This window comes from Dryobates pubescens, chromosome 23, assembly GCF_014839835.1.
Source record: "Dryobates pubescens isolate bDryPub1 chromosome 23, bDryPub1.pri, whole genome shotgun sequence".
NCBI lineage: Eukaryota > Metazoa > Chordata > Aves > Piciformes > Picidae > Dryobates > Dryobates pubescens.
The window spans coordinates 522,721-589,266 of NC_071634.1; the positions used below are offsets into that span (position 1 = coordinate 522,721).

The 66,546-nt window shown below is 52.4% G+C and overlaps 1 protein-coding gene across 4 annotated transcripts; it reads right to left on the minus strand.

Moving 5' to 3' along the window:
* Window positions 1-23,347: 23,347 nt before the first annotated feature.
* ST3GAL5 (ST3 beta-galactoside alpha-2,3-sialyltransferase 5) lies at window positions 23,348-43,884 on the minus strand. 4 transcript variants are annotated; one of them, XM_054172159.1, is made up of 7 exons: window positions 43,798-43,884; window positions 37,514-37,625; window positions 34,633-34,747; window positions 32,465-32,808; window positions 30,177-30,363; window positions 24,934-25,092; window positions 23,348-23,776 (listed from the first exon to the last, which is right to left on the minus strand). In XM_054172159.1, the coding sequence occupies exons 1-7, from the start codon at window positions 43,832-43,834 to the stop codon at window positions 23,513-23,515; spliced, it is 1,218 nt and encodes a 405-aa protein (XP_054028134.1). In that variant the 5' UTR covers window positions 43,835-43,884; the 3' UTR covers window positions 23,348-23,512. The 4 variants fall into 4 exon arrangements, with proteins under 4 accessions (XP_054028134.1, XP_054028135.1, XP_009903929.2 ...); XM_054172160.1 differs by lacking the exon at window positions 43,798-43,884 and adding an exon at window positions 37,756-37,773; XM_009905627.2 differs by lacking the exon at window positions 43,798-43,884 and having other exon boundaries at window positions 37,504-37,622.
* Between the last annotated feature and the right edge of the window lie 22,662 nt (window positions 43,885-66,546).

Below are 66,546 nucleotides of genomic sequence, written 5' to 3' on the forward strand. Positions count from 1 at the left end.
TTTAAGAAGGACATTGAGAGACTTGAGCATGTCCAGAGAAGGGCAACGAGGCTGGGGAGGGGCCTTGAGCACAGCCCTGTGAGGAGAGGCTGAGGGAGCTGGGGTTGCTTAACCTGGAGAAGAGGAGGCTCAGGGGTGACCTCATTGCTCTCTCCAACTCCCTGAAGGGAGGCTGTAGCCAGGTGGGGGTTGGGCTCTTCTCCCAGGCACCCAGCACCAGAACAAGAGGACACAGTCTCAAGCTGTGCCAGGGGAGGTTTAGACTCAAGGTGAGGAGAAAGTTCTTCACAGAGAGAGTTGTTAGGCATTGGAATGCGCTGCCCAGGGAGGTGGTGGAGTCACCGTCCCTGGAGGTGTTCAAGAGGGGATTGGACATGGCACTTGGTGCCATAGCCTAGTAGTCACGAGGTCTGTGGTGACAGGTTGGACTTGATGATCTCTGAGGTCTTTTTCAACCTTGGTGATTCTATGATTCTATGTTCTGGTTCCTGCTGAGCAGTGCTCACATACAGACAAGGCCTCCTCACACCACCCCACCAGTGAGGAGGCTGGGGGTGCACAAGAAGCGGGGAGGGGACTCAGCTGGGACAGCTGATCACAGCTGACAAAAGGGATGTCCCATGCTGTCATGCTCGGCAGATACAGCTGGGGAAAGAAGGATGCTTGTAGTGATTTCTCTTCTCAAGTAAACATTATGGTAACAGAGTCCTACTCACCCAGAGATGGCTGAGCATCTGACTACAATGGGAAGTGGTGAAGGAGTTCCTTGTTTTGCTTTGCTTGCGCCTGTGGCTTTTGCTTCCCCTATCAAACTGTCCTTACCTCAGCTCACTGTTACTCCTCCAGTTCTCTCCCCTGTCCCACCATAGAGGAGTGAGTGAGTTGCTGTATAGGGCTAAGCTGCTGCCTGGGGCTGAACCATCACACTGGTGTAAAATCAACATTAGCTTGCCTTGAACCACAGTAAAACCTAACAGAAAGAGTGCAGCTAGCAAGGGCATGGAAGTGCTTGCCAACAACTCTGTGTATGCATGGCAGCACTGGCACCACCACAAAGGCACAGAGACGGTGCGGGTGCACTTCGGACACATCTCACTAAGAGGTGCCAGAGAAGGTCAAGATAAGCATGAGGGGCTTCCAAAACACAGAGCACCCCCTCAGCAGACAAGGAGGATGGGTGGCAAGACACAGGAAACAAAGTAAGTGGAATCAGGAGCAAAGAAACACATCACCACCACCACCCCCTTCCCCTTCTGGGGATGGGGCAGTAGCATAAAAACACCAAGCAGGAGCAAGGGAACATGGAGAAAAAAGAAAACAAGAAGTCTGGTTCTGATTTGCTCCCTTCAGTCTGGTCACCTTGGCATGGGTGGCCAAGAGCCACCCCAAGCCTGTGCTCAGGGACTGCCAGTGCCCAAGCCCTGTGCCTGCAGCCAGGCTGGCACAGTGGGTCTGACCCACAGCAAGGGGCCAGCTGGCATCTCAGCAGCTTTGCTCTGCAGATCAGAACTGGTGGGCTCATCTTCTCCCATCACAGCCAGCTCTCATTCTGCCACAGAGGGATGGAGGGGATGGATTGACTCACAAACAACACAGGGCTCTGCTGGAGAAGGACCACTAAGCCTGTGGTCCTTCCCACCATGCCTGCTTCTTTGGGTACCAAACAGCCCTACCCCACTGTGCCAGGGGCAAAGCAATCATCCCAGGATTGCTGGGAGCTGCACACTCATCCATTGCCTGTACTATCTGCAGACTCTTTCTGTCCCTTTTGGTGGTTTTATTTGTACCATTGACTGTGAGGAACACAGACACAAGGCACTAAAATTGCATGGTGGGCATCAGAGGTAGCTGTCACCTACCTTGAGGGGTAGGGAACCATGATCCCTGCACAGATGCCTTATTCTGCTCCTTCTTCGAGAGAGGTTTCAACCTCACACACCCTGAGGGGAGACCTCCTTGCTCTCTACAGCTCCCTGAAGGGAAGCTGGAGTGAGGAGGGGGCAGCCTCTGCTCCTTGGTGGCAAGGGACAGGAGCAGAGGCAATGGTTCCAAGCTGCCCCAGGGGAGGCTCAGGCTGGAGCTCAGGAACTCTTTCTGCCCTGGAAGGGTTCTCAGAGCTTGGCAGAGGCTGCCCAGGGCAGTGCTGCAGTGCCCATCCCTGGGGGTGTTCCAGCAGCTGTGGAGCTGGTGCTTAGGGCCATGGTTTGGTGCTGAGCCTGCAGTGCTGGGGGGAGGCTTGGACAGGATGAGCTTGGAGGTCTCTTCTAACCAGATGTTTCCTGTGACTCTTCTTGTCCTGTAAGAGGTTAGGAAAACTAGAAGATACCTCACATAATGCCAGCATCCAGCCTGTGCTGGCTTCTCCTGGGACAAGCACAACATTTGTCAGGAGCTTGCCTGCAATCCTGCAGCTACTCTGCACACACTGCAAATGGTCAGCAAAGGAAACAGGGACTAGATCCATGCTTTCTCCAGCATACAGCCATGGGATGGTGCAAGAAGCCATCAAGCAAGGTATTTGGGAATCTCACACACAAAGGTTTCTTCCTATGCTCTGAGCACTAGAGAACAGCTGAGGCCTGAAAGAACTGCTCAGACATACTCCAAAACTTGTTAGCACAATCCCATGTGGCCAGTTTGGCTCGGTAGACGGTCAGAACCGCTCCTTCGGGACAGCACCGCTCGCTTTGTGAGTTTCTGCTCGGCTTTTTGCCTTGCTTTCGGGGTTTAGCGGGTCGGGAGGACTCGGGGGCAGGGATTGAGGCGGGCTCGTGCTCTCGCGAGCGCGCACGGGAGCGAGTGCCTGACATCAGCCGCGGGAGATTTAAATCCCGGGCGGGCTGTGCGCGCGGCGCCAGTTTGGCTCGGTAGCCTTTCGGCTGCACTCATACGCTGCACCATGGTCATTACTCGGACCAAGGGTAGAAAAACAGCATCTACCCAGACAGAGTTGTTTCTCCAGCATGCTGGAGTCCAGGCTGCCAGCTGCAGAGAGTGCTTCAGCCTGGCACTTGGAATAGAGGGAGAGGGAGAGGGAGAGGACACCTGTGTCAGGTGTGAACAGGTGAACTTTCTCCTCAGCCTGGTGGCTGAGCTGAAGGCTGAAGTGGCCAAGCTGAAGGAGGAGGTGTCTAGGCTAAGGTCAATAAGGGAAAGCGAAAGGTAGTTAGACTTGTGGGAGAAGGCTCTGCAGATCTCCCCTGCTGAGGGACGGGCCCCTGAAAACGGAGAGGGATGGACACAAGTCCCTGCCAAGGGTGGCAAGAGAAATCCACCCTGGCCCTCTCCTCCTCCTCTGCTGCCATTGCATAATAAGTATGAGGCCCTGCAGGCTGAGGGCGGTGGGGATGAGAGGGCTGAGGAGCAGCCATCCAGAGGGGAGACCAAGGCCAAGCGGTTCCCACCAGCTGTAATGACCAGCTCCGGGGAGCAGCCTAAGGCCAAGCCTAAGGCCAAGCAGCCACTACCAGCTATAACGACCAGCTCCACAAAGAAAAGGAGAAGGGTTATAGTTGTTGGGGACTCTCTCCTGGGGGGTACTGAGGGACCCATATGTCGTCCCGACCCATCCCACAGGGTGGTCTGCTCTCTACCTGGGGCGCAGGTAAGGGACATTGCAAGGGGAATCCCCAAGCTCATCAGTCCCTCTGACTATTACCCTCTGCTGGTAATACAGGCTGGGAGTGATGAGATCGACAGGAAGGGCACCAGGGCAATTAAGAAGGAGTTCAGGGCCCTTGGACAATTGATTGATGGGGCAGGCGCACAAGTGGTGTTCTGCTCAGTTCCCTCAGTGGCAGGGGAGGACACTGAGAGGAACAGAACCCACACCATCAACAAGTGGCTCAGGGAATGGTGCCAGCGGAGGAACTTTGGTTTCTTTGATCATGGGACAACTTTTACTGCACCCGACCTGCTGGGTCCTGATGGGGTGCAGTTATCTAGAAGGGGCAAGAGAGTCCTAGCACTAGAGTTGGCAGGGCTCATTAGGAGGGCTTTAAACTAGGTCTGAAGGGGGTGGGTGAAGACATCGGTCCCTCTGCAGAGGTAAGAGTAGGGCACAAGGTAGGGTCAATTGAGAGGTCAGGAGCCCAGCTGCAGTACATGTACACCAATGCACGCAGCCTAGGCAATAAGCAAGATGAGCTGGAGGTCCTAATCCACCAGGGCAACTATGATATAGTTGCCATCTCAGAAACATGGTGGGACAACAGGCACGATTGGAGTGCTACACTGGGGGGCTACAGGCTCTTTAGGAGGGATAGGCGAGGGAGGAGAGGAGGAGGGGTGGCTTTGTATATTAGGGAGACACTTTCTGCCTCAGAACTTGAGGTGGAAGATGAGGGAATTGAGAGCCTGTGGGTTAAAATCAGAGGGCAGCCCAACAAATCTGACATCCTGGTTGGAGTCTGTTATAGACCACCCAACCAGGATGAGGAGGCTGATGAATTATTCTACAAACAACTGGAGGCTGTTTCAAGATCATCAGATCTTGTCCTCGTGGGGGACTTCAACCTGCCGGATATCTGCTGGGAACTTAATTCAGCAGAGAGAAGGCAGTCCAGAAGATTCCTGGAGCGGATAGAGGATTGCTTCCTAACGCAGCTGTTAAGTGAGCCTACCAGGGGACAGGCTCTGCTTGACTTGCTGCTCTCCAATAGGGAAGGGCTGGTGGGGGATGTGATCGTGGGAGGCTGCCTAGGGTGCAGTGACCACGAGATAGTGAAGTCTTCAATATGCAGGGAGATAGGGAGGAGCACCAACAGAACCTTCACCTTGGACTGCAGGAGGGTGAACTTCAGCCTCTTTAAGAAACTTATTTGTAAAGTTCCCTGGGTAGCAACCCTCATGAACCGAGGGGTCCAGGAGGGTTGGAGCTGCTTCAAACAGGAGCTCTTGAAGGCACAGGAACTGGCGGTCCCCATGTGCCGAAAGATGAGCCGGCGGGGAAGGCTCTGGGCCTGGATGGACAAGCAGCTCCTGGAGGATTTAAGGGAAAAAAAGAGGCTGTATCACCTTTGGAAGGAGGGGAAGGCTTCTCGAGGTATGTTTAAGGAAGTGGTTAGATTATGTAGGAATAAAATTAGAGAGGCAAAGGCCCAGCTGGAACTGAAACTGGCCACCTCTGTGAAAGATAATAAAAAGCAATTTTACAAATATATCAACGCTAAAAAGAAGGGCAAGAAGAACCTGCACTCCTTACTGGAGCTGGAGGGGAACATGGTGACCAAAGATGAGGAAAAGGCTGAGGTCCTGAACGCCTTCTTTGCCTCGATGTTTAACAGCAAGGTAGGAGTCCAGGATGAGTGGCCTCCTGAGCTGGGTAATAGGGTCGGGGAGCAGTGTAATGCCCCAGAAATCCATGAGGAATTAGTCCGGGACCTGCTGAGCCACTTGGACACTCACAAGTCCATGGGACCAGATGGGATCCATCCTAGGGTGCTGAGAGAGCTGGCAGATGAGCTGGCCAAGCCGCTCTCCATCATTTTCCTCCAGTCCTGGCTCACTGGAGAGGTCCCAGATGACTGAAACTGGCCAATGTGGTCCCCATCCACAAGAAGGGACGGATGGAGGAACCTGGAAACTACAGACCAGTCAGCCTGACCTCAGTGCCAGGGAAAGTGATGGAACAGATTATCCTGGCGGCAATAACTGCGCACCTGAAGGATGGCCAAGGGCTCAGGTCCAGCCAGCATGGATTTAGGAAGGGCAGGTCCTGCCTCTCCAACCTGATCTCCTTCTATGATCAGGTGACCCATCTGGTGGATGTGGAGCAGGCTGTGGATGTAGTCTATCTGGACTTCAGCAAGGCCTTTGACACCGTCCCCCACAGTAAACTGCTGGCTAAGCTGTCAGCTCGTGGTTTGGACCACAACACTCTGTGCTGGGTTAGGAACTGGCTGGAGGGCCGAGCCCAGAGAGTGGTGGTGAATGGTGCCACAGCCAGCTGGCAGCCAGGCACCAGTGGCATCCCCCAGGGATCAGTGCTGGGCCCCATCCTCTTTAACATCTTCATTGATGATCTGGATGAGGGGGTTGAGTCAGTCATCAGCAAGTTTGCAGCTGACACCAAGCTGGGGGCAGATGTTGGTCAGTTAGAGGGTAGAAAGGCTCTGCAGAGGGACCTCGACCGACTGGGCAGATGGGCAGAGTCCAATGGGATGGCATTTAATAAGTCCAAGTGCCAGGTGCTGCACTTTGGCCACAGCAACCCCATGCAGAGCTACAGGCTGGGGTCAGAGTGGCTGGAGAGCTGCCAAACAGAGAGGGACCTGGGGGTGCTGATTGACACCCGCCTAAACATGAGCCAGCAGTGTGCCCAGGTGGCCAAGAGGGCCAATGGCATCCTGGCCTGTATTAGGAATAGTGTGGCCAGCAGGAGCAGGGAGGTCATTGTGCCCCTGTACTCTGCATTGGTTAGGCCACACCTTGAGTACTGTGTACAGTTCTGGGCCCCTCAGTTTAGGAAGGACATCGAGACACTTGAACGTGCCCAGAGAAGGACAACAAGGCTGGTGAGAGGCCTTGAGCACAGCCCTGTGAGGAGAGGCTGAGGGAGCTGGGATTGTTTAGCCTGGAGAAGAGAAGGATCAGAGGTGACCTCATTGCCCTCTACAACTACCTGAAAGGTGGTTGTAGACAGGAGGGGGTTGGTCTCTTCTCCCAGGCAACCAGCACCAGAACAAGGGGACACAGTCTCAAGCTGTGCCAGGGGAGGTTTAGACTCGAGGTGAGGAAAAAGTTCTTCACTGAGCGAGTCGTTCGTCATTGGGATGTGCTGCCCAGGGAGGTGGTGGAGTCCCCATCCCTGGAGGTGTTCAAGGGGAGATTGGACGTGGCACTTGGTGCCATGGTCTAGTTGTGAGGTCTGTTGGAACAGGTTGGACTTGATGATCCTTGGGGTCTCTTCCAACCTTAGTTACTGTGATACTGTGATGTGGATCTGGACTGGTGTGAACCCACAATCCCCTCCTCTGGAATTGTTCTGGGTGGATTCAGCAATACTCTGCAGTAACATATTCCAGAAAGTGATTGCACTTTCCATGAGAAAATTGTGTTCAGATGCCCTTTGAATGAGGTGTGTGACAGAAAAAAATGCAGACAAGCACATAAAGCAGTGGGAGATCCTTGCTGTGGAGAGTGCTGCAATTAGCTCATCTCAGAAGGGAAATCCTTGAAGCTGAGGCCAGGTCCTCAGCCTGGATTTTTCCTGAGCTTTTCTAACCACAGAGCCTAGGAAGCACAGTAATTGATAAAGAAGTGAAACCCACCGCTTTTAAGCTCCTTATCCCTCCATTTCACCTGGAAGGAGGCTATCTCAGCACTGAGCTCCAGGATCTGAATGCCACAGAGCTGGGCAGTGATCAGTGGAAAGTCTGAGGGTGTGACATGCACAGGGAAATCTGGCATCAGCAGAGCAGCAAATGAGACAGAGAAATAGGTTTGCCCTCTCTGTGGGAGGAAAGCACAAGGGTTATCCCAGCAGCTTTTATAGATTAGTGCTGCAGCCAAACCTGGAATCTGCTGGCAGCTTTGGAGGACTTTGATGAGATTCCCCCCAAAATGTGCACTGAAGGAGCTTGTTCCATACACTCCACTTGTCCCTCTTGATTTATATCCCTCAGTCTCTGAAAGAAAAACAGAGCCAGCAGCATGAGGTACTTCCAGCAGAGTGGGACTGTCAGCCAGACTGCCTTTGTGAAAGGACTGTGAAGGAGCAGCAGCACAGCAAGCAGCAAGAGCACAAGAGAGAGCATCTGATCATAGAATGGCTCAGGTTGGAAGGGACCTCAGAGATCATCTACTCCAGCCCCGCTGCCATGGGCAGGGACACCTCTCAACTAGACTTGGTTGCTGAAGGCACATGGCCTTAAACACCCCCAGGGAGGGTGCATGGTTCAACATTCCCATGTGTGAATTGTTACCACAAAGATGAACACTGGGAAGCTGTGATAATTTCACCAGCTCAGGAAGTTCTTGGGCTTGGAGGTTTATTTTTGTACAAAAACTTGTGGTACGTGGATGCTGTTGACAAAATAATGCAACTCGCTTCAACCTGCTGTGGAGCAAGTGCAGCACACAAGACAGCAGAAGGTGAGTCTGGTCCTTCCATTCCCCAGCCTAGTGATGAGGCTACATTTGTGTTTCCTGACCCTAACACGATTCCTTGCCAGCTGCTAGCAAGGAAAACTTCAAACCCATCAGATCCTTCTGCTGAGGATGTAGCTCCTGCCTGCAAAGACTTCTGTTGTGATTTCAAGCATCATCTTCCCAAGGAAGAGACAGAGCTGACTGGCCAAAACTAGGTGGGAGATGACCTTCCCCACCCAGGCACAGATTTTTCCATGGTACATGAACTTGTAACACCTTTATCAACCTGTGAAGCCTGCTGGCTGTGAGCCTCTCAGGGCACCAGCAGGCAGGGGTCACACTGGGGGATCTTTGTGTCTTCAGTAAGCCTAAAGAAGAAAAAGGAAAAAGTGTTTGACACACCAGGGATTTGTTCAAGAACAAAGGTTAAGAGAGGATGCAGGCCACAGCACGGGCAAGGCCTGAATGGCAGCCAGTCCCATCTTAGTGCCTCAGGGCAGCCTGCCAGAAGGCACAGGAGCACACAGAAAGCTGCTCTCATGTAGAAATGGACATCCAAGCTGAAGAGTTCAGAGAGCAAATTGGACCTGCTAATAGACTGCAGAATCATAAAATCTTTGGGGTTGGAAGAGACCTTTAAGATTATCCAATCTAACTGCACTCCAACCCAGAACTGCCATGTCACCGCTACACCACATCCCTCATCATCACATGTACCACTCCAGGGATGGGGACTCCACCACTGCCCTGGACAGTCTGTTCCAGGGCTTGACAAACCTTTTGGGGAAGAAATTCTTCCTTGTGTTCAACCTAAATCTTCCCTGGTGCAACTCGAGGCAATTTCCTCTCTTATCACTTGTTCCTAGGGAGCAGAGCCCAACTCCCACCTGGCTCCAACCTCCCTTCAGGGAGCTGCAGAGAGCAATGAGGTCTCCCCTCAGCCTCTTCTTCTCCACACTAAACCACCCCAGCTCCCTCAGCTGCTCCTCACCAGCCCTGTTCTCCAGACCCTTCATCAGCTTTGTTGCCCTTCTCTGGACCTGTTCCAGCCTCTCAATGTCCTTCGTGTAGTGAGGGGCCCAGAACTGATCCCAGTGTTCAAGCAGAGACAGATAATCACTTCCCTGGTTCTGCAGGAACCACTTTTGCTGATCCAAACCAGGATTCTGTTCACCTTCTCCACCAGTTTAAAACTTGGTGCTCTCCAAAGGCAGCTGGAGGTATTCCATGGTTCTCCTACAGGAACCCACTGTCAGACTGGCAGATCTTTCTGGAGTGACATCTATATGGGTACTGGTACAGGGACCTCGGCACCCAGCTGACTCCTTGGTTCTGTACAAGGAAACACCTGCATGTCCTGTCTGTCCCCAGGGTGCTGGTGACATGAGGGCTGACAGCAGTCTGGGTCACACCATGGGCTTGCAGCTGCAGCTGTTGTTAGCAGAGGTAACCAGGTGGTGGTGGACAGCATCTCACACCTCCTGTGATATTCCTTTTCCTTCCCTTCAAGCAGCCCTTCAATGAGATGATGAATTGAGCATCATTCAGTTCTTGTTCAACAGCTGCTGCAGATGGGAAGCCGGAGCCAGAACAAAACCACTCCAGGTGCATTTACTTAGTGCTTTGGAGCACTCTTCCTAACACCACCGGTTAAGCAGGAATATGTTTTTGGCTGACATTTTTTATGGCAGCTTTGCACTGGGAAACATCTCTGTCAGATGCACAGAATGTGTCTGATTTGGAGCTCTGGAGGTTGATGCTTGCCAGCTGCTGGGCTGAATCATCAGGATCTCTTCACAGGTACATGCAGGAGCCATTGTACTACCAGGTGTGATCATTTTATGGCAGCTCTGTCGTTTGTGGACTGCAGAGAGAAATGACAGCAAAGGCCTGACCTGTGAAGGTCTCTGTGGAAGAATGTCTGGCCCATATGTGATCAGGAATTAGCTTGGGGTTGACGAGGGTGAGACCTCCAAGCAATGTCAGTAGGAGCAAGGGCCCAAAAGATGTCATTAACTACCACAACCCACGGCAGCCGTCACCAGCAGCAAGCAAGTGAACCCAGTCAGGGAGGAGACTTAACAGCCACATGTGTGGGATCAGGGGCAGGCTGCAGCCCCTCAGAAGTCACAGCAGGCTGAGGAGACTCACCGAGGACAAGTGGGCAAGCCAGGAACAGACAGGGTGGGGCTACATTTGCAGGGTCCTGAGCCGAGAGCAGGAGCAGTGCAGCCTCTCTGGAGCCAGGAACTGGGCTGCGGGTCAGAGATAAGCAGAACCTGGGGGAAAAAAAGCCTGAGATCCCAGGCCTGTGTGTCAACCAGTTGTTTTAATACTCCTTCTCTCTTCACTGATACAGTGATCAAAAATCTTGGAGGAGAGAAAAAGCAGAGCTCTTTCAAACACAAGGAAGGATTCTGCAGGGCATGGGATGTGGCAGAAGTGGCTGCAGTCAGTAGTGATGGGTGAGCTCACACTGCTCTTCCCAGCAGTTCTGAACCTGCACAGAACCCACCCCCAGCATTGCTTGGGCAGCCACACATGCAGTGGTGTCTGTGCTGCATGCAGACCCAAACAGATATTCTCTGTGCCACCCCATCTGCAGGGCAGGTTTCACACAGGAGCTCTTACAGCTGCCACCAGTGCTGCAGGTGTGCAGAGCAGCTGAAGCAAAATGCCAGCTAAAGGGGCAGTGAGCCACGGACCAAACCCTCCCTGCACAGACTGCAGGATGGCTTGGCAGGGAAGTGTTCTACTGGGCCCACTGCAAGCCTCAGCTCCAGCGGGCTTCTCCAGGGTTCTCACAGGAGGGAGAGAAACTAAACAGAGGGTCATAGAGTCAGCTTCCTGCAGCTTTGGAGCCTCTCCTTCATTTCTGCACAATGTAGAAGTTCTTTTGTCCCAAGATCTCCTCTCCTAAGCTACCATTCCCAGTCACCACTCAAGAAGAGAGGTAAGTTCAAGCCCCTAAAGACACATCTCCAACTAAATAACAACCTCTGCAAGCTGATAAAGTGCTTTTTCCAGGAGTGTAAATTTTAAATCACGCCAAGAGATGCTTTCATTTTGGCTATGACTGCCTTCTGAATTAAGGACTTGCAGTTCCCCCCCCCTCTGTCCCCACAATCAACTGTCTGTTCACAGTTTTATGGTTGACTTTGCTTTCTCACATGTCCTGTAAGGGGAGCTAAAAATGCTTCAGGAGGAAGGGTGAGTAACCACAAGGCCAGCATCAGTGTCTAATATCATTCAGCAAGCCAAAAGGGCAGAAAGAGGGAGGGTGGAAAGAACACTCCCTTCCTCCCTCTGGGGCAGCTAAATACATCTCCTGCCCACAGAGGGATCAGCTGCAGCTGGAACAGTCCTGCCTGGAGCTCATCCAACAGAGTTTTCAAACTTTCCAGTGCTGGAAGGCCTCCCATCACAATCCATGCCAATTCTTCCCCAATCCTATGTTAGAAAAAGTCCTGCTGAGCCTTACTCCCCCCACCCCCAGGATGCTCTTTGTGCCCCTTAGATTTTGTCCTCTTCCCAAGACAGTGCAGAGGGAAGAAAGGAATCACTCTGTCATAGACCCTGTGCATTGTCATCTCCAGACTAGCTGGTCTCTGTTTGCTTATGCATCCTGGCTAGCCATGTGTTTGGAGCCTCAGGTTTGGGTTGGAAAGGCTGAGGAAGGGTCTGGAGCACCTGGGCTACTAGAAGGGGCTGAGAGAGCTGGGTGTGTTCAGGCTGGAGAAGAGGAAGCTGAGGGAGACCTCCTTGCTCTCTACAGCTCCCTGCAGGGAGGTTGGAGTGAGGAGGGTGCAGCCTCTGCTCCTTGGTGGCAAGGCACAGGAGCAGAGGCAGTGGTTCCAAGCTGCCCCAGGGGAGGCTCAGGCTGGAGCTCAGGAAATCTTTCTGCCCTGGAAGGGTTCTCAGAGCTTGGCAGAGGCTGCCCAGGGCAGTGCTGCAGTGCCCATCCCTGGGGGTGTTCCAGCAGCTGTGGAGCTGGTGCTTAGGGCCATGGTTTGGTGCTGAGCCTGCAGTGCTGGGGGGAGGCTTGGCCTGGGTGAGCTTGGAGGTCTCTGCCAACTGGACGTGCTCTGTGGTTCTGTGACCTTTAAACATCATCTAATCTAATCCCCCTGCAGCCAGCAGGGACATCTGCAACTGGAGCACGGTGCTCTGAGCCCATATCCAACATGGCCTAGAACCCTTACAGGAATGAGGCATCTACCACCTCTCTGGGCCCGTGTCTCACCACCCTCATTGTAAAACATTTCTTCCTTACATCTAGTCTACATCAGTCCCCATTTAGTTTAAGCCATCACCCCTTGTCCTGTTACAACAAGCCCTGACAATAAGTCTGTCCCCATCTTATAAACCCCTTTAAGTACTGGAATGCCACTATAAGGTCTCCTCTGAGCTTTCTTCAGGGTGAACAGCCCCAGCTCTCTCAGCCTGTCTTCATAGGGCAGGTCCTCCTCTGGACCTGCTCCAATGGGCCCTGTCCTTCTTGTGCTTGTAAGATCTCAAGTGAGCAGAGGGGCAGAATCCCCTCCCTCACCCTACAGCCCATGCTGCTGGGATCAGCCCCAGGACACAGCTTGTGGGCTCTGAGCACATGGTGCCAGCTCATGGCCAGCTGGAAAAGCCAGATCCATAGAATCACAGAGTGGGTTTGGTTGGAAAAGACCTCTAAGATCAAGGAGTTCAACCAGTGAGCTAAGGCCACAATGGCCACATGGGTCCACATGTTCCATTCCCTGACCACTCTCACAGGAAAGAAATTTTTCCTAATTCTAACCTAAATCTCCTCTGGCACAATTTGAAGCTATTTCCTCTTGCCCTGTCAGGTGATACATCCACCTGTACTCTCAAGTCCTCCTCTGCAGGTTCTGTTCTTCAATCTCATTATCCCCCAGCCTGGATTGATATCAAGGATTGCCCCAGCCCAGGTGCAGGACTTGGCCTTGTCGAACCTCATGAGGTTCACATGGTGTCCTGGGTTAAAGGAGCAAGACAGACTCTCTAACTCTTCTCAAAGTGGTTAGAAAAAAGCTCCACACGTGGACTGACAGAAATACAGAATATTATGGGAAGTCTAAATGGAAGTGCAATGGTACAGTGCAAAACAGAAAAATACAGAAAAGCCATAGTCTAAGCTTAACACAGAAACCCCAGCCTCCACCAGCCAGACCAAACTCCTAGGCATAAATGCCCCCACATAACCTTCCTGCTACTGCCCCCACCCCAGACCCAAAATGATGCAGCTTAAAGTTGTCTTTGCCTAGGCTGCTAGCAGGCCTTGAGGCCCAAAAAAACTCCTCCCCACTGAGGCAGGAGGTAAGAGCCACATTGGGAGGAAAGCAGAGAGAGGAGAAGGGGAGGCACAGCATGTGCTGTTCCCTTATCAAGGCTGGATGCAGGCATTCTGGGAATGAAATAACATCATTTCCTGTGTCCACCCACTGGGCTGGAGCCCCAGACCTCCTGGAGGTCTTCTCTATGGTTTCTTAAAGATACTCTGTCTCAAATGCATGACACATGTGCCCAGCCCTCCAGCTTGGCCAGGTGCCTCTGGATGGCACCCATCCTGTCACTCTGGCCTGTCAGCTGTATCACTTAGTTTGGAGTCATCTGCTGAGAGTGTTGCCCTTGTTGCCCTCCAGGTCTCTCTGTCGGCACAGAGGATGGAACCACTCTGGATGAGCCTCCATGCACCAGTCCAGCTCAAAGTCACAGCACTACACCTGTGGAGACCTACCATGTTTATACCAACTCAGGTGTTCTACCACACTGTGAAGTCAGCTCCTGAGAGACTTGGTCCAAAGCCTGTTGAAGTCAATGAGTCTCTGCATGTTAATGAGCTTTGGGACAACTCCACAGCAGAGAAATAAGAAATACTATTGCTTGCAGGTCTTCTCTTGAACAGCACTCACACTGAGTACCCAATGCAAGAGATGCATCCATGTCAGATCAAGACTGACTCAGCACTACAGGCTCATGGGCTCGGTCCTGATCTCATCCCATTTGCCTACAGCATCAGTAATCTGCTAAAACCATCTCACACAGAGATGCATCAGCACCAAGATAAGCTGCACCAGTAGCCAGCATCGGATGAACTCTAGCTCATTAATTACAAGCTCTAGAGTCAGGAAAAACTCGAGCATGATTCCTGGTGTCCTGGGTTAAAGCCAGGGCTGCAGAGGATTTTACATGCATCAGCACTGCCCTGGCCATTATGGCTGCCCAGACTTTCCCATGCAGATAAATCTCAGATTGTCTCAAATCCAGCAGATTCTGGCCACCTGCAAGCTTCTAGGAATCATGAGCAGCAATCTGTGTGCTCATGGAGGCAGGAGGAGGAGACATCAATAATCCAGCATCCAGAGGTGTGAATGTGCATCATAAAACATCTGTCTGTGTGCTTTCTTCCACTTTCTCATGCTGGAAGGGGGCAGAATACAGAAGAAATGGCCTCAGATTATACCAAACCCCAACACTCTATGAATCCTAGAAGGACATCTTCTGAGCAGCCCATGGTTCTGCATCCACCTGTAGCCAGGGCTTCAAGCCAGCAGTCAAAGGGTTAAGATAATTTCTACAGGGCTCATGGGTGCAATCACCAAGCCAAGAGGTGTTATAGTATAGATGTTTTATTCTTCTCATGTACTGCTTCCATTTGTTGTTATATAGATGTTCAAATCACCTTGAGCAAAGCTTCCAGGACAAGATGCAAGCAGGCAAAGATGTTTATCACGTTCTACAGCAGAGTCCATCAGAAGGCACAGGTGTCACACCTTCACTGGTTATTTCTGCTGGCATGCCTGTAATTAAGGCATACAATGGGTCAAAATAACAAAACAATATTTTAACACATCCATCCAACCAAATTCTGCCCAGTTTCTCTCCTTCAGTTACAAGGTGTTTACATTCCTCTCAGAGTCAAAGACAAAGCATAGCTTCCTCTAATTCGAGCACAGGCAAACCTTCCCTGGAGCCTTCCAAAGCCACCCGAAAACAATCCTTCTCCCACAAAGAGGCACTTGTGCTGTGCACAAAGAAGAGCTCATTCCTGGGCCCACAGAAGGGGAAGAGCCCCATGCTGGGCTGCACCTGGGGCATCTGCCACCCAGAAAGGCCCAGCAAGGTGGCAAGGAGCTGCTCTGTGACTCTGAGCCTCAGGCCACAGCTCCACCAGAAGAAAGAGCTTACAGGGGGAAGCAACCAGTACCAGGTGATCAAGACTATGAGGTGGTTCTTCAGAAGCCCCACAAAGCAGGCTCAGGGCAGGAGGTGGCAGAGGTCTCAGTTATCTCCAAAATACTCCATTGACTCCCAGAGATTGGGGGTGCTGGTAAAGGTGCTGGTACTTTGGGGGCTGTTCTAAAGAGGCCTGACGATTTTCTGCCTTGGCAGCCAAGCTCCATGCTTCTGCCTTCACCAGCCCCAAACACAAAGCAAATTTTTCCTTCTGTGCTGCTGGTGCATGGAGCAGCAGTGTCACAAGTGAGCAGTGAAGTTCTCTATCCATGCAACCTGCAAACACACTCCAGCCTGCCCCTTGCAGGCCCTGGACTGGGTGGAGGACGCTTGTCTGGGCTGAGAGTGTGGGATAAATTCCCTTTGCCCAAATGTTCTGAAACACTAGAGCAGGAGAGCAGGAAGGAGATGAAGAACACAAACATCCTAAGTGACTAATGGCCTCTCCACCCATTTTCCATGCAACTACCAGAGGAAGGTAAAGGGACAATCCTAAAAAGCTCTGTGCAGGGTGTGAAGACTCAGTCCTTTTTCTCCAGGTGCAGGCAGCTGATCCAGGACTGGTGATTTATCCTAGGGACCCCAGTCCCACCAGCATGACAGGTGAGTGTGGTGCTCTGCTCAGAGGACACACACTTGTGACTGTGAGAACAGAGGGGGAACAAGGGGGCACAGAGTGAGAACACAGTGAGTAGAATGGAGACATCAGCTGTCCTCCCTCCAGCACACGTAGCATGACCCTCCTCTTCAGATAGCTTGGCCGCAGCTGTACCCTTGGTCCACACCTCAGTTGCTCCCAGAACATGCTGCACACCAACAGCCACCACCCCCAGAATGATTTCTGTAGAGAAAGGAGCTCATCACTGGATGAGTGACTGAACATCGCAGCAAACCCACTCCACAGCAGGGAGAAAGCCCCCTGATCTCATCCCTTGGTTGGCACTTTACACCTCTCCTTATCTAATTGCTCTACAACCCAAACTTGTGCTTCTGGCTCTTCTTTAGATGGCCCATTTTAGGCTGGTTTGTCCCAGATGGGAGATACAGGTACAGAATCAGACATCCAGATCCTTTAGCAGCTCTCAGATACCCATACCTTGGTCCAGCTGTCACACCAGCAATAGAGACTTTGAGGCAAGGGGATTAAGAAATGTTATTAGACACTGGCTTTTCTACATTGACACCTACATGGATGGAAGACAATGAATTTACAGACCAAGAGAACATTACCTGATTAAAAGTCACTTAGCTCCAGGCCTGAGCTGACATTTGCCACCTCGGGTGACATTCAGTATTCAGTAATATTCAGTATTCCTAAGGTTGGAAGAGACCTCAAAGATCATCGAGTCCAACCTGTCACCACAGACCTCATGACTAGAGTAGGGAGGACACTAGTGCCCACTGCAGGCTTGAACTCATGACCTTCCCCATTAAAGGTCTTATGTGCTACCAACTGAGCCACACCAGGGGGTTTCTGCTCAGTCACGGGATAAAAGCCACTTGTGTCTTGGGCAAGAAAAAACTTCATTCCCATGCCTTTCACTGCAGGTTTGCCTTCCAGCACCCAGCCCGCAGCGGTTAGGAATCCTTCCTGCTGGGATCCTTGGGAACAGCGCATCGCAGCCACAGGCAGAGCCGCGCAGTCCGGCTGCGCCGCTGGCCGCACATCGCTAGGTGGCGCTGCGCGCACGCTGCCGGCCCCGGGCCTGCCGGCGGGAGACTGCCGAGGCTGAGCTGCAGGAGAGCCCCGAGCTGCAGGAGAGCCCCGAGCTGCAGGAGAGCCCCGAGCTGCAGGAGAGCCCCGAGCTGCAGGAGAGCCCCGAGCTGCAGGAGAGCCCCGAGCTGCAGGAGAGCCCCGAGCTGCAGGAGAGCCCCGAGCTGCGTTTCTTGACCGCAGGGAACCTTGTCAAAGGAAGGATCCTTGTAGCCTCCCCTGCACTCTCTCCTGCAGGTCTCCGTCTCTCTTGAACTGGAGAGCCCCAAGCTGGACACAGCATTGCAGCTGTAGTCTCAGCAGGGCAGAGCAGAGGGGCAGCAGAACCTCCCCAGCTGCCCTTGTCCTTATTGATCTGCCCAGCCCTGCAGCCTGTCCAGATCCCTGGATAGCAGCACAACCCTCTGGTGTGACAAACACCCCTCCCCGTTTGGTATCATCAGCAAACCTGCTGAGCCTCCACTCTGCCCCCTCCTCTAGGTCATTAAGATACTGAACAAAACTGGACCCAGCACTGATCCCTGTGGAGCACCACTAGCTACAGGCCTCCAACTAGACTCTGTGCCACTGATCACAGCCCTCTGAACTCTATTGTTGAGCCAGAGCTACAAACTGACATTTGTCCATCCCCTTCTGAGCAGCAGCCAGAGCCAGGAAGGAGCTGGCATGAATTGCTGGCTGGTAACAGAGGGACAGCCACTTGGGAGGAAAAGCAGGCTCAGAGGGGTCACAAAACTGCCCCAAAGCCACATCCTGATCTTTTCCTGCAGGTACAACAGTGCAAAGCCCTGAGAAATCACATCAGTGCTCTGCATGAGCATCTGCTCTCCCCAGCAGAAAGGAGCTGGCCAAGGATGTTTGCTGAGCTAGTTCATGGTCATCTCTGCTACAGAAGGGATACTGTGAAGCACGGCAGGCACAGGCACACACAGCTGCAAAGTGTCAGGCCTGGCTGCTGCTGGCCTGATGCAAAGGCATTGCTAAGGCTGCCCTTGGACATCCAAATGAGAACCATGAGGATTCCTGCATTCTCTAGCCCACTAGCAGGGCCCTGCTTTCATTCTTTTCCAGGTCTGCTTTCCTCATACCCCCTTCCCCCTATATCCCTTATTTCCTTAAGTCCTTCTCTCAGGTTTCATAGAATCAACAAGGTTGGAAAAGACCTCAAAGATCATCAAGTCCAACCTGTCACCCAAGACCTCCTGACAACTAAACCATGGCTCCAAGTGCCACATCCAATCCCCTCTTGAACACCTCCAGGGACGGCGACTCCACCACAGTTTCCCTGCCCCACAGTAAATGCCTTTCTATCCCTTGGGCACAAACCACTGCCACCAGAGGTCAGCTGCAAGAAGTGGCCAGAGACCTGCTGCAGACCAGCACAGCACACCAGAGTACATGAGGTAGCTGAGAAAGCTCCTCACACCTTCCCCACCCTTGCCTCAGGTGGTGGCTGAAATAGCTCAAACTTCTGCAAAACGTGCCATGGGGTTTGGGTTGTTGTGGTTATTTTGGTTGGTTGGGTTGGGTTTTTTAAGCTGAGATATAGAAACAGGCTGAAGAAAGGAAATTTGCAAGGAACCTTGTTCCTACTTCCAGACTTTGGGTCTAGCACACTCCTCATCCAGTGTGTCTACAGCAGGAAGCAGACCAAGTCCTTTGGTCTGTTTCATGGCTTTTAAGCCAACATTTTTGTCTTCCATGTGTCATTAATTCACCAAAGACCCTGAGGTAAGTCTCAGATCAAAGCTGATTCTGCCACCTCTGTTTTGCCACCATGCAGAGATGCTTAGCAGGTGCGTGGGGGAACTGCTTGAGAGAGTCCATCCCTGAGCCACCAAGCTGCTGCAGGCAGAAAAGGACAGGCTGAGGGAGCTGGGGCTCAGAGCTTGGAGCAGAGGGCTACCCTCATTGCTGGGGATAAAGATGTGCAGGGCTGGAGCCAGGCTCTGCTCAGGGATGGCCAAGGACAGCACAAGGGGCACTGGGGGCAAGCTGGAGCAGAGGAGGTGCCAGGGGAACAGGAGGGGAACTTTGTCCCTGAGCCTCCTCTTCTCCAGGCTAAGACACAGACTCCTCACAAAGAAACAAAAAGTGGCTTTTTCCTACTTTAAAAGGTAACTCAAGTTTGAAATCCATATTTTCATGCAAGGGGAAGAAAGGGCAGAACCTCAAACTGCAAGATTTTGGGCCAATGGGCACTGCTCATAAACATGACATTCAACCCAGTGATAGGATGAGAGGTAATGGATGTGAACACAATCACAGCAAATTCCATCTTAATAGAAGATCAACTTTGTCCCTGTGAGGCTGCTGGAGCCTGGAGCAGGCTGCCAGAGAGGCTGTGGAGTCTCCTGCTCTGGAGCCTTTCCAGCCCCCCCTGGATGTGTTCTGTGTGCCCTGCTCTGGCAGGGGGTTGGGCTGGGTGAGCTCTGGAGGTCCCTTCCAGGCCCTCACGTTCTGCAATTCCTCTCAGGGTTGCCGTACACAATAAAGACCCAAACTGGGGCCCAAAACGACCTTGAGCTGCAGAATAATTATTTTAGCTATAGCAGGAAAGCAAAGACTGCTGAGCAGAAAGCTTGCAATGCTTAGCACTGCACTACCTGCTTGCCTTTCTGGTTTTGTCAGGAAGATGGGGGAGGGGGAGAGCTGCTTTGTGCACCTTGCCCATTGTGTTCTTAGTGGTTCTTGGCAGCCCTTCCAAGGAGCAGCTCCAGGACCTGAGGGCTGCTGAAGCATCCATGCAAACTGTGAGTGCCTCCTTCCAAAGGCCAGGGCTCCTTGCTGCCCACATGGAGGGAGTTGAAGTGGCTGCCCTGAACAAAGCAGCTTTGTTTCCCCCAAAGGCAGAAGTGGGAGCTTGGAAACAAGTTGGTTTTGGCCTGCTCACAGGAGAGGCAGGCTGCAAAAATGAATGACCAGGCAGCTGAGGCCAAAGGGAGGTAAGCTCGAGGGCAAAATCTCAGCCTCCAAGCATGAGCAGCTGTAATTGCAGTTCAGGGGCTGGGAAATGCAAGTGTTAACAGGTATCAGCCACAGACCACACAGAGCCATGCACAGGTGCTTGGGCAAGAAGAAAAGGGTCAGTCAGCTGGAACAGCCAAGTAGCCAGAGAGATTAAGAAACTCTGGGCCCTGCCTCTCCCCTGCCCTGCCTGAACACCCACTTGTGGTAATTCCTGGCCTTGCCTATCCCTGTGAGCACAGCTGATTCAGTGCCTGCCACCTACCTTGACCATCAGAGCAGCTACTGATGGTGTCACCACCTTGCAACAGTCACAAGTGATAAAGCTCCAAGTGCAGCTTGTGAGGAGCACACAGCTGGGCTCCACCAAACAATTTCTTGTGGTGCTGCAGGGCAGACAGCTTGCTCTGATCTTCTTAAAGAGCCTTGCACACAGCTGTGATCAGCTTCATATGGACAGGAGCAAGGACTAAAAGGGGAGCTTGAACAGAAGGATTCTCTCAGCAGTGTACAGGTCACTCACCAGGCAGACAGACCAACCCAGAGCTCTGAGCCCCTACAGCTCCTTCCTAGGACCAGTGTCAGAGTCACAAAATGCTAGGGGTTAGAAAGGACCTCCAGGGACCGACTCCAGCCCTGCTGCAATGCAGAACCACCTAGGGCAGGTCATAGAGGAATGCATCCAGATGGGCTTGGAATCTCTCCAGAGAAGGAGACCACAACCTCTCTGGGCAGCCTGCTCCAGGACTTTAGCATCCTCACAGCTCTCCATTGGGACTCTAAACAGTAGTTCCCTGTCCCTCTTGAACTGGGGAGCCCAGAACTGGACACAATGCTCCAGATGTGGTCTTACTAGGGCTGAGCAGAGGGGAATGAGAACCTCCCTGGGCCTGCAGTAAGAGGTCAGTTTTAAGCCTCAACTTGATAGGGTGTTGGGCCACCTCATTTCAACTCCACTACCACCCAGACAGGTTGGCCTAGATGATCCTTTGGGTCCCTTCCACCCTGGCATTCTGTGACTGTGTGCTCACCTCATGACATACAGCCCTTTTGGCTGGGGACACACTGAAATGCAGGCTCAGCACTCAGGTTTCTGATCCACACCACTGATGGGTACATGGGAGGCTGCTTAAGCTCCTCAAAACAGGCCTGCTTCAGGGAAAACACAGAAAATAGCCAGAGGCTGAGAACACAGAAGCCTGCTTGCAGCAAGAAAAGCACCTCTGGTGTGCCTCTCAAAGGCAGTGAGACATACAGGAAGGTGTCCTCATGCACAAAATAAGGGGTCACCTACCTTCCAACACCTCTTGAGACAAGGGGCAAGGCAGATGCTGAACTGCTGGAATACACTGTGGTGACCTGGACATATCTGCAGTTGTCTACAAACCTAAAAAGTCCTGGAGCTTTGGGAACTCTCAGGTCAGAGCTGTGCTGCTGCAGGAAGGTAAACGTGTCCAGAGTTAGATGGCTGCAGAACAAACTGTCTGCATCCCACAGCTCTCTTGAACTCTCACCGGCAGCTCCCTGTCCGTCCCTCTTGAGCTGCTGGCAGCTCCCCGTCCGTCCCTCTTGAGCTGGGGAGCCCAGAACTGGACACAGTACTTCAGATGTGGTCTCACCGTGGCTGAGCAGAGGGGAAGAACCACCTTCCTGGGCCTGCTGGCCACACTCTTCTTAATGCACCCAAGTGTATTGGCCTTCTCAGCCCCCAGGGCACATTGCCTTTGCCCTTACCTACAGCAAGGCAGAAGCACAGAACAGAGGCTGCAGCCTGCTGCTGCTGAAGGACACACAGCCTTGAGTTTGAGGCCACTGCTATAACCCAGCCTGAAACGTTCCCATCCACATCAACTTCTATACACCATGGTCAGTGATGAGGCACATCCTCAGGACTTGCAATTCAACCAATCCCACACAGAAGCCTTATAAAAGGAGGCAAGCAGAGACAGCATCAGTAGAAAGTGGTTCCATCAGTTTATTGCTTTTTGCAGCCTGCACTTGGCTGCCACTTCAGGGTCAGCTGAGTCTCTGCAGGCACTTCCAGTGAGCACACTACCAGAGGACAGCCTTTTGTCACTGGCCAGAGAAGTGGTGAGAAAATCTAATGCCACACCAGCTGGAGAGTGGGACAGCAGATGCCACATCTCCAAACAGCTCTTGGCATTTACATTAATCAGATTGTTTTAAATCACTGAATGAAGCAGACTGGGGAGGGAGGGACTGCTCTGAACCACGTCTGGTGTGTCTTCAGGATATCCTCTCGGCAGACCTCCTGAAGTCTTCCAACACATCACCAAGACCCAGTGAAATGAAAGGCTTTTGCTTCCAGTTTGAACACCAGGAGGAAATAATTAGCACATCTTCTGCTGCACAGCCCAGTCCCTGTGCAATCCACTGATTTCCAGTCACAAAACCAGAGAGAAGCAGCTCTGTCTCAGCGTGCTGCTTGCAGCATTTCTCTGCCTTGCTACTACCTTCTCAAAAGGATTTTCTTAACATGCACACTCACCCTGGCTGGAAAGTTGAGCCAGGAAAGCCAACAACCCTGCTTCTCCCTCCAGTTACAGAGACAGCACTGGAGCTCATCTGGGTTACCACCACTGTAAGCTATTACAGTTACAATATCTGTAATTAACTATTGGAGGATCATGATGTAACCCATGGGCAATTTCACCTGGTCACAGAGTCTGTTATTGCTAAGTGGAAGACTCAGCCCAGCCAGCATTTGACAGAAAGGGCAATTCTCAAGTCCCTCCAGGAAAGCAGACAGGGCAGGCCTTGTACTGGAGCCACCTCTTGGGCTCTGCTGCCAGTCAGCTGGTGAGAGACATTTAGCTGGGTCTTAAAAAGGTAGAAATGACAAATGATTTGGTTCAGGTGAAAGCTAAATCCTCTCAGTGTGCCCTCAGGATAAAGCAGGATTCTAACCCAATGCTTTAGTTGCTCGACAATCAGTCACAAAGGACTCGCCCTTCAGGTGCTGCCCCAACACTTGATTTGCCTTCCCCTCCACTCCCACATTCCTCCTCCTCCACCCACACAATATTCCTACAACCCCAAAAGAATATAAATATCTGAGGGGGGAAACGGTGCTCAGGTTGCAAGGAAGACTTGATCAGCCTCCACCTTTGTTCTCCTGGCATGCCTGGAGAGGAGTGTCACAGCCAGAACTGGCTCAGCAGAGCCACAGCGCAGGGAACCCCTCCTGTGTGCTGCTGGACCAGTCGGGCTAGAGCTGCGTGCCACGTGCGGCTGCGAACAGAACTGCTGCTGCTATCCACTGCCCACAGCCAGCCACGAAAAGGTGCAAAGTACAACCTGACAGCAAAACCAGTTTACAAGTCCAGCAAATGGAACTTGACGTGAAGAAAAGGTGAGACAGATTCCAGGTCCATTTCACAAAGGCCTTGAAGAACTGCTGAAGAGTGCAGAGGTTGTTCCAGCAGGGCCTCTGGAGACTGACCCAGCCCAAGCCCTGGCACACACCCACGGCTAGCTGGCAGCGCTGCAGAACTCGCAGTGTATGCCACCCGTCAGGTCCCTGACAACCCTCTCCTGGACGAGCCTCTGCAGCAGCTTGGTCTCTCTGGTCACGTTGTGCATGGTCTGTCCCTTCATGGCATCCATGCAGAGGCTGTCATAGTAGTGCAGGGGTGTGCTGGGCTGGTCCAGGGCATAGCCAAACCCTGCCAAGCTCACTTCATCACACAGGCGCGTGGCCAGGACAACAGCCGTGACGCCGATCGTAGGCACGTTCTGGAGAGGGGGAGAAGGAAGCAGCTGAGCTCAAGCATCCTCTTTGGACAGCTTTTAGAAAAGCTTTACAAAGTTTAATGGTTTTGCCTCTTCTCACTCAAAACTGCAATCAATTAAAACTAAAACCAGCTGCAACTAAAGCTTATTAAATGAGCAAGAAAAAGGCAAAGTTTCAGAGCCAAGCGCTAACACAACCTGAGTGTTCGCCTTCAACGAGGCTTCTGGCTGGCAGCACCACCTTTTGTTCTGCCTGCCTGCGCTGCCCTCTTAGCATGGAATCAATCTACAAGTGAACCACCACTCCAAGCACTCCAACAGCCCAACTTGACCCTTGTTGATGTGTACACTGATCTTGAGCAACAGGCTCTCCAGCAGTGCCCTTCAGAATGAGCCTTTCCACTCAGCCTGCGGAGAAGGCAGCTCTGCTGTGCTACAGCTAAAAGACAGAGAGCTTGACAGGTGACATCATGTAAATACATGTGAGGAGATCCTGGCACCAGCTACACAGTGAGGTCACCACTGGATGTCAAAGCTTGAGGATGAAGACTGCTCAGTACTTTTTGCCATTCAGGAGGGCTCTGGTGACATCCAGTTTCTCCAAACAACAATTCAGATAATGCAGTGTGACTCCAGCAGCAAACCATCACTCCCTACTGCAGCAAAGCACACAGGGAGCACACATCCACCAGCTGAGCACATGGTGACCCAGCAGCTGGAAGGGTGCTCTGCACTGGCCTGCTCTCCATGCTCTCTGCTTTCCCTGCAGCTGAAGACTGCCTACAGCTGACTGCCGGTTTGGCTTAGTGGGGCTGCACTTCACACACTTGAACACCAAATGTGTATTTTCATGGCAGCCACAGGGATGTGTGAGTGTTCTGGAATGAGTTTGAGTCTCACTGCACATGGGTGCTGTGTGAAATGGGCTGTTTCATGTCAGCATGCACAAGCACCATACCTCTGAACACAGCTGAAAAGCTGAGTCACCCTGCTGTGACTCTGCAAGTCTCTGGAGAGCACAGCGCTGCCCTATTACCTGAGACCACTCTGAAGCTGCACAGAGAAACCTCCCAACTCAAGGGAAAAACCCCAAACTTTCCCCAGTGTCTTGTTTTGCTCAGCATTCCATAGTCATCTCCTCCTAAAAGGAGACTTCTTACCTTATCCCACCCCCAGAGCTTTGGCTGAGGCTCAGGGAACTGCAGAATGTCCAAAGCTGTCTCTCTGACGACGAGCGGGTTCAGGAGCCGGAACCGCGGCGCGGCCAAGGGGATCCGGCCGGCAACCTCCTTCCAGAAGAAGACTCGCACCCACAGAGGCTGGGGGGGAGAACAGGGAGCTCAGAGAGGGAACTCTGAAACAGAACTTACAGAATCCATCCTGTAAAGCTGAGGTGGTTCAGGAAAACAGAGCTGCTCCAAGCCCCTGATCATTTTCACGGCCTCCTCTGGACCCTCTCCGTCAGGTCCAGGTGCTCCCTGCACTAAGGAATCACAAACAGATCAGCAGAGGGCAGAGCTGATTTGGACTGCATTCTGTACTCAGCCAACACATCCCCCAGCCCCTCCCCAGCACTGCCCCCACCCTGACCCCCAACCCAGTGCCTCCTCTGCCCTCCCCCGGTGCCCCACCCCAGCTCTCCTCTAGCAACCCCACCCCCCCCAGCCCCCTCCCCTCCTTTGCCCCTCCACCCCCACCCCGTGCCTCCTTTGCCATACCTGGAGGCGGGGGGGGGGCGAAAAATGGAGCTGGGAGCAGAGGAGCCTAAGGGCTGCCCTCAGTGCTGGGATAAAGATGTGCAGGGCTGGAGCCAGGCTCTGCTCAGGGATGGCCAAGGACAGCACAAGGGGCACTGGGCACAAGCTGGAGCAGAGGAGGTGCCAGGGGAACAGGAGGGAAAACTTTGTCCCTGTGAGGCTGCTGGAGCCTGGAGCAGGCTGCCCAGAGAGGCTGTGGAGTCTCCTGCTCTGGAGCCTTCCCAGCCCCCCCTGGATGTGTTCTGTGTGCCCTGCCCTGGGTGCCCTGCTCTGGCAGGGGGTTGGACTGGGTGAGCTTTGGAGGTCCCTTCCAGCCCCTCATGTGCTGTGGCTCTGAAGCAAGCACTGGCTTTACAGCCATTTTGCAGGCCTTGAAGTCAGCAGCTGTTGTCTGACAGCAGCCACCCAGTGATCCAAGTCCCACTTCAGAAGAGGATTTCCACAAGACTCAGCAAGCTGGATGCTGATCTCATGCACTCACAGGCAGATGCATGCTAAGGGCAAACCCCACACCGGCTCCTTTTGCACTAAGCAATGATAAAACTGATACAGCTGCAGCACACCTGGAGGTTTTGAACAGCTTTAAAGTACAGCTCTACAGCAGCTTCAACTGAGCACACTTCCAGGGTGCTGCAGTCCCACCTCCGCCCGTGCTCCGGGTCTGCAGTCCCAGTGCCTGCAGAGCTGACCAGCTGACAGGTCAGTGTGGAGAGGAGAGGTCATGTTTCCAGTTCCCACAGTCACGGTGCTTGAGGGTGGAAGGGACATCTGGAGGTCAGGTGGCCCAGCCCCCTCCGCTCAAGCAGGGCTATCCAGAGCCAGCTGGCCACAGCTGTGTCCAAATGGCTCTTGAATATCTCCATGGATGGAGACTCCACAACCTCCCTGGGCAACCTGTGCCAGGGCTGTGGCACCATCACATTAAGGAAGCATTTCCTGATGTCCAGAGGCATCTTCCTGAGTTTCAGCTTATGTCCATTGCCTCTGGTCCTGTGTCTGGGCACCACTGAAGGGAGCCTGGCTCTGGCCTTTCCCCAACCCTCCCCCCTCAGCTATTCATGCACACCACTAAGCTTTCCCCTGGGCCTTGACTTCTCAAGGCTCAGGAGTCCCATTTCACTCATAGGAGAGACTGCTGCAGTCCCTTAAGCATCTTCATGGCCTTTCTGCTGTCCTGTATGCCCTTACCAAAATCAGTTCCCAAAACCAGCCCCCTGCACCAGCAGAAGCACCAGAACAAGGAAGGTGGAATGAACCCTGCAAAGCCACCAAGGGTGCTCTTGGTGTAAAGCACAGACCTGAGGCTGTGACTGCCAGAGGATGCTGCAGGTGCCAAAAAGCAATCACTTGTTTTATAGAATGGTTTGGATTGGAAGTGACCTCAAAGATCATCCAGCTCCAACCCCCCTGCCATGGGCAGGGACACCTCCCACCAGCACAGGCTGCTCAAGGCCTCACCCAGCCTGGCCCTGAACACCTCCAGGCAGGAGGCAGCCACAGCCTCCCTGGGCAGACTGTGCCAGAGTCTCCCCAGCCTCACTGCCAACAATTTAGAATACATAGAATACACAGAATAAACCAGGTTGGAAGAGACCTTCAAGATCATTGTGGCTCAGTTGGTAGCACATAAGACCTTTAATGGGGAAGGTCGTGAGTTCAAGCCTGCAGTGGGCACTAGTGTCCTCCCTACTCTAGTCATGAGGTCTGTGGTGACAGGTTGGACTCGATGATCTTTGAGGTCTCTTCCAACCTTAGTGATACTGAATACTGAATCATCACGTCCAACCCATCAACCAATCCAACACCACCCAAACAACTAACCCACGGCACCAAGCACCCCATCAAGTCTCCTCCTGAACACCTCCAGTGGTGGTGACTCCACCACCTCCCCAGGCAGCCCATTCCAATGGCCAATTGCTCTCTCTTTATACAACTTTTTCCTAACATCCAGCCTGAACCTCCCCTGGCACAGCCTGAGACTGTGTCCTCTTGTTCTGGTACTGGCTGCCTGGGAGAAGAGACCAACATCTGCCTGTCTACAACCTCCCTTCAGGTAGTTGCAGAGAGCAATAAGGTCACCCCTGAGCCTCCTCTTCTCCAGGCTAAGCAACCCCAGCTCCCTCAGCCTCTCCTCACAGGGCTGTGTTCCAAACCCCTCACCAACTTTGTTGCCCTTCTCTGGACTCGTTCCAGCAAGTCAACCTCCTTCCTAAACTGAGGGGCCCAGAACTGGACACAGTACTCGAGGTGCGGCCTAACCAGTGCAGTGTACAGGGGCAGAATGACCTCCCTGCTCCTGCTGGCCACACTGTTCCTGATGCAGGCCAGGATGCCATTGGCCCTCTTAGCTGCCTGCGCACACTGCAGGCTCATGTTCAGTCTACCATCAACCAGCACCCCCAGGTCCCTCTCTGCCTGGCTGCTCTCAGCCACTCTGACCCCAGCCTGTAGCTCTGCATGGGGTTGCTGCGGCCAATGTGCAGAACCTGGCACTTGGATGTGTTCAGTCTCCTGCCCTTGGATTCTGCCCATCTGTCCAGCCTGGCAAGGTCCCTCTGCAGAGCCTCTCTACCCTCCAGCAGATCAACTCCTGCCCCCAGCTTGGTGTCATCAGCAAATTTACTGATGATGGACTCGATGTCCTCGTCCAGATCATCAATAAAGATGTTAAAGAGCATGGGGCTCAGCACTGATCCCTGGGGCACACCACTAGTGCCTGGCTGCCAGCTGGATGTGGCACCATTCACCACCACTCTCTGGGCTCGGCCCTCCAGCCAGTTCCTAACCCATCTACACTCTCAGTCTCCCCCCAAGCTTCAATCCATTGTTCCTCATCCTGGCACTCCCAGCACTTGTCCAAAGTCCCTCCCCAGCACTCCTGGAGCCCTTCAGCTACTGGAAGCCTGCTCTGGAGCCACTCCTCACCCAGCCTGGATTTGTGCTTGGGATTGCCCTGACCCAGCTGCAGGACCTTGCCCTTGGCCTTGTTGAACCTCATGAGGTTGGCTTGGGGCTCAGCTCTGCAGCTTGTCCAGGTCCCTCTGGATAGATCCCTTTCCTCCAGCTGTCAGCCACACCACACAGCTTGGTGCCATCCACAGACTTGCTGAAGGTGCCTGACAGCTGTCACTGCCAAAAGGTGTTAAACAGCACTGGTTCCAGTACCAACCCCTGAGGGACACCACTGGTCTCCACTTGGACACTGAGCCACTGACTGCAGCCCTCTGAGTGCAGCTCTGCAGCCAGTTCATTCCATCCCCTCCGAACAGACTGAATACAGAAACCCATCCTTGGCCCAGGCATTCTGCACAGCCAAACCTTGAGACTCAAACAGCCAGTTTGGAAAGTCAGTCAGGGATCCAACTCAAGTTAGACAGCTGCAGGTCCTCAAAACAACCACCTGCTGCAGGGCAGGTCACAGCCTGCCCTTGTTTTCACCAGGGACAACACAACCAGGGAGCAGAAGTTCTTCAGTCTGCACAAATCCATGGAAAACCATACTCAGGTAATTCAAAACAAAGCAATGTCCCTGCAGACAATCTCTGGACTGAAGCAGTAGCAGGCAGCCATGGTCAGTACTAACCAGACCTCCCAAACAGCCCTAAAGCAGCAGGGACCAAACCACACCAAAGCTGGGCAGGTTTTCTTCTAACCTCTGTCCAGAACTCAGAGCACTGTTTGCAGCCTGTGGTCAGAGAAACCTAATTACTGCTCTTCAGCTTGTAGGGATGACCTGCCTGCACCCTGACAGAGCTGAACAGCACCAGCTTCAAGGGTTTGGAAAGATGCAAACCTCCTACCAGTTCCTTAGGACTTCTTTAAATGTGTAGTGAGAATTGAACAAGCTCTAAAGTCTGGAAGCACAGACAAGTAGAATAGAATACACCAGACCAGACCAGGTTGGAAGAGACCTTCAAGATCATCACATCCAACCTATCACCCAACACCACCTGATCGACTAACCCATGGCACCAAGCACCCCATCAAGTCTCCTCCTGAACACCTCCAGTGATGGTGACTCCACCACCTCCCTGGGCAGCACATTCCAGTGGGCAATCACTCTCTCTGTGTAGAACTTCCTCCTAACCTCCAGCCTAAACCTCCCCTGGCACAGCTTGAGACTGTGTCCTCTTGTTCTGGTGCTGGTTGCCTGGGAGAAGAGACCAACCCCTTCCTGGCTACAACCACCTTTCAGGTAGTTGTAGAGAGCAATGAGGTCACCCCTGAGTCTCCCCTTCTCCAGGCTCCAAGTGTGAGCCACAGCTGTGATACTTTGAGTACTGCTGACTGCAGCAGCACAGACCTGGGCTGGCAGCACGGACTGACACCCAGAAACCTCATTTCTACTTCAGGCTTTGCAGACTTGAACAAGTAACTTAAACCTGAGGTGAAATTAATCCCACTCCAGTAAACCCCTGCTATGGCATTTTGCTTGGTGAAACCACAAACATCTGTGGCACACAAAGTGCCAGGGCCAGCGTGGGGCTGCAGCATGGCTGCTGGTACCAACTGCCACTAGGAGACGGAGCCCCCAGGGTTACAGACAAGATCCTCAGGAGATGAAAGCAGGAAGGAACAGCGCAGACAGCTGCTGAAGCAGGACAGCAAGCAAACTCACAGCAACAGAGGGCTGGCTGGGTACATACCAGAGTTTCATTTTTCACCATTGCCTGCAGCCAGCTGAAGTCAGCACTCTTGAAGAGCACAGCCACGAACAAGCTGCCGGGGGGGTACTCGAGCGCCGAGCGGGGAGCTCCCTCGGGGTAGGTCAGCCGCAGGGTGGTCTTGTTACCGACGTGGGCTGCGTAGCCTTGAACCGGGGCATCGTTTAACCTGCGAGGAGCACAGGGCAGGCAGACTGCACTCGGGCCTGGAAGCAGCAGGCACCAAAGCAAAGTACTTGTGCTGAGCGCCCAGGCTCACAGCAGGGCAGAGTGCTGTCTCAGCATCTCTGTGCTCTTGCCTCACTCCCCCAGCACCCCTGCTCCTTGAGAGGAAGTCGGTTCCACTTCTGGATTAACTGACAAGTGCAAAACTGCAACTTCAAACAGCATGGCAGAGTTTCAGCATCATTGCTTTGTGCCACCTCAGAGAGGCTTGAGAGAGGAAGGGAATGCAAACCCCTGACAGCCAGGAAGCTGCTTTTTCTTGCTCTCCATAAAAACACAGACGGGCACAGTGTGCCACAGAGAGGCACCCAGATTATCCCTCCAGTATATCCTGAGGTATGGCATCCTTCCAGCTCACTCCAAATTTTAGATGCTAGGACAGCAGAGGTCCTGCAGACTTGGGTAGGCTAAGGGGGGACCTCATTGCTTTCTACAGCTCCCTGAATTGAGGTTGGAGTGAGGAGGGGGCAGCCTCTGCACCTTGGTGGCAAGGGACAGGAGCAGAGGCAATGGTTCCAAGCTGCCCCAGGGGAGGCTCAGGCTGGAGCTCAGGAGAGCTTTCTGCCCTGGAAGGGTTCTCAGAGCTTGGCAGAGGCTGCCCAGGGCAGTGCTGCAGTGCCCATCGCTGGGGCTGTTCCAGCAGCTGTGGAGCTGGTGCTTAGGGCCATGGTTTGGTGCTGAGCCTGCAGTGCCGGGGGGGAGGCTTGGGCTGGATGAACTTGGAGGTCTCTTCCAGCTGGATGTGCTCTGTGATTCTATACCAACAGAAAAGTCCTCTTCACCCTGCCAGCCCTGACTCCAGGGAACAGTTAAGGCAAATTCTCTGCCCCTCACCATGCTGGAAGGTTTACCTTTGTGCTAGAGCTACTGTCTCACTCTAGCAAGGCTTCCTTTTTTAAGGGGAACAAATTTGAGTTTACAAAAGAAATTTACATGATCCAAAATACAGAGGAGGAGAGTTCAAACAGTGATGTGCAGAAGGCAGGACTGCAGAGTATGTGTTCATTTAATTCAGCTACTCTAAACCCTGGGTGATGGCAGAAAGCACAGCCTGAGCTCGTAAAGATAAGGGAAGATAAGCACACCGCAGGCTGGCTGCTTACCCCTGAACTTTCATTGTGTTTGAAGTGGTTATAAAAACAATCATCATCTCTCACATAAGTGTCCAAACTAACCACAGGGAAGGAGGCAGAGGCAAGGCCTAAGGCCTGCCTCTGCAAGCTCCAAGAGGAGTGGATGGATCAGGCTTGGGTGTCAGGTCACTGCTGGCTCTCTCCTTTCTGACCATGGGGGATTGGATCTGTAGCCCACAAACGATGACAGCGCTTTGTCTTGTGCACAGTGAGCATTTATTTTGCTCCTAAGACTTCAAATTTAACCAAACCACAGCTGCACAAATTGCATTGGGTTGGAAGGGGATCCTCAAAGCTCATTTCATCCAAGTCCCTGCAGGCAGCAGGGACAGCTCCAGCTAGAGCAGGCTGCCCAGGGACACAGCCAGGCTGAGCTTCAATGTCTCCAGGGACAGAGCCTCAACCCCATCCCTGGGCAGCCTGTGCCAGTGTCTCCCCAGCCTCCCTGTGCAGAGCTTCCTCCTCATGTCCAACCTAACTCTGCCCTGCTCCAGGTTCAAACCACTGCCCCTGGGCCTATCCCCACAGCCCCTTCTGAGCAGTCCCTCCCCAGCCTGCCTGCAGCTGCCCTGCAGATACTGAACTGCAGCTCTGAGGTCTCCCTGGAGCCTTCTCTTCTCCAGGCTCAACTCTCCCAGCCAGTCTTTCTATGAGAGGTTCTCCAGCCTCTGATCATTCTCCTGGTCTCTGGACCCTCTCCAGCAGCTCCATGTCTCTCTTGTGCTGGAGAGCTGGACACAGCACTCCAAGTAAATGTCTCAAAAGCACTTTCAGAAAGAGTCTTTTAAGCTGCACACACATGGGAGATAGTTTCCCCTTGAAAAACAAGGTCAGCTCACTAAAGTAAAGTTGAAGTAACTGGAACTCACTAAAAAACACCAACAAACAGTTGAAGCAATGGAAGATACCAACCTGATAACAACATCAAACTGATTCAGCAGGTGACCCAGCTCTGACTGATGGAGAATTCCACCACTGCCAACAACAACACAACGCTTGCAGTGTGTGGCCTTCAGCTCTTCTGGCAAACCGTGCTCAGGTAAGAGCTCAAGGAGGTCTGTCAGTTTATCAGAGTACTTGTGAAATCCAAAGGGAGGCCCATATTTAAACAAAGCTTCATCTCTACTGAGAGCTTTCCTCACAAAGGGAGCCATGTCCATGCTGTACTTCTCTGCAAACAGCCTTCTCATCTCTCTCTTCACATGAGCAGGTCGGCACTGCTCCTGCAGCGTGGCACTGGTGAACTGCTGTGCTCTCTGCAACAGAACACAGGTGGTGGAGCTCAGGAAAGGCAGCCCCAGGAACATGCAGAGGCCTCTCAGTGCTACCCTCCAGCTGAGCACTGGCAGTTCAGCACAGATGTTTACAAGGCATTTGAAAGCTCTCACTCCAATGCAGGCACTACTCAGGCTGCAAACCTGCGATGGAATGTTCTCTCCACCCCATCTCTGCAGTCTGCAGAGTGCATCAGGCTAGTGAAAGTGGCAAGTGACAAGGAGCTGTGACAGAGCACCTGTACTGTTAGTTGCAAACATAAACTAACCCCCCCCACATGTCCCTCTACCCATCTAACCCTGCAGCAAGCAGAGCCCTGCTCCCTACTCAGATGAAAGACCAAGTCCTGCCCACAAGAGGATGTGAGCAGAGATGCATCCCCTGAGAAGAGGGATGCTTACTGATGCTGCTTACTGAGCAGCACCTCTCCCAGAGGGCTGTCAGTGCCTAAAACACAGCTTCAGAAGCAATGCAGGTGGGGGTGCTTCAGGCCTTCTTGCAAAGACTACTCCCCAAAACAAAAGCCTAGAGCTACATCCTGCAGAAAACAATCACACTGTGAGATAAAACTACTCTGATTTGTCTAACTGGAAACAAAGCCCAAACCTACTGAGGTACATTTGTGAGAGATCTGTAGTGGCAAGCTGGTGAATGGTGTAAGGAAAAGAGCAAAGGCACTGCTTTTATCAGTTCAAATAAACTCTTTTTGTGTGTTCTCTGCCCCAGCACAACTTGCTGATCTTTCCTACCCTGTAATCAAAAATCCACGAGCAAACACAGGGCCAGAGAGTCAATACTCAAATCTAGTGCTAACTTGGGTCTCTGCCTGTACTCCTCAGGAAAGGGAAGCTGTGCTGCTTTGTTTCTTTTTCATTTTAAACAAGACTGTTCCACACCACTGCCTCTGCCACCATTACAAACATCACTCAAGTCTGGCCATAAACACCACATGAGGTTCAAAAAGCCCAAGTGCCAGGTCCTGCACCTGGGTCACAACCACCCCATGCAATTGTTAGGCTTCCTAGGCTTAAGGGGTTGCTGGCTTTTGCTGTTAGGAAGCAAGAGTTTGTTACTGAGGAAAAAAATGTCAGATGAAGGGGAAAGCAAAGGACTTCAGAAGGGGAATAACATGTACTCAAGATGCACTTGCAGCAACGCTGAGACCGTCCCCAGTTCTCTGCTCTCCCTTAGCATCGAGACAACAGCCATGGGAGACCCAAGGCAAGGACTGAGAGCAAGAGCAAAGGTAAGTAGCCAAGGCAGAGACCTGCCAGCAAGAGAAGGCTTTATTGGTATCTGTTAGATGAGCTTAAAAGCCACCTGAAAAACTGCAGCTGAGGCAGCTGCTACCTCAAATAGGTGAATGAAGCAAGAGCTGCCCCTTCCTGCACATCTGCCCCCTAATTCCAAACCCATCTGAGGAACTGGCTTAGAACCTGTGGTTTAATCTGCTTGGTTTGGGGCTTTTCAGGGTTTTTAAGTTACAGTGCTTTCCAGCTGCATCACTCTCTCGATCACCAGTGACACCTGCATTGCTGCACCAGGATGCTGTCCATTCCACATGTTATCCTTAACAGTAACAGGTAGCTCACAGTGCCCCCAACGATCCACTTTCTCTATGCCCTCCTGCTGTTGCTCCACAACAACAAAAAAACAGAAGTTCCATGGCATGAAATGAAGCAAAAATACATTTGCCCTCACAGGTTAATTTCAGCATTCCAGCTCTGTGTTACAGACCCTCACAACTCTTACATTGTCAATTAATAACTTCTCTAAACCAAGTGAAAAAAGCCAAGAGTACCAACCCTTACACGCTGGAGGTCCACGTAGGGCAGCTTACTTCTGTCACATTCTTCAGGGCCAAAACGGAACTTGAGGAAGTACAGGAAGCACCCTCCCACCACAGACAGTGCAACAAGGCTGAGGACAAACAGAAGGCTTTAGGGGGGTACACAGGGGGAGGGAAATGAGCTTTTTCACCAGCAGTCCATCAGCTGTTTCTGCTACTATATTCAAACATATCTAAGATGGTTGAAGAACTTCAGGTGAATACCTGCACCGGCTTCACAGCGAGGCAGACTCCTGTTCTGTGCACTGCAAACCCTTCCCAACCCTTCAGAGCTATTTGCAGAGGGCTGCAAACAGACAAGGAAATGGGCACTCTGAGTCAAGCAGCTCTCTGCCTGCATCATAGACTAAATCCATAGTGGATCATAGAATCAACAAGGTTGGAAAAGACCTCAGAGATCATCAAGCCCAACCTATCACCCAGCACCTCCTGACGACTAAACCATGGCTCTGAGTGCCACATCCAATCCTTTTTGAGCCTCCAGGGACAGCGACTCCACCACCTCCCTGGGCAGCACATCCCAATGGCAAATTACTCTGTGAAGAACTTTCTCCTCACCTCCAGCCTAAACTTCCCCTGGCACAGCTTGAGACTGTGTCCTCCTGTTCTGGTGCTGGCTGCCTGGAAGAAGAGACAAACCCCCACCTAGCTACAACCTCCCTTCAGGTAGTTGTAGACAGCAATAAGGTCTCCCCTGAGCCTCCTCTTCTCCAGGCTAAGACACAGACTCCTCACAAAGAAACAAAAAGTGGCTTTTTCCTACTTTAAAAGGTAACTCAAGTTTGAAATCCATATTTTCATGCAAGGGGAAGAAAGGGCAGAACCTCAAACTGCAAGATTTTGGGCCAATGGGCACTGCTCATAAACATGACATTCAACCCAGTGATAGGATGAGAGGTAATGGATGTGAACACAATCACAGCAAATTCCATCTTAATAGAAGATCAACTTTGTCCCTGTGAGGCTGCTGGAGCCTGGAGCAGGCTGCCAGAGAGGCTGTGGAGTCTCCTGCTCTGGAGCCTTTCCAGCCCCCCTGGATGTGTTCTGCGTGCGCTGCTCTGGCAGGGGGTTGGGCTGGGTGAGCTCTGGAGGTCCCTTCCAAGCCCTCACGTGCTGTGGCTGTGCACTCACTGGCAGAGTTGAGATGCTCAGGTTTATACTGAAATGTCCAATTTCATTACTGACACCCCCAAAACATGCATAAGATAAAGAGAGAAAACAACCAACTGGAAACCGAGTCACACAGCCTACCTGCATACATAGAACCTGCCAGTGCTCAGCGCTCCTGGAAGCTCTGCAGATGAAGCTAAGGCAGGTTTCAAATACCTTTAAGAAAACCCTGTACCACAGGCACTGAGAGATGCAATCCTGGCATTCAGCTTGCTGCAAACAGGAAGACTGGAGAAGCACACTATTCATGGAATGGGTTGGGTTGGAAGGGACCTCAAAAATCATCCAGCTCCACCCCCGCTGCCAGGGGCAGGGACACCTCCCACCAGCACAGGCTGCTCAAGGCCTCACCCAGCCTGGCCCTGAACACCTCCAGGCAGGAGGCAGCCACAACCTCCCTGGGCAGCCTGTGCCAGAGTCTCCCCAGCCTCACTGCCAACAATTTCTTCCTCAGCTCCACTCTCAGTCTCCCCCCAAGCTTCAATCCATTGTTCCTCATCCTGGCACTCCCAGCCCTTGTCCAAAGTCCCTCCCCAGCTCTCCTGGAGCCCTTCAGGTACTGGAAGGCTGTTCTGAGGTCTCCCTGGAGCCTTCTCCAGGCTGAACAGCCCCAACTCTCCCAGCCTGGCCCCACAGGGGAGGTTCTCAGCCCCCTGATCATCTTGGTGGCCTCCTCTGGACTCTCTCCAGCAGCTCCAGGTCCTTCTTGTGCTGGGGGCCCCAGAGCTGGAGGCAGTGCTGCAGGTGGGGGCTGAGCAGAGCAGAGCAGAGGGGCAGAATCCCCTCCCTGTGCTGCTGCTCTCCCTGCTCTGGCTGCAGCTCAGCACTCAGCTGGCTCTGGGCTGCGAGGGACCAGTGCTGGCTCCTGGGGAGTTTGTCACCACCTGAAACCCCCAAGGCCTTCTCCTGCAGCCTGCTCTGGAGCCATTCCTCACCCAGCCTGCACTTGGTCTTGTCATACTTCATGATGCAGCCTGTCCAGGTCCCTCTGGATGGATCCCTTCCCCCCAGCCTCTCGGCCACACCACAGAGCAATGTTTATTGCATCTGATTGAACTGAATTCAATTTTACACTGTCAGAAGAAATAAAACTTTATCAGCTGCAACCTCTGGAATCAGCTGCCTGACAGAAGCCAGGTGATTCACAGCAGATGAATGGGGTCAGGTTTCTTCCACAAAGGATCTTCAGGCATCTCTAGGTTCCAATGAGGCTGTACCATTCAGGCGCTCAAACACCACTGGACAGAATGGTTTGGCTTTTGAGTTTTCTAAGCTTTAAGACCTAAAATTTGCTGTAGCAGGGAGGCATCACAGTAAGGAGGGATTTTGGTTTGAGCCATGGCCCTGGATATACACCAGCAAGCATTCATTCCAGTTTGACCTCTAACTGAAAACAACCTGGCAAGGTTTCGTGAGGGAGCACTCCAGAGTCTCCCTAAATACGTTAACTGTGAGGGGATATCTCCCCAGAACAGCCAGTGACCCTCACTGCCCTGTGCAAAAGCCTCAGCACCTGAGCTCCTGGAAGGGCTTTGGGTGCCCCAGGGAAGCTGTGAGCCAAGCACTCCGTTCCCCTGCTGGGGCTTTGGCTCCGGCCTGTGCCTGTGCGGCCGGGGAAGGAGCAGCTACGCCCTGCGCCGCTCCCAGGGACACTTACTTGCGAGTACCTTTTAAAAACCAGCTTGGTCTTCTCATCTTCACGTGCAGCCACCTCACACCATTGCACAGGAGGTGAAGGATCCCTTTTTAACTTCACAGAGTTGTTGTCACTCAGCATTGCTGTGAGAAAGAACAAGGAAAAGCCAAAGGTAACTCTGCTGAAGCAGGAGAGGTCCCCGGGAGCCCCAGCGGCTGCTAGCCTCATCGGCTTCCCAGATGCTGGGCTGTCCTGGCAGAAACACTGAATTACTGCTGACCTCCCCGTGACCAAGGACAGGCCTCAGATGCACGAGTCAGGACGTGTTGCCAGGTTTAGGTCTCTGCCTCCTGCGGTCACACCACTGCCTGTCAAACACCAGTGCTTGGGAAGTCCACAGTGTGCTCCAGATCCCAAAGCGTCCAAGCACCACGCAGGCTCCAAGGATGATCCCAGCTCCAGAACCTGTACTCTCAAAACTGGAGCCCACATTTCAAATCAACTCCCTGATCCCCCCGCAAGATTAAGCAAACCTGTCTCATCATCAGTCTGAAGCTACTGCTGACCTCTCCAGAAGTACCAACAGCATGGTCAGCAACTTCAAAAGCAAGCAGCAAAGCGGGCATGGAGGAAATTCTGCCTGGCACGCAGCAGGACCAGGAGGCTGCCAGCAGCTGCCCTCCAACAACGGCTGTGAGCCCAAGAGGAGAGCAGAGCCCCCTGACAGATGGGCAAGCTGCTGGTTGTTGGCTAGGGAGAGGCAGTGCTGCTGTCTGGAAGCACCCTCCAGTCTCCATCAGCATGCCTTTGGAAAGGAACACAACAGCTTCTCACAGGCTGCTGCTCACAGGGGCGAGCAAATGACAAGCACCAAGAAAAGCCTTGCCATACAAGTCTGTGCCAAGCGAAGAAACAGCTGCCCAGCACAGCAGGGCTTTAACTGCTCAGGGCTTTTCCCTGCACTCTTATCCAAGTCAATATGCACCTTCCACCAGCTGCAGTGGTGCAGTAGTGCTCACAGGAGCAAAGGCAGCAGTGCCAAGCACCTCAGAGCACGCCATTCCCACAGCATTCCTCAGTTAAAAACCAAAAGAGCAACCAAAACCCAACTCAAATTTAGAGAGAACCATGGCAGCTCAGAAACCAAGCACCAAAGGCAAGCTCTGCCTACAACCCAGACAGCCTTGCTGGCATACAAACCCCACTGCCAAGCACAGAATCACAGAAACATTCAGGTTGGAAGAGACCCTCAGGATCACCAGTTCCAACCATTAACCCTTCTCTGCAAGTTCATCTCTAAACCATATCCCCAAGCACTACATCCAAACCACCTTTAAACACATCCTGGGGTGGGGACTCCACCACCTCCCTGGGCAGCCTGTGCCAGCGCCTGACCACTCTTGCTGGGAAAACCTACTGTCCAGTCTAAACCTGCCCTGGTGCAGCTTGAGGCTGTTCCCTCTTGTTCTATCACTAATTACCTGAGAGATGAGACCAGCACCAACCTCTCCACAACCACATTTCAGGTAGCTGCAGAGAGCCATGAGGCCTCCCTTCAGACTCCTCTTTTCCACACTAACCATCCCCACCTCCTACAGTTGCTCCTCATCAGATTTACTCTCCAGGCCCTTCACAGCTTCCTTGCCTGCTCTGCCCTGGCTCCAGCACCTCCACACTACTGCACCCTTTCAGAAGGCAGCAGCAGCCCTACACTTGTTTTGAGAGTCATAAATGCTGGTGTCTCTGTTTGCCTACAGATGTCTGCTGGTGATGCTGTGTTGCTACAATCACATTCTGCACTGACATTTCCACTGCAGTGCAGTGAGTGAGGGCTCGAGGGGCTTCAATCTCTGTGTAAAGCTGCAGTGGAAGCTGACCTGTCCCTCCACAGCCTGGGGGGTTACTGCCTTTTTTCTCATTGCTATTCCTAAGTACACAAAATGTCCACACTTGAAATGTTTTAGAAGCAACGACATCTTCAGGGGGTCCTTCTGTGTGGGAATGCTAAGAACTAAAAAGCAGCCTGTGCCAAGCTGAGCATGACCCCTGCCACCCCCTGACAGACTGTGTCTGGTCATGCAGAGCACCCGGGAACCCCAGGACAAGGATATGCAGCCCCCATTGTTTGAGTCCATTTCCAGGCTTGACCTTACAGTCAAGATCAGTGTTGTTTGCTTCTGCAGTACTGATACCCAGATCAAACATAAAGGCTGAGACTGAGGAAAGCAAGGGTCCTGAGGTGTGCAGGGCTTGCTTGGGGGTTTTAACACAGACAAAACATTTAACAGCCATCAGTTGAACAGAGCCTCTTGAAAGAAGAAACTTCAGAAAGACAAATTTCTCTTCCTTAAGGTAGTCATTAAAATAACCTCAGGGATCAGGATAAAACTCTCCCAGCTCCCTCCCACATTTTCAAACCCCGTTCTAGTCTCTTCAGTTTGTAACAGTCTTCATTTGGGGAAATTTTAAGTAACAATGTATTGCCAGTTAATGTAACCTCCAATCACCAGTTCTAATATAAAGGAAAAAGATTTTAGCCACGAGCAAACACTTCTCCTTTCCACAGGCTTCAGGTCAAGGCAAACACTGCTCCTCCATCCCTGCTTGCCTCAACTGCTTTTATTTTTGCCACAGGTTACACAGAGCCTGTCCCAATTCCTCTGAGGAGGTGACAGGCAGTGCAGGAGCTTGGGGACATCTGCATAAGGGTTTCTCTCTGCAGCACCTCTGTGATTCTCACTGGGTTTCTTCTGCTCCTCTCAGGTGAAATCACCTTGCCTGGAGCCATAACTGCCAGCCAGAAGCAACAGCACCTTAGGAGCATCACTGGTTTTCTCTGTGTTCTCTTCTAACTGTTTAATGGCCATCCTCTTTTCAACATGCACCACCAATTACCATGGAATCAACTAACAGCCTTATGGAATTGTGTCTGTTTGCCCAGGCTTTTGCTTTGGGAAGGGATACACACAGCTATGCTGCAACTTGTTCTTAACCTTGAGTCATCCAGACTGAATGAAGTAAAAACCAAATCTTCCAGCTGAAATCCAGTCCAATTATCCCGGGGCGACACCATCACTTACAGCACTCACAGGAAGCAGCTGAGATGTTAATAGTGCCTTCTAAAATAACCCTACAGGCAAAGATCTCCTAGTGAGGTGCTAAATGACAATTGCACTTTCAGACAAGAATCACCTTGATTTCACCTCTGCCTTGGCTCCCTCATCTATATTCAAGCTTTCCAAGCTTTTCTAAGCTTTGCTGGGAAATCTCTTTCAAGTGGCCTGAAGTGGGGAATAGCAGAAAACCATAATGCACAAACACAGGGAACAGCAGCAGGGAGAGCTTCAGCACTTCAGAGGGCAGCTGATGCTTCCAGGCAGACAAACCACCTGAATTTTGAGTTTTTCTGAGCCACAGAAAGTCAGTGCTTGAGCCAAGCAGGAGGAAACCGCTGTTGGGAGCAGTGTGGTACTACAAACAGAAGTTTGTCTCTTGCAGAGGAAGCTTTTGAGCCCCCTTACCCTTTTTTTGGTTTTTTAAAGCAAATTCCTTTTCCCTTTCATGCTACCTGTGTAAGAAGCAGCATCCTGTCTGCTGCTGAGAAACAGAGGTGCAGCTCAGCATCTGCTGAAGCCAGCAGACACACAGCAAGCACACAGGCAGCTGCTACTCAGAAACCTCTCCGAGGCAAACCCTGCACACTCCTTCCACAGCACATGCTCCTCCCCAGCCCCACTGACCTTGTGCTGAGGGAGAACTGGTCCAAGGAAGAACCACACCAGCCAAGAGGTGGGAAGAGAGCACAGAGCATCAGCCCATCTCTGGCACAAGCGGAAAACATCTCTGAGCCCCCACAAGGAAGCCAAAACAAATTGGGGTTTTCTCCTTACACAGGATGTTTGAGGAATAAATCTTTCCTAACAGAAATGGCTGCAAAAGACTGGGCACAGCACTCATCTTCCCTGGGCCAAGGAAACATGCCAGCAATGTTACACAGCCAAGACGTTTCATATTACATCTGAATTATGCAGAACAGCACCAAACAACTGGTAATTATGGAGCAATGTTAATTGCACAGCAGCATTTTCACCACAGTACCATTTAACAGCCCAAAGACTGTGGCAAAAATCACAAGTGAGCCCGCAGAAGCAAAAAAGATGATGACAGAAGCCTCCCATGAAGCAAAGGCTTAAAGAGAAATTGCAGTCTATCAGAGAGCATGGCTGGAACCAGTTTCAGTGCTTAACTTCTGAATTCCAGACTGCAGGACCTAACAGCCTGCAAAGAGACCTGGTAGGACAGCTGAAGGAAGAACTGCTGCAGAGGATAACAGAGAGCTCAGCCTGTCTAGGTCTGCAAAACTGGTTGAGAGTTGATCCTTAGATACAGCAAACACCAACACCAAAGTGAAAAGCAAACAATTCAAAACAAAAGGACAACATCAGCACAGGAGAGGTGGTCATAAACAAATAGGGACTTGGAGCAAAAGATTCTTGAGCAGCAAAGAAATGCCCTTCCCACAGGAGTAATGGAAAACAACAACTTACACAAGGTCTAAGAAAGTCCTTTACGAGTGACCTCATGAGCGGGTTCCCTTCCATGGAGGAGACTCCTCCATGACCCAGAAGTCCCATGGCCAAGCTGCCAGCATGCAGCTGTAAAGCACTGGATGCACACACTGCAGATGCTTTAATCTCTCGAGTTCAAGCACATTTCAGAGTTTGAAAGCTGCTCCATCACCCAGCCTCAGCTGGGTCTCCTCCAGCAGTTTGCCTTTTATCAAACCTCAAGCCTTCCCAAGTTTGTCAGGCTCTCTTATCTCAGCAAAACAACCTGCCCTCCAAATAGCCTAACTCCAAGCACTCTTGGCACGTTCTGCATCTGTTACCTTAACTGATGTGTGTAAAGGAAACAGAATTAAGCCTTTTTAGTCCATTTTCCTCAGAGAAAAGACGTTTCTGCTGTTGCACTGTCATCCGGTATCCTGCCCCTAGCTGCCTGTCAATCACTTGGCCAACGGAAGCAAACCCTGCGGAAGGAAGGATGCTGCATCCCAAGAAGCTCCAGGAAAGCAAAGGCAGGGTGAGCCCTTCTCATCCGTACAGAGGAAACAGCCAATGCCCCACAGCACCTGCATGCACCTGCATGCACCAACCCTCCCGCTGCTTCTAGCCCTGCCAGGGAAATTCCCCCTTTGCTGCCTCTCGCCTGGCCAGCCGAGGACTTGAGAAGCAGCTGCAGGTTTCCGGCTGTGTGATCTAGAAGGGAGACAGTAACTCCACTGCGGTGCAACGGATGGGCTGACAGCCTGCAGGGAAACCACACCACTCCCAACTGCATCCCTGCAGTCCCATGACAAGCTGCCTTTGAAAACGTGCTTCCACTTTAGACACACGAAGAGCATTTAGCTCAACAAGTCTTCCTCAGGAAAGGAAGAACTGCGCATCTCTATTCACCCTCTTCTCAGAATGAGTCAAAATCAGCTACTTCCCGCACGAAAGCTATCTACCTCCAGTAATTTTATGAGCATTTCCCCTTCATTTCCATAACAGCACACAGCTGCAAAATAAACATCTCTCCTCCCTCAGTCTTCTATTACGATCTTATCTACTTTAAAATTTGAAGGCAGCTCACAAAAAAAAACCAAAACAAAAAAGTCTTTCCTGAGTTAGTGTTTAAAAAATAAAAAGGTTTTGTCAGCGACCACAGGAGTCATTCCTCCTTTCACATCTCCATGACTCCCGAGCAGGAAAAGCCAAAATCACCCCCAAGCAGGCTATGGCACGTCGCGGGCGAGCAGAGCCATCCCTTTGCTTCAGAGGAACCGCTCAAGGCAGTCCCTGCCGCATTCCTCATCCTCCCAGGACGGGCCCGAGGCAGCCCTTTCATCGCCCCGGAGCCCTCCCCTACACGGCATCTCCCGGGAGAGTCCCGGAGGAGCACATCCTGCACACCTCCGCCCCGCAGCGGATGGGCACCGAGGCCTCCGGACACCCACGGCCGAACGAAGGAGCCGCGGCCCCGCGGCACATCGCTCTCCCGAGGCACCGGGGCTCCGTCACTCGCCCTCTCCGACACCCCAAAACGCCGCAGCCTCCGCGGCTCCTTGGACCCTTCTCTGCAGCGACAAAGGGCCCCGGGGCGCCGCTAAGGGGAAAGCCTCCTCAGCACCGCCACGCACCCCTGCGGCGCCCCGCACCCGCAGGTCCGCGCCGCAGCCTGCCCCGCTAACCCCCCCCTTTCCCCTCCCGTCAAACGACCCCGAGCCGCAAGCTCCCGGCCGCGGGCCCCGCCGGCGCTGCGGGGGTCTCCTACCTGCTCCGGGCCGGGAGCGGGCGCCTCGCCTCCGCATCGGAGCGGGCAGAGCGGCGCGGCCCCGCCGCAGGTAACGGCTCCGGACAGCCGCGGAGGAGGGGAGGGGCGGCGGGGAGGGGGGGGAAGGGGCGAGGGGGCGGGGGTGGTGGCGGGGCACGTGGCGGGCCGCAGCCAATGGGGGCCGAGCGCGGAGCCGCACAGCGGCGGGGGGAGCGGGGCCTGCGCCGCGGGGGGGGGCTCTGCGGCGGGGGGGCTCTGCCCCGGCGCGCCGCGGGCCCTGCGGCGGTGCTTTCCCCAAGAGCGTGTTCCAGATCTTTCTGCCCTCAGGAAATCCTGGCTTTGGGGGTTTTTCCCTTTCTTCCGGCGACTGGTGGGGGGACGACACACACCTGCCCCCTCTCGGCCCGGCCGCCCCTGCAGCGCCGTCACACACCCCGCCACGGGGCAAAGCGGAGCTGGTTCTCGCATCGCAGGAGCTCGGGAGCCTCCGCAGTGCTCAGGACAGTGTCGGGGCGCTGGCGGGACTCGCTCGGCGCTGCCGCAAGCCCGTAACACATGCCCGGTTCCGAGGTGGCCCCGCGCAAAGGAGGTGGCGCAGCCTTGGTCCCCTGGCTGCGGTAGAGCCCCCAGCTGAAGCCCCACGAAGAAGGGCTGAACAGCACTGAGCGCAGCTGCAGGCCTGGGCGCTGGCTGCAGGACACTGCCGGGGGCAGGAAGCAGCCTCGACCCATACACGCACCATGTGCTGCAGAAACTTGTCGGGGTTTGGAATATCTGACTGCTTGCTGTGGTACCTGAAACCTGCCCCTTAACCTGGGTGGTTGCTGCGAAGCGTTCACAAGCTGCAGCCGTGCGCTGCACAGAGGACAGCAGCGCTGGGGCTGCGCCTGCTGCGGGGCAGGGCGCGACCCGGCTGGCTCCGCAGTGAGCTGCAGCCCCCAGCTCGGGGATGTGGCTGGGGTCCGTCTGGCTCTACTGTGCGAGAGCTGCTGCACGACGGACACGGCCCCGGGTTCCTGTCCGGTGTATGTGTTCCCTGGCTGGCAGGGCCTGGGGAACACTTGTCCAGAAGTAGAACGGTTTAGATTGTTTCAGATTTGATATCAGGTAAACGCAGACGGACTTTTTATCAAGGACTTCCTGTCAATGTGTTAGTCTTTTCCTCACGGTTCTTGCTAGACTGTGTCTTTTGCTCTCTACCACGGATGCCTCATTTCTGCTGTGTTCTGCTGGCTGTGTGGTGGTTTCATTTGTAGTCAGGGCAGATCCTTGATAATTTTTTGTACAACAGAAAATGTCAGAAACAAAAGATTTCCTTCTTCTTTTGTTCAGCCACTGGCATAACTGAGGACAGAAGGTTTATTTAGGATCAGCTCTTAATGCTGGTCATCTGTAGTTGTAAGCAACCATTCATTAGTGTGGACTTTGAGATTAAGCCAGAAGATGCAAATAAAGACCCCAACTGCACAGCCAGGCATGCACAAGGATGTCACAGGGCCTGTCACTCTGGGCTTGGCAAGCAGCCTTGAAGAAGAGCAGCTGCAGCAAAGATGCATTATATTGATTTCTGTAAAGATGTGTGGGGTGATCTCAGCAAATCAGAAATAAAACCTTAATAAATCTGAGGAGAAACTTTGGTAAGAGAAAAAATGGCATCTATGGGGGAAAAAAAAAGAAAGGGAAAGAAACAACAGAAAGCACTTTTAGCACACTTCAGCTGGAGTGAAGAAGTGCTGGAAATAGATTCAAATCCATTTTCACCTGCTAGAATTGCTGCTGAAGCTTTAGTGATGGCAGTGTTTTGATGTTTGGATGTGGGAGCAGGAGAGGTGTGGACTGTGCTACTCCCAGATGCCCCCAGCTCTTCTGCACAGGGAGCCGGCAGACTGATGTTCTAGGGCTTGGATGTATGCAGGGCTGTGTGCACAGGGCTCACACCACCAGGCAGTGCCAGAAAGGTGGATGGGCAGAGAGGCAGCAGCTCATCAAAGGTGCAAGAGTAATTCCCACGAGCTCTGAGATTTGTGCTGGCGGATGTAGCGATTCGTGGAGCTGTTTACACACAGACAGGCATGGCAGGTGGCTCTAAGTGCCCCAGGGCACGTCCTCACTGAATCGGTGGGAGTTAGGCAGCAGAACGCTTCTGAAGTTTTACAGCATCTGACCTCCATGTCTTTATTTCAGCAAGCCTGAGAACACCATCCCCTTAGCAGGCACCAGCTACCAAAATAAGATCATGGATTTGGGGCTGGCTTTAGAGTTGTGCACATCTCTTGTTTTCTAAGCTGGTTTTCATAGGACTGTGATTTTTTTAACTGTGAGTTTGTGTCCAGCAGTTTCCATAAACTTCTCTCTAGGAGAACTGGGACCCTGTGTGTCTTTCAGTTTTTCTCAGTGAATAGGAGCAAGCCACTGCTGAATCAGAGACTGAGAGATCTCAGCTCTCAGCAGAATTAGGTCCATACAAGAAAAAACTTTTCAGGATCAGTCATCAGTTTCTAGGAAACAATCTCAACCATGGACTGTGCCACTTGCCATGTCCCAGCTGTCCTGCTGGGTGGGGCAAGGGAAGTCACCCTTCAAAATGATGCTCCATGTAAGTAAATGTCTCTCTCTTATGGCCAATCTTTGTTATTATTTCTGTGGCACAGTTCTAATGGTTTTATTAAGCCTGATATGCTTTAATGTTTATTCTGATTGATGGATAAATTACAGATGCTGCTGTTCCAGAGGAGGGACACTTAGGCAGTCCCACTGTAGTCCGTACCAGAAGGAAGTTCTCAACAGAGTGCTTTTGAGTGCTTTTAGCTGTTTGTGCTAAGAGTACAGGCTGTTTTCCACAGCAGCTTTAAGAAGTGGCATTTCTCCCATGGTCATAGGTCAATTGTGTACCTGGAGCAGTGTACAGAAGGACATTAAGCATCCAGAAGTGGGACCTGCCAATTTGCATGGAGGACAAAGGCAAAACCACATTTATCATCTTCATGTCCAACCCCACTTTCCTACCAGGAAGATGAGTTCTGTTACTGGCAATGAAAGGTGCTTAGTACCAGCACACAACTCCAAATACCCTCTAGAGACAGTGAAGGCCAAAGCAATGCAGACAGGACTCCACTGTAGAAACCCTCCCAGCCCAGCCATGCTAGCAGAGGAGCAGCTCTTTGTGACTAATTGTGCAGCATGCACACAGCCCCATGCCATGAACAGTGTGGCAGACCACCACTGCCTGTCTCCTCTCAGAGTGAGACATTTTTCATCTCAGTGGGAAGAGAGCCTCAGGTTTTGAAAGGGAAGAGGGAAAGTGCCAGTCTCATTGTGTGTTACATTGCTGAGATGTAAAATGCAAAGGCAGGGCAAGGCATGCAGGTGGTGAGGGGTGCTGTACTTGAAAGAAAACTTAGAGGAGCTTCCAATTCCCTACTCTGTCTGTAAATAAGGTGGAGGCTCAGTGGGATGAAGTCCCAGAAATAAATAGGAAAAATGCAGTATCAGGACTGTGTCAGCAGACTGGCTAACAGGGCAGGGAGATCAGAGTCTGCAGGGCAGGAAACATGATCAAAAGTGACTTCAACAACACAAATGTGTGTTGGGTAAATCACAGAGTCACAGAACACGTCCAGCTGGAAGAGACCTCCAAGCTCATCCAGGCCAAGCCTCCCCCCAGCACTGCAGGCTCAGCACCAAACCATGGCCCTAAGCACCAGCTCCACAGCTGCTGGAACACCCCCAGGGATGGGCACTGCAGCACTGCCCTGGGCAGTCTCTGCCAAGCTCTGAGAACCCTTCCAGGGCAGAAAGATTTCCTGAGCTCCAGCCTGAGCCTCCCCTGGGGCAGCCTGGAACCACTGCCTCAGCTCCTGTCCCTTGCCACCAAGGAGCAGAGGCTGCCCCGTCCTCACTCCAACCTCGCTGGAAGGAGCTGTAGAGAGCAAGGAGGTCTCCCTCAGCTTCCTCTTCTCCAGCCTGAACACCCCTTAGCAGGGCCTCCAGCCCCTCAATGTCCTTCCTGCAGGGAGGGCCCAGAGCTGAACACAGCACTCCAGCTGTGGCTTCCCCACTGCTGAGCACAGGGGGATGGTCACCTCCTGTCCCTGCTGCCCACCCTGCTTCTGACCCAAGCCAGGAGGCCATTGGCTCTCTTGCCCCCCTGGGCACTGCTGGCTCCTGGTCAGTGACTGCCAACCAACACCCCCAGGTCCCTCTCTGAGTTGCAGCTTTCTAACCACAGATCCCCAGTCTGTAGCTCCCCATGGGGTTGTTGAGGCCCAGGTGGGGAACAATGTCACAGGAGGGGGTGGTTTGGTCCTAAACAGGGTCCTAATATTTCTGAGTAAGAAGCAAGCTGTAGCAGCAGCTGTGAAGTCTCTGGTTTCCACACCCATGTAGCACCAGGGAAAGGAGATCAGCAATGTTCTGCTTCAATCCCAGAACAAGAGGAGCAACATGAGGCAAGACACATCCTGCATTGCAAGGAACATCTAAACAGTTCAGTATTCACATGGGGCTTGGTGACTGTTTAAGGCCAGTCTTCTGGAGGCAGAACCAAGGTACCAGGAAAAGATAATTTCTAAAGATGGAATCCAAAGCCTGGTTAAGTGATATTGCTAGGTGGAGACTTCCTTCAACAAGCAGAAACTGTATTCAGATTAGGAAGACAAAAGACTGGAACCACTGGTGACTTAGATACAAAATCACCACAAGCAGGCAGAAGGGGGTTGCAGGATGAACTTGCAAAAGACACACAAAATACTAGCAAGTGTTTCCTGGAACACAGCAGGAAGCCTGCCAGATTTTGACTGTAGGGCGCAGGTTAGGATGCAGAAGAAACATCCAGGGAAGATGCAAGTGTTAAGAAAAAAGCTAAATGGATTTTTGCATTTCCCAGTGGCATGGGTGAGGGTGGGTGAACTCCAGCACTGGGAAGATTCTTTGAGGGGAAATGTGTCTCAGATTAAAATGTGAGCATAAAAGATGCAGGAACACATTAACAGAATGAGCAGCAGCTACAGGCTGAGCCCAGGTGGTGTAAACCCAGGAGTTTTCAAGCAGCTTGGAGATGAAGTAATTGTCTCTCAGCTTCTCCCTTACAGCTGTTTCGGTGCCAGGAGGGTCTGGAAAGTTGCTTGTGTGGTACCAGATTTTCAAAAGGATTTCAGAAAAGATTTTGGAAGCTGTAGACATGGAAACAGAAATTATGCTAAAGAACAGAAAAGGCTTAATGGGCACATGGAGAAGATAATCCATGAGGGAAGTTGTCATGGCTTTTTAAAAGCAAAGCAGTGTTTCACAAATCTGTCAGCTTTCCTTGCACGAGTCAACGAGCTCATGGACCAGGCAGAGCCAATTAACCATCTGTGATGATTTCCAAGAGCACTCACTAAGATTCTGCCTCAAAGGAACTAAAACCATAGACTGCTAATGGATGATAGAAAGCATAGAACCACAGAATGGCTTGGTTTGGAAGGAACATCCAAAGCTCATCTGGTCCAACCCCTCTGCAGTCAGCAGGGACATCCTCCACTAGATCAGGTTGAATGGGGCCTCAGTCACCTCCCTGGGCAATCTGTGCAGTGTTCCACTGCTCTCATGGTGCAGAACTTGTTCCTCACATCCAATCTCAATCTGCTCTGCTCTAATTTCAAACCATTGCCCCTCATCCTGTCACTCTGCAAACAGTCTCTCTGCAGCTTTCTTGTAGCCTCTTCAGGTCCTGGCAGGCTGCTATTAGGTCTCCCTGGAGCCTTCTCTTCTCCAGGCTGAACAGCCCCAGCTCCCTGAGCCTGTCCCCATAGCAGAGCTGCTCCAAGCCCCTGATCATTTCCATGGCCTCCTCTGGACCCTCTCCATCAGGTCCAGGTCCTTCCTGTGCTGAGGGCTCCAGGGCTGGACCCAGCACTGCCGGTGAGGTCTCCCCAGAGCAGAGCAGAGGGGCAGGATCCTCTCTCTCCAGCTCTGACCACACTGCTTTGGATGCAGCCCAGGCTGCCCTTGGCCTTCTGTGCTGCCAGTGTCCATTGATGGCTCCTGTCCAGCACCCACCAGCACCCCCAAATGCAGGTGAATAGTGAGGTACAAAATGTGCTGCTGACACCAAGCTATCCAGGGTAAGGTCACCTGAGAAGAAGAGTGATTGGCTTTCTGTGACAAAATGCAGGTGACTTTAAAACCAGGGGGAGAGGAAAGGATCATAGAGGAGAAAAAATAATAATTCTTTACTATACTTAGGAACTTTGAGCTGACTTCAGCTGCTGAGGAAAAAGGCCTTGGAGTTGTGGAGGTGGTTCTGTGAAAACATCAGCTCAGGAGTGACGAAAGTGGAAATTGAGAACTGTTGAGATTGTTAAAATGTATTAGGAAGGAGAAACCGAAGGCGAAAGGATCCTTATCCTGTTGTATGGCCCCTGCTGCACTTACAGCCTGCGCTCCCGGTGCAGCTCTGGTGGCCTTAGCTCAGGGATAATGTGGTAGAACTGGGAAAGCTTTTAAAAAAAATCATAGAATTATCAGAAATTGTGGAAGGGCTTCCAGGTAGGGCCTGGCTAACTCCACTGGGTCAGGATGCCACAAAGGGGAGATAATATCACAGTCTACATAAAATCTTTGGTGTCCCAAATAAAGAACAGGAGTCCAGATTACTCACTCAGCAGACAGGAGAACTGAGGTACATAAAATGGAAAGAGAACTTGGAAGGCTGAGAACAACCAAAAGGAGACAGTGCTTCATGCAGTCTGTAGTTGAGCTACAAGAAGTCTCTGCTTCAGGATTAAAAACTTTGCAGACACTTAAAAAGCAGCTGAGGAACCATCAAAGACTCTTGGTGCAGCTCAGCAGGTTCCTCACTTGCAAGTTGCTGGAGGAGGGAAGGTATTTTGGGGAAATACAGAACGTGTTTGCCCTGTTGCTGTGCTCTTCCTACTCACTGCCAAGCACTGCCAGAAACTGCTGGGCCACGTGGAGTCTACTCCTGACCCAGTGCTGGGTTTGACATGCTTCAGATTGCTGTAACATCGTGAGTCTGATATCACCTCCCAATCCCTGACCACCCAGCTGCTACAATCTGCCCCAGACACATCAGATCACTGTGTGAGCACAGGCTGAGGGAGCTGGGGGTGCTCAGCCTGGAGAAGAGAAGGCTCCAGGGGGACCTCAGAGCTGTCTGCCAGTACCTGAAGGGATCCTGCAGGAAGGCTGCAGAGGGACTTTTCATCAGGGTGTCTAGAAACAGGACAAGGGGGAATGGACTGAAGCTGAGGCTGAGCAGGGTTAGACTGGAGCTGAGGATGACGTTCTTGAGTAGGAGGGTGGTGAGACTGGCACAGGCTGCCCAGGGAGGCTGTGGCTGCCTCCTCCCTGGGGGTGTTCAAGGCCAGGCTGGATGAGGCCTTGAGAAGCTGAGTCTAGTTGAGACGTGTCCCTTGGCATGGTGGGGAGGTTGCAGCAGATGATCTCTGAGGTCCATTCCAACCTGAGCCATTCTAGGATTCACGCTTCCCATTTTAACTGCTGCAGACTGTTGGAGTTAAAAATGTCAATACAAATATGCAACTTCTAATGAAGACAGAGCAGACACAGTTTGTGTCCCTCTGAGTTGCTTTTCCTAGAAGAAAACATTTTCCATGCAGTTCTGTCATTTTGAGTCTATTAATAATTGCACAAAGCCTTACCAGCAGGGACTGTGCTGTCTATTAAAAATGCATTGCAGAGAAAAACAGATTAATGCTTTCCTAAATGCTCAATTAAGCAAACACCCAATGCCACAGAGCATTAGTAATAGAGAGCAAGTACAACCTGAAATCATTTTAGGATGTCTGAGAGTTTTCCTGAGAATCTAAGATCTGAGAGTTCATGGAGTGAGGCATTCCAAGAGGAGAAAAGCATCCAGCCCCCTGCCAGCGAATCCCAGAACACATCCAGCTGGAAGAGACCTCCAGGCTCATCCAGCCCAAGCCTCCCCCCAGCACTGCAGGCTCAGCACCAAACCATGGCCCTAAGCACCAGCTCCACAGCTGCTGGAACACCCCCAGGGATGGGCACTGCAGCACTGCCCTGGGCAGCCTCTGCCAAGCTCTGAGAACCTTCCAGGGCAGAAAGATTTCCTGAGCTCCAGCCTGAGCCTCCCCTGGGGCAGCTTGGAACCATTGCCTCTGCTCCTGTCCCTTGCCACCAAGGAGCAGAGGCTGTCCCCTCCTCTCTCCAACCTCCCTGGAGGTAGCTGTAGAGAGCAAGGAGGTCTCCCTCAGACCCTCCTCTAGCCCAGGTGCTCCAGGCCCTGCTCTGGATGGGCTCCAGGCCCTGCTCTGGATGGGCTCCAGGCCCTGCTCTGCACAGGCTCCAGCCCCTCAATGTCCTTCCTGCAGGGAGGGCCCAGAGCTGAACACAGCACTCCAGCTGTGGCCTCCCCACTGCTGAGCACAGGGGGATGGTCACCTTCTGTCCCTGCTGCCCACCCTGCTTCTGACCCAAGCCAGGAGGCCATTGGCTCCCTTGGCCCCCTGGGCACTGCTGGCTCCTGGTCAGTGACTGCCAACCAGCACCCCCAGGTCCCTCTCTGAGTTACAGCTTTCCAACCACAGTGTTCAACACTGTCACACCAGCTGGGGCCCACAGGAAAGCTTTTCTGGCCTCTGTCATCTCCTTTCCCCCTTGCCCCAGCCCTTCCTGGAAATGTGCATGTTCAGATGGAGACTGAGACCAGCCAGACCACCCAGCAAAAGGAGCGAGCCTGGGGGTTTGTGTAGCAGGCTTTCCCCTTTGAACTTAACCTGCATGTTCCTTTTTCTTTTGTTCTAGAGCATTCCTAACTCCTGTGCAGCTGCTGCAGCACTTCTCTCTAAACCCAAAGTCACTGACACATGTTGTCATCTTTAACCTGGACTGAATTCAGACAGGGTAGTCCCTGTCCTCAGAGTGAAGGATAAGCTCTCAGCAGCTGCTGGTATAAATTCCAGTGCTGTGGGTTTGCTCAGCCTGTTTGCTTATCATATCTGCTGTAACATTGGGCATATTGCTGAAGCAAGGAGCTAAAAAAAGAGCTGTTTGAGCAGCAGTTTGTACACACCACAGCACACACTCTTCTGTGCCCTTCTTTATCAGTTTAACCAAACTTTCAAGCCACCTTGTCTGCCAGCTTTTAGATAAGCAGCTCTGTAGACAAGTTACATACAGCAGGATCACACAGCAAGCCAGGCTAGAATGGACCTCAGGAGGTCTCTTTTCCAGCCTCCTTCTCAAAGCAGGGTCAGCTCTGAGGTCAGACCAGGTTGCTCAAGGTGTTATCTACTCAGGGCTTGAAAATCTTCAAGGATGGAGTTTTCAGAACCTCCTTAGACAGCCTGCTCCCCTGTTTGGGGGTTGTCACAGGGAAAATGTTTTTCCTTATATCTAGTCAGAACCTCTGCTTCCACTGACATTTGTTGTGTCTTCACTGTCCTGGCATGGAGCCCAGTGAGAAGCCTGACTCCATCTTCTTGATAACCTCCTCACAGGTACTGGGGTGCTGCAATCAGCTCCTAGGAATCTCTTCTCCAAGGTCCCTCCTCATGGGTCATGCTCTAGCCCTCAGTCATCTCAGTGGCCACATCCAGATGTCTCATTTAAAGTGCTAGGCAGCTGGATATAATCAGTCATTTACCTCTGATTCTCTTAATAAAACCCAGGATGCTCTTTTGCAGAATCACAGGATTATTTGAGTTGGAAGGTGTGGTGGTTTGAGCCCTAACTGGGAGTTAAGAGCTCAGATGGGGGCAAGGCTGAGAATCTCTCCCCCACTCCCCCACTCCTCCATCCCAGCAGAGAGGGAAAAAAAGGAAAGGAGCAAATCCACCAAGCAATAATTTGGAGTGGGCTCGGAAGTAGAGAGATAAAGAGTTGTCTTTAAACAAAAACAACAATATATATATATATATATATATCTCAATAACAGGCAAGGTTCACAAGGGCAAGGAACAAGGATGGATGGGAGGGGGACAAAAAAGAATAATACAAAACCAGTCTCTCCCTGAAGAGGCACAGAGGCAGCAGGGAGAAGGATCAGGCCCGACCACATGGCAGAGGAGCAGGAAAGCAGCTGCAGCAGCTCTCATCCAGGGGAGGCAGGAGCCAAAAGGAGGCCAACAGCTACGATGTCCTGCTTTTTATACCCTAGCTGGGCAGGGAGGGGGGAGTGGAACAGACTCAGCTTCCCAGGGGGAAAACACCCTGCAGGGAGGGCAAAGCACCTGCAAGCTCTCCACCCTGCTTTGTTTTTTGTTTTCAGAATGGGCATTAACCCACCACAGAAGGGATCATCTAGTTTCAACCTCCTGCCATGGCAGTGCTGCCCAGTGAGCACTTCCTTGCCTTCAGGACACACTGCTGGCTCTGTGAAGCTTGCTATCTACCAGGACCTCATCCTTTTCAGCAGAGAAGTTCCCCACCCAGTCATTACCCAACCTGTGGTTTAGTTGATTAGATAGTGTTGGATGATAGGTTGGACTCGATGATCTCAAAGGTCTCTTCCAACCTGGTTAATGCTAATTCTAATTCTAATTCTGTGTCAGTGCCAGGGGTTCTACCTTCTCTAGTCCAGGGCTTTCCATATGTCCTTCTTGAATTTCACAAGATATCTGTTATCCTGTTCCTCCAGCCTGTGTAGGTCCTTCCAAGCCCTGAAGCACATGGACTGGTCCCCCCAGCCTGTTGTCAGCTAGAGGCTTGATGAGGGTGCACTCTGTCACCTCTTCCAGGTCATGGGGAAAGATGTTAAACACAACAGGATCCAGGACGGGACCCTGCAGTACTGCACTTGTTAGCAGCCTCCAGGAGGAGGACACCACATTAACTGCTCTCTGAGCTTGATCATCCAGCCAGGTGTTTACCCATCTCATTGCCCACCCTGCCAGCCCATAACATCTTCACTTGGATACAAGAATGTTGCTGAAGCCACTGTGGAAAGATGGCTAAAGTCAAAGTCCATGGCACCTGCTGCTTTCCTCCCATCCACAAATGCAATCATTTTATCACAGAAGGGAATTGTGTTGGTTGGGCATGGTCCTGTAAATCCAGACCTCTTCCTGTCACCTTCTCCTTCAAGTGACCAGAAATGTGCTCCAGGAGGACATGCTCCACAGTTTTCCCAAGGGTCTGAAGTGAGACCTTCCTGTCTGTTTTCCACAGGTTGAACTTTTGGCCTCTTTTGAGTATATTTGGCATTTGACTTCTTCCACTTGTAGGAGAGTTCCTCCAGTCTCCAAAATCTTCCAAAGATATCAGAGTGGCCTTGCAAGGACATCAGCCAGTTCTCAGCACCACCGATGAAGCCTGTCAGTTTCCATGGACTTCCATGTGTCAAGTTATCTCAAGATATCCCTTGGCATCCATCCATTGCTGTGTCACCAATGTCTACATGAGATAACAGGTGTGGTTTCCAGTTAGGTCACTTAGGTTCCAGTTAGGCCCAGCTTAGGTTCATTCACACCCACACTCAGCCGCGCAAAATCCAACCAGTCCAAATTAGCAAAGCAGAACTGGTGCCCACTGCTTCAGCCTGCTGGGAGCTGCTAAACCAGCACCATGCTGGTGAGAAAACCATCACTGCAATATTCACTACATCTTGGCTTGAGGTAAACCACATATGCAACAATTAAAACACTAAAACATTCATTCCTGCAAACATTCATTACTGCAGTGAAAAGCTAGAGAGGCTGAGACTGAAAGAAACCTCTTGTCCCTTTCCTCTCTGCAGTCTCCAGGAGCACCTCTGCTGCTGGGGCTTTATTCAAGATGAGTCAGAGAGCCATGGCAAAAAATACTCACTGTGAGCAGCAGAGTATCAGCCTGCTGTGAGTAAGGCTCTACAAGTGCTCAGTGTGAGCAGCAGAGTATCAGCCTGCTGTGAGTAAGGCTCTACAAGTGCTCAGTGTGAGCAGCAGAGTATCAGCCTGCTGTGAGTAAGGCTTTAAACTGCTGCAGGTAGCCAATGGATAAAAAAGTGCCCTGAGGCTGTAGCTGACAGGCAGGAACTCCCTCAGGCTGATGTAGATGGTGTAAAGCTGTTGTAGAAGGGAAAAGTGCTTGTTACCTCTGCTCCAGGGCTGAGAGTGCCTCTTCCCAGGTAGGCAACTGAGCAGGAGTGCAGACTGTGGATTGCTTTAGTGTCTGCTTGCCCAGAAGTGGCTTTGCCTGATGTAAAGTCCTGAATTGTCTCTGTCTGGGCATACCAGCTCCTAGCTGGGCAGCAGTGCTACAGCTGCTGAGCTGCAGCCACATCTTCAGGGCAGGTCCCAGGGGGCTGCCCTGAAATCCAAGTCTCAGCTTTGTTTTGGGAGGAGGATGATTTTTTAATTGCAAGAGACAGTGAAGGGTGACCATTGACCTCCAACTGACCCAGCTCCCACATGTTTTTGTTCCTATTGCCATGTGTTGTATTTCCACTGCTTTGTAAGGGCCCAAAGGAGTGAGGAGGAAGAGGGAAGATCTGATTTAAGCATTGCCTGACAGGCACATGAGCAATTACCAGAGCCCATCAAGGCTTTTCTCAGCTGCAGAAAGCATGAAGAGGTGTTTCTGAGGATGTGCCAGGCACAGTCAGGGCTCTGCTCTGTGTCATGCTGTGAATAACAGCACCTGGCCGTGACCAGAGCTCAGGCAGGCTCTTCACGCTCTGCTGAGGGTCTGCTGCTGAAGAGTTTCTTTTACTCCTCTGAGCTGCATGACAAATGTAGAACAGGCTTTCTGCAGCACGCAGTTCCTCTGTGCCGTAACAGCAATCAGAGCTCGGCAAAGCCATTAGCAAGCCTACAAACGCACCGAGCCCGGGAGCCACGGTTTCGTTTCCATCCCGTGGGGAAGTGATGCTGCTCACTGCAGCCCCAAGGGGAAGGACAGGAGAGCAGGAGGTCACTGACTGCACTGGGCAGTGCCGACACATCCCTTGGACACACAAGAAACCCCACAAGTGGCTCTTCTCCACTGGAACAAGGCTGTTCTAGCAAAGATTTTCCCCAGAAAACGTCTCTGGTGCCCTGCCCGTGCCAAGCCCATCAGGGTGGCATGGTCTGCCATCATAGAATCATAGAATCATCATTGTTAGGGTTGGAAGGGGTTGGGGAAGATTTGCCTCTATACTTGTACAGGAAGGCACCTCAAGGATCATCCAGTTCCAACCCCCCTGCCATGGGCAGGGACCCCTCACACTAGATCAGGTTGCTCAGAGCCACAAATCATGTGCTTAGACACTCTGCCTCCCCTCCCCCCTCTGTTGTTTCTTCTCTTCCTCCCTCCTGCTCTTTTCCTGCACTCTCAGGCTCAGGTGTGCATTTCGAGCTGGGAGCTCAGCAGTGCTCCCAGGACCCCACTGCAGGGGGTGGGCCCCCTGCCAGCCTCTGCCCTGCCCTATGGCCAGCACCAGCTCCTGCGTGCGGAGGTGTCCTGCCTTGGCAGCAGGAGTGAAGCTGGAAATGGACAGATCGTGGCTGCACACCAACATCCCTGAAGCTGTGCCAGAGAACAAAAGAGATGCCTGAGCCAAGATAAATCAGCACTGAAACAGAGGAGAGTTGTTTGCCAGCTGGGCTGCTGAGCCAGTTCAAACCCCAGTGCCCCGAGCGAACGCCTGCCACCTCTACCCTGCCCACTGCTGCCAAATGACTTCAGATGTGGCATTTCAGGTGGGGAAGCAGAAATGGTGTGGGTTTGACACTGTCATAGATTTGTAGAGAATTCTTCCTGCAACAGCCCAGCTGCAGGATTTCCTGGGACCATCTCTGGAGCTCCTCCATGCTTTGGGTGCTCAGTGTGTTGTGATGCCTTTCCCTCTGGCTCAGGTTTGCATCCTGTGTTCTTTCTGGGTTTGTTTACATTTTCCTTTTATTTCTGTTGGGGTGGGGAGGGGGCAAAAAGAAGAGGAAGGAAAAAAAGGCCCCCCTGGAATGTGTGTTGGTTTCTGCACACTTTCTTTCTGCTGGAAGGTTTGTTCCTGAGGCACATTGGCTAAAGCCTGCAAGCTCTTGGCTGCTCAGATGCTGCTTTAGTGAACCAAAAGCAGCCAGACCATGAGGACATCCTGCTGGTCCAGTTTTCTAGACAGTACTTCCTAGGCTCCTAATCTAGGACTGTTGAATAAAAAGCCACCAAAATAATGTGTGGAAGGATGCTGTGTTTAAAAAACACTCAGAAACATATTTTACTGTTTTTGCAATGTGTTTTGCAAAGAGCTACCATTCCTCTTCCTTGGTAGTATCTTCAAGCCTAACAACTTGTGTGACCTCCATCAGCTGATGGCTACAGGAGCCTAGTTCTGCATGGTGGACACCCAGGATGGGCTGCTGCTCTCTGGCAGTGTGGCAACAGCTCATGTTGCCTTGCTTTGATGAGGGCTTTCTGCCTTGCAGATGGAAGTGCCACTGAGCCTCCTCATGCACCACAAAGGCTGCCCATTTCTGCCCTGTGCTGCAGCCAGAGCCTGAGAGAGGGCCTAAGGCTTTCCCTGGTTTTCCCTTCCCCTGCAGTGCTGAATCCAGATCTTCCCCAGCCTCACTGTTCCCCTGCCAGGTCACTTTTTGGCCCAATCCCTTCCATCTAAACAGCAATTCCCACCCCTCTGGCAGTGCCCGCAGCGTTCCCTTCCCTGGCAATCTGAGCCCATCCAGGACATTTCCTCCACTAGGGAGCAACCCAAGCCTAACCCAAGCCTTTGGTAGTTTTAGGTGAGGCTTTAAGTGGCAGGGATCTGAGAGCTGGGAACGCCAGCAGGAGACAGGCCTTTCCAAAACCTGTGGGAAAGACTGAGGTGGAAGAGGCTGGTTGCTCCAGGCCCTTCACAGCCTTTTCTCTCTCCTCTAGGAGACCAGTGAGGTTTTTCCTTATCTCTAAAGTTAGTTTTTATAGATAATTCCATTTTTTGGTGTGAGGCAGCATTCAGAGGTGCGAGCAGAGCAGCCAGGGTGGCAGAGCTGAGACCTGGCAGCGTCTCTGCAGCAGCGGTGCAGGTCCCGCAGCTCAACAGGCACCAGAGCAGCTTAGTGACACGGTGGTGCTTCCTCTGAGAGGGCTTCCAGGCCACCACTCTGGGGCCTTCCTGGCACTGCTGGCAGCAAGGCAGCAGGCAGCAAGCTCTGCAGTAGCACAAAGTTATACAGATTCTCACTGCCTTAGCTGGCAGTGTGGACTTTGCTGCTTTCCTCCCCAGGTGGAAGTGCACACAGAGCACCATCAAACACTGCACTGAGGCTTGGCAGCTTGAACCCATGAGAAAGCAGTGGGTTGGTGAGTGTGAGGAAGGGGCTGCAGAGGAGGTGCAGCGTTTGGGTAGCCTCATTTCCTGCTCAGTAACAAAGAAGAAGTGCTAAGGACAGACAGCAGCACTGCGGCGCAGCGGCCAGGCCGTCTCTGAGCTCTGGCAGTGCAAAGAAGTTTTATGGAACCACAGAATGCTCTGTGTTGGAAGGGCCTCACTTTGGAGGATCCAGTCCAACCCCTCTGCAGTCAGCAGGGAAATCCTCCACTAGGTCAGGTTGTCCAGAGCCCTGTTGAGCCTAGCCTTGAATATCTCTGGGGATGGGGCCCCAACCACCGCCCTGGGCAACCTGTTGCAGTGCTCCACCACCCTCATGGTTTTCTGTGAGTGACTCCTCCAGAGCACTTGCTGGAGCACCTTCTCCCAGCAGTGACTGCAGGAGCTGGGGTTATGTGGACAAATGTTTCTACCACAGCCTGCAGAGCTGCAGAACCCTCAGAACTCCAGGGGAGGTTCTGCAGAGCCCTCAGAAAATTCACTGCAAGTGTCCCCCTTGATCTCAAGAGCTATTTGATGGAGTCAGGGATGATTATGGGACTGCTGCTTACAGCATGGCATCTCCTCACCCTGCTGCAGACCTTGCTACAGGAGGAAGGGTGAATTCTACCCTAAAGGTGGTTATTTCTGTTGGCTGCTGCCAAAGGAAGCCCAAAGTGTCTGGCTCAAATATCCACATCACTGTGGGAGCCCTGGAGTTAGGTCAGATGAAGCTGAGGGGAAACCAGCATCAAATTTCAGATGAACATCAGGCAGGCAGATACACAGAACTTGCCTTTAATAAAGTTGCAGAGTATTAAAGGACTAGGATGGGGGGAGGGGGGAAGAAAAAGAGAGCTCCCTTAATTAGGTGTCACAGCCTCTGATGGATATGCAGAACTGGAGATGAGGAAATGTGGTTTCAGATGGCTCAGGCATGAGTGCGGCTCTGAGTCACCTGTCTGAGCTTTCCTGCAGCAGCAAGCAGAGGTGTAGAAATTAATCAGAGCTCTTAGGGAGCAGCCTGTTTGTGGAGCACACAGAAGAGCCATGGGATGTGGCTATTTAAATGAAATGAGGGTTATAAACCTTGCTGATAACTGAATTGTATTTCCCAGTAATTACATTCATATCTGTGCTCTCCCAATCACTTCCCTGTGTGGCAGGGTAAGTGTTTTATTGTTTCTGATGAGAGATATTGGAGGGGAAGGTGGGTAACCAGCCTGGAAAATGAGCTCTTTGGCTTGCTTTTGAATCAATATTGCTGCCACTTAATTAGTGGTAAGCTGAGAGAGTTCAGTTTACTTGCCCCAGACACTTTTATCTACCCTTAGCAAAAAAAAAAAAGTGAGCTTTTAATACTGCAAGAAAGCTTCCAAAAGGTCTGCTGAAGAGGTGATCTGATCCACCACAGCACCTCTGTGCTTCCTGGCTTTGAATACACCACCATGTGGCATTCCTGAGGTGTGGAGGTAAAGGTGGAATGAAGTGGTGTTTGTGTGGAAGTCTCAAGCCATGGGAGCTTCTCAGCATCAGCTGCACAAACCCTGAGTGCCGCCAGGGCCAGGCTGGGTAGAGAGAGCTGTTGGTGCTGGGTTTATTCTACCACCTGAGCACAACAACTTAATCTTTTTAACCCCAAATACCACAGTTTGTCTTGCAGTAGCTCTGCCATAGCTTCCCATCAGGCAAAAACTCATCTAAAAAACCTCCAGCCAAGAAAAACCCTTCCCCATTTTAAGCTCTTCATCACTGCAAGGCACTGAAGGACACTCCTCGTGTCCTGGGCAGGGACAGCTCTCCAGCTGCCCTGGACAGAGCCAGGGTCCTGCTCCTCCAGCTGTCTGCTTGCAATGGCAGTGCCAGAAATAGCTGCACCCACAAGACTAAGCTGTGAGGCCAGCTGGACACCTAATGCCAGTGCCCATTCTGTTGTGCTGCACTTGTGCTGTGTGCAGCCAGCCAGGTCCTGCCCTGTTCCCCACTTAGGGCACAGCAGAGGTTGTAGCCCCAGGGGCAGTGGGACTCCTTCTGAAACCCAGCTGGCTCCTTCTGTGCCCCAACTGATGTTGTGCTTTCCATGCAAACAACACTGAAACTAATGCAGGAACCAGCTCTGGCACCAAGCAGGGAGCTGGCTCTTTCCAGTCCTGCCAGGGAGGGCTCCTGCAGTTCTCTGATGTTTCAGTTTTGGCTTACAATTAATTTTATTTTAATGACAAGAATTTTCCTAAAATTTACTAAAATGGCCACTTTAAGTCTTTGGCAGCCCTGGAAGAGTGCCTGCAGAGATTTCAGTACACAGCTGAGGCACGAAGTCCTATGCATGCTGCTTCCCAGGCTGCACAGCACAGCCAGCTCTGCACAGGACACTGTGCAAACCTGGCCCAGCTGCCAGTGCCCTTCTGAGCATGCCTTCTGCTGGCCTTCAGCCTGCATACCATGGATGCAGAATGCAGGTCAGGTGGACAGTCTGACAGTCTGCACCTTCTCTTGCCATGCTCTGGCTGTAGCCCAGGTGCCCTGAGCCACCCCTGCAGTGGTAGCCTTGCTCTCCCTTCCCCAGCTGCATCCCTCTCACAGCCCCAGTACACTTTGGTCAGCAACGAGAACAATAGGATAGGATAGGATAGGATAGGATAGGATAGGATAGGATAGGATAGGATAGGATAGGATAGGATAGAATAGGATAGACCAGGTTGGAAGAGACCTTCAAGATCATTGTGTCCAACCTATCATCCAACACCACCTAATCAACTAACCCATGGCACCAAGCACCCCATCAAGTTTCCTCCTGAACAACTCCGATGATGGTGACTCCACCACCTCCCTGGGCAGCACATTCCAATGGCCAACAACTCTCTCTGGGAAGAATTTCTTCCTAACATCCAACCTAAACCTCCCCTGGCACAGCTTGAGACTGTGTCCTCTTGTTCTGGTGCTGCTTGCCTGGGAGAAGAGACCAACCCCCACCTGGCTACAACCTCCCTTCAGGGAGTTGGAGAGAGCAATGAGGTCTCCCCTGAGCCTCCTCTTCTGCAGGCTAAGCAACCCCAGCTCCCTCAGCCTCTCCTCACAGGGCTGTGCCCCAGACCCCTCCCCAGCTTTGTTGCCCTTCTCTGGACACCTTCCAGCATCTCAACATCTTTCCTAAACTGAGGAGCCCAGAACTGGACACAGGACTCAAGGTGTGGCATAACCAGTGCTGAGCAGAGGGCACAAGGACTTCCCTGCTCCTGCTGGCCACACTGTTCCTGATGCAGGCCAGGATGCCATTGGTCCTCTTGGCTGCCTGGGCACACTGCTGGCTCGTGTTCAGCTGCTGTCCACCACTACCCCCAGGTCCCTCTCTGCCTGGCTGCTCTCAGCCACTCTGCCCCCAGCCTGTAGCTCTGCCTGGGGTTGTTGTGGCCAATGTGTAGAACCTGGCACTTGGATGTGTTCAATCTCCTGCCCTTGGCCTCTGCCCATCTGCCCAGCCTGTCGAGGTCCCTCTGCAGAGCCTCTCTGCCCTCCAGCAGATCAACTCCTGCCCCCAGCTTGCTGTCATGTGAAAAAAAAAATTTAAAATTGTTTTGTTTTGTTTTGAGTGAAACCTTGCCCCATGGCTGGCACTCGGCCGAAGGGGAGGAAAACTGCATCTACCCACACAGCTGCTTCATCAGCACGCTGGAGTCCAGGCTGCCAGCTGCAGAGAGTGCTGCAGCCTGGCACTTGGAATAGAGGGGGAGGGAGAGAACACCTGTGTCAGGTGTGACCAGGTGAACTTTCTCCTCAGCCTGGTGGCAGAGCTGAAGGACGAAGTGGCCAAGATGAAGGAGGTATCTAGTCTGAGGACAATAAGGGAAAGTGAAAGGGAGTTAGATTCGTGGGAGAAGGCTCTGCAGATCTCCCCTGCTGAGGGAAGGGTCCCTGGAAACGGAGAGGGATGGACACAGGTCCCTGCCAAGGGTGGCAAGAGAAATCCACCCTGGCCCTCTCCTCCTCCTCTGCTGCCATTGCATAATAAGTATGAGGCCCTGCAGGCTGAGGGCAGTGGGGATGAGAGGGCTGAGGAGCAGCCATCCAGAGGGGAGACCAAGGCCAAGCGGTTCCCACCAGCTCTAATGACCAACTCCGGGGAGCAGCCTAAGGCCAAGCCTAAGGCCAAGCCTAAGGCCAAGCGTTCCCCACCAGCTATAACGACCGGCTCCACAAAGAAAAGGAGAAGGGTTATAGTTGTTGGGGACTCTCTCCTGGGGGGTACTGAGGGACCCATATGTCGTCCCGACCCATCCCACAGGGAGGTCTGCTCCCTGCCCGGGGCGCGGGTAAGGGACATTGCAAGGGGAATCCCCAAGCTGATCCATCCCTCTGACTATTGCCCTCTGCTGGTGATACAGGCTGGGAGTGATGAGATCGACAGGAAGGGCACCAGGGCGATTAAGGAGGAGTTCAGGGCCCTTGGACGATTTATGGGGCAGGAGCTCAAGTGGTGTTCTGCTCAGTTCCCCCAGTGGCAGGGGAGTACACTGAGAGGAACAGAACCCACACCATCAACAATTGGCTCAGGGGATGCTGCCAGCAGCGGAGCTTTGGTTTCTTCGATCATGGGACAACTTTTACTGCACCTGACCTGCTGGGTCCTGATGGGGTGCAGTTATCTAGAAGGGGCAAGAGAGTCCTAGCACTAGAGTTGGCAGGGCTCATTAGGAGGGCTTTAAACTAGGTCTGAAGGGGGTGGGTGAGGATATCAGTCCCTCTGCAGAGGAAAGAGTAGGGCACAAGGTAGGGTCAATTGAGAGGTGGGGAGCCCAGCTGCAGTGCATGTACACCAATGCACACAGCATGGGCAATAAGCAAGAGGAGCTGGAGGTCCTGGTCCACCAGGGTGACTATGATATAGTTGCCATCTCAGAAACACGGTGGGACAACAGGCACGATTGGAGTGCTGCACTGGGGGGCTACAGGCTCTTTAGGAGGGATAGGCGAGGGAGAAGAGCAGGAGGGGTGGCTCTGTGTATTAGGGAGTCACTTTCTGCCACAGAGCTTGAGGTGGAAGATGAGGGAATTGAGAGCCTGTGGGTTAAAATCAGAGGGCAGCCCAACAAATCTGACATCCTGGTTGGAGTCTGTTATAGACCACCCAACCAGGATGAGGAGGCTGATGAATTATTCTATAAACAACTGGAGGCTGTTTCAAGATCATCAGATCTTGTCCTCGTGGGGGACTTCAACCTGCCGGATATCTGCTGGGAACTTAATTCAGCAGAGAGAAGGCAGTCCAGAAGATTCCTGGAGCGGATAGAGGATTGCTTCCTGATGCAGCTGTTAAGTGAGCCTACCAGGGGGCAGGCTCTGCTTGACCTGCTGCTCTCCAATAGGGAAGGGCTGGTGGGAGATATGACTGTGGGAGGCTGCCTAGGGTGCAGTGACCACGAGATAGTGAAGTTTTCAATCTGCAGGGAGATAGGGAGGAGCACCAACAGAACCTTCACCTTGGACTGCAGGAGGGCGAACTTCAGCCTCTTTAAGAAACTTATTTGCAAAGTTCCCTGGGTAGCAACCCTCAAGAACCGAGGGGTCCAGGAGGGTTGGAGCTGCTTCAAACAGGAGCTCTTGAAGGCACAGGAACTGGCAGTGCCCATGTGCAGAAAGGTGAGCCCAGGGGAAGGCTCTGGGCCTGGATGAGCAAGCAGCTCCTGGAGGATTGAAGGGGAGAAAAGAGGCTGTGTCACCTCTGGAAGGAGGGGAAGGCTTCTCCTGATATATTTAAAGATGCTGTTAGAATATGTAGGAGAAAAATTGGAGAAGCAAAGGCCCAGTTGGAACTGAAGCTGAACACCTCTGTGAGAGACAATAAAAAGCATTGTTACAAATATATCAACACTAAAGAGAAGGGCAAGAGGAACCTGCACTCCTTATTGGACCTGGAGGGGAACACTGTGACTGAAGACAAGGCAAAGGCTGAGGTCCTGAACACCTTCTTTGCTTCAATGTTTAACAGCAAGGCAGGAGGAGTTCAGGACGAGTGGCCTCCTGAGCTGGGAAATAGGGTCAGGGAGCAGTGTGATGCCCTGGAAATCCATGAGGAATTAGTTGGGGACCTACTGAGCCACTTGGACACCCACAAGTCCAAGGGACAGGATGGGATCCATCCTGGGGTGCTGAGAGAGCTGGCAGATGAGCTGCCAAGCCGCTCTCCATCATTTTCCTCCAGTCCTGGCTCACTGGAGAGGTCCCAGATGACTGAAACTGGCCAAGGTGGTCCCCATCCACAAGAAGGGTCGGATGGAGGAACCTGGAAGCTCCAGGCCTGGCAGCCTGACCTCAGTGCCAGGGAAAGTGATGGAGCAGATTATCCTGGGGGCAAAAACTGCATCTGAAGGATGGCCAAGGGCCCAGGCCCAGCCAACATGGATTTAGGAAGGGCAGGTCCTGCCTCTCCAACCTGATCTCCTTCCATGCCCAGGTGACTGCCTGCTGGATGTGGGGCAGGCTGTGGATGTGGTCTGCCTGGACTTCAGCAAGGCCTTTGACACCATTCCCCACAGCAAACTGCTGGCTAAGCTGTCAGCCCCTGGCTTGGACAGCAGCTCTGAGCTGGGTTAGGAACTGGCTGGAGGCTGAGCCCAGAGAGTGGTGGTGAATGGTGCCACAGCCAGCTGGCAGCCAGGCACCAGTGGTGTCCCCCAGGGATCAATGCTGGGCCCCATCCTCTTTAACATCTTCATTGATGATCTGGATGAGGGCATTGAGTCAGTCATCAGCAAGTTTGCAGCTGACACCAAGCTGGGAGCAGATGTTGGTCAGTTAGAGGGCAGAAGGGCTCTGCAGAGGGACCTCGACCGACTGGACAGATGGGCAGAGGCCAACAGGATGGCATTTAACAAGTCCAAGTGCCAGGTGCTGCACTTGGCCATGGCAACCCCATGCAGAGCTACAGGCTGGGGTCAGAGTGGCTGAGAGCTGCCAAACAGAGAGGGACCTGGGGGTGCTGATTGACACCCGCCTAAACATGAGCCAGCAGTGTGCCCAGGTGGCCAAGAAGGCCAATGGCATCCTGGCCTGTATTAGGAATAGTGTGGCCAGCAGGAGCAGGGAGGTCATTGTGCCCCTGTACTCTGCATTGGTTAGGCCACACCTTGAGTCCTGTGTCCAGTTGTGGGCCCCTCAGTTTAAGAAGGACATTGAGAGACTTGAAGGTGTCCAGAGAAGGGCAACAAGGCTGGGGAGAGGCCTTGAGCACAGCCCTGTGAGGAGAGGCTGAGGGAGCTGGGGTTGCTTAGCCTGGAGAGGAGGAGGCTCAGGGGAGACCTCATTGCCCTCTACAACTACCTGAAGGGAGGTTGTAGCCAGGAAGGGGTTGGTCTCTACTCCCAGGCAGCACCAGAACAAGAGGACACAGTCTCAAGCTGTGCCAGGGGAAGTTTAGGCTGGAGGTGAGGAGAAAGTTCTTCACTGAGCGAGTCGTTCATCATTGGGATGTGCTGCCCAGGGAGGTGGTGGAGTCCCCATCC

Coding starts and splice junctions, on each gene's coding strand:
- ST3GAL5 (XM_054172159.1), bottom strand. CDS start 43,834: ATGCGGAGGCGAGGCGCCCGCTCCCGGCCCGGAGCAG. Junction 32,809..34,632: donor TGGACCTCCAGCGTGTAAGG/GTTGGTACTCTT, acceptor GTTCTGTTGCAG/AGAGCACAGCAGTTCACCAG. Junction 23,777..24,933: donor AGCTCTGGGGGTGGGATAAG/GTAAGAAGTCTC, acceptor CCCCCTCTCCAG/AACGTGCCTACGATCGGCGT.